The 72,089-nt window shown below is 41.6% G+C and overlaps 1 protein-coding gene across 1 annotated transcript; it reads right to left on the minus strand.

Moving 5' to 3' along the window:
- Positions 1-899: 899 nt before the first annotated feature.
- Positions 900-30,588, minus strand: FERMT1 (fermitin family member 1). The gene is made up of 15 exons (XM_036245087.1): positions 30,540-30,588; positions 27,086-27,253; positions 24,856-25,089; positions 21,448-21,594; positions 20,226-20,439; positions 18,475-18,577; positions 17,520-17,627; positions 16,959-17,090; positions 15,409-15,458; positions 7,444-7,568; positions 6,646-6,752; positions 5,098-5,319; positions 4,384-4,508; positions 3,322-3,463; positions 900-1,349 (listed from the first exon to the last, which is right to left on the minus strand). The coding sequence occupies exons 2-15, from the start codon at positions 27,234-27,236 to the stop codon at positions 1,176-1,178; spliced, it is 2,034 nt and encodes a 677-aa protein (XP_036100980.1). The 5' UTR covers positions 27,237-27,253; positions 30,540-30,588; the 3' UTR covers positions 900-1,175.
- Between the last annotated feature and the right edge of the window lie 41,501 nt (positions 30,589-72,089).

The following is a 72,089-nucleotide window of genomic DNA, read 5'->3' on the forward strand; positions in this document are numbered from 1 at the left end:
CAAAACCCACTCCTCCTAATGCTGACGAACCAAGACAGAAAATGACAACTAAGGCAGCTGTTCATTGGCCTGCGCTCATGACTTAAGGCAGAGAGAAAAGAAGTCTGTGATGGGCTTTTGAGTTATGAAAGCCAAGGCCTTTAAGGGGAAAGGCCAGAAGTGATGTAAACAGACACCGAATCCCGGAGAACAATGCTGAGTGATAAGAACAAGGCTTCCCTGCCCCCCGGACCAGACAAGGCCAGTGGGAAAGCCATCACCCTTGAACGTGGTAGTCTCTGAGAAAGGGCCTGGCCTGGTCTTGTCCTTCTCTTTGTGACCCGTTGGGATGGGAATTTCATTGGAAGCCTGGATGTGGGAAGGTGGTTTTATGAACAGAGAGCACTGGGCCTGTCTTCCTGAGCCCCAACCCAAAGTGGAAGCAGTGCAGACAGGGGGTGAGTTGAGGAACAGGTTTCCTGTGTCACCTATTTCATCAAGAGGGACATAAAAGGGGTTGAGGGAGCTCCAGAATGGAATGGGACCCGTGGGAGGTGGCAGTAACCTGATAGGACTAATGTCCAAACCAGATGGGTCAGTGTCACCTTGGCAGAAGTCACTGTGGACTGATGACATCGAGGGCCACCACATTGACCTCTTGTCACCAACTGGCATCAGGAAACCCCACCTGTCCTCACTCCACCCGCAACCTTGACCTTCATGGAAAATGTGTATGTGTGATTCCTTCTGCCATTTCCACAAGATGGGAGCTAAAAGCACTTCTGTTAAGGAATGACCTTTTTCTTTCCATACCTGAGTTTATGGAGTGAGATTTGCGCTTGCTACATTTGCTTTTAAAGTTTGTTTTCTGTGCTGACTTACCAGTGGAGCAGGTAAGCACAGGAATACGTCTAGCCATTCCCTTGCAGGTTCTGTAAGTCACAGACCTGAAGCTGTATGCTGGGCTGCAAAGTAATCTTAGAGTCCTATCCTTTTTCTTGCCTTCCCATTTTACAGAAAAGGCAACTGAGGCTCCTTCCACTGCTGGTAGCACAAGGCAAAGTAAGCAAAGGGGGGTGCTCGGCAGTGTGTTTAAAATGAGGCAAGACTCTGGGTGACTTGGTGGTGAATATATGTTGTCTGTCAGTCTGGAATCTATATACTGACAGCCACGGGTCCCACAGTCCAGCTCTGCTTCATTCCTGACCGCCTGTCAGCTTGTGGAACAGATCCTCATCAAGTGTTTCGTTCTGGTCCTTGGAGCGGGTGGACAAGAATATGTAGCCGCCAATGTATTCGTGCACGACCTTGCAATCTGCCCTCAGGCAGGTGAACGCAATGGAGACGTTCTGGTCGAACTCGATCGCCACCTGGAAGGGAAGGCACAGGTAAGCTTAACCTCGGACAAGAGGAGAAAGAAGCTGCTTTGCTGGACATGGCCCCAGGGTTGAGGGCTGCTGAGGTGGTCGACAGATGGATTTGCCCCCCAAACCCCCCCGCCCCACAAAAAACACTTTCACAAACTGCTTACAGAAAACATATCTTTGCTCTCTGCGCCCTCTTGTGGCGTCACCTGTGCTGTGAACTTGGCAAAACATTTTAACTTCCAACACACACATACTTTCTGTCTCTTGCTTAGATGTAGAATGTTCTAAGCATTCCCTGCGTCAAAGGGTAGGGTATTTTACTGACTTTTTAATGGAGAATAAAGACCCACCTGAAATTTTTTCTAACCACTAGCCCACACCCTTTCCCAGTTGAAAGTCATAAACTCTGAGCACCAGAAGAAACTGAGACATTAAGGGTTCTCAGCCTTGGTTACCCATTAAAATCACCCGAGGTCCTTTCAATATTACGGGTACCCAGCTACTGCCCCTACACATTCGGCCTTACCTGGCCTCGGGGGTGCCCTGGGCAGTAGGGTTTTAAAACTCCTCAGGTGATCCTAATATGCAACCAGATTTAGAACCACTGCCTTGGGAGTCATCTAATCTCAGCCCCATTCTACAAATGAGTGCCCAGATGGCTAACAGCCCTGCAGGTGAGCATCCATGAGTCTTAAAAAAAACGTATGAGTTACTAAGTAGTGCAGTTGGTTAGAGCATCCTCCCGACATGCCAAGTTGTAGGTCCAAACCCCAGTCAGGGCACATATAAGAAGCAACCAATGAATGCATAAATGTCAAATAAATGTATTTATTTTCTTTCTTTCTTTCTTTCTTTCTTTCTTTCTTTCTTTCTTTCTTTCTTTCTTTCTTCTTTCTCTCTCTCTCTCTCTCTCTCTCTCTCTCTCTCTCTCTCTTTCTTTCTTTCTTTCTTTCTTTCTTTCTTTCTTTCTTTCTTTCTTTCTTTCTTTCTTTCTTTCTTTCTTTCTTTCTTTCTGAAGTTATAAGCACCTTACCATCCTGCTTAGCATCCCTCTTCCCTCGTTTCCTCATCTTTCTAGCAGAAAACCATCAACCTAGAGGGATGGTAAGAGACTCACTCTCTCTCTCTCTCTCTCTCTCTCTCTCTTTCAAAATCATTAAAAATAAAAGAGCACTGGCCGGTTTGGCTCAGTGGTTGGAGCATTGGCCTGCGGACCAGAGTCCCAGGTTCGGTTTCCACTAGGGGCACGTACCAAAAAAAAAAAAAAAAAAAGAGAGAGAGAGTGTGAGTCTCTTACCATCCCTCTAGGTTGATGATTTTCTGCTAGAAAGATGAGGAAACGAGGGAAGAGGGATGCTAAGCAGGATGGTAAGGTGCTTATAACTTCACCTAGAATTGCCCAGGATGCAGCCCTGGCCTGTACTTAGTTCCCTGGGTGCAGATGATGGGGACTCCTACACTTGAGGCTAAGCTCGTCTCCGTCATCCCTGAGCACTTCGCTTGCTTGCTTGCTTCATTAGCAGTTTTTCCCTTGGGGGACTGGAATGCTCTCCAGCTGGGCAATGGAGCCTCTGTGTCCTCAACCAGTTAGACATTTTGGCAGCCAGTCAGAGGAGGCCTGTTTTGGATTTATTTTGGGTGACAGTTACAGCTCATGGAGTTTCTGCTAAGTAATTATCAGCCTAAGTCTTATATAATCCTAGGCTGAGGTGAAGGAAATAAATCAAACTGCTCAGCAATCTGAGAGTCTGTATGGAGACTAAGCCGACTAGTGGGGTTAATTCAAAAGCATTTTGGTCTGTACATGTTAGGAAACTGCCCAGATGGCATGTGATTATTTTAGCAGACAATGCCACATGTTTGCAGTTTCTGAGTTCTAAATATAAGAACAGCTTTTAAAAGCAGAATAACCTGCAATTTCGAGGGCGCACATTTACAGGCTCAACACCAAATATATCCCAAACTTCCACGTTACCTGTCCTATTTCCCAGTTGACATTCCACTGTTTCATGTTGGTGAATCTCCATGTTGTAATCGGAATCCCAGTGGCTGCGTCGATTCTAATCAGCCTATTATATGAAACGCCCAGAATGTCATCTTTCTTGCTTCCTTTAAATCTGAAAAAACAAACAGAACATGATTAAAAGAAGCAACTGCTTCCTGTCATGTAGTGTTCATTCACATACAACTTTTTCAAGATAAATAATACAAACATTTCTAAATCACTTAAGAATGGGCAGTGAGGGATTAACTTTCTACAGAAGGGCATTTATATAATATGACGAATGGAAAGAATGAAGACTGTCCCAAAGACATTCTCTTTCCTTTTAAAAAATTGTTTTTTTCCTTTATTGATTTTAGAGAGAGAGGAAGGGAAAGGGAGAGAGAGATGGAAACATTGATGAGAGAGAACACCGAATGGCTGCCTCCTGCATTCTCCTCACTGGGGATCAGGCCCACAACCTGGGCATGTGCCCTGACGGGGAATCGAACCAGCGACCTCTTGGTGCATGGGTCGACGCTCAACCACTGAGCCACACCGGTCGGACCCAAAGACATTCTTTAAGTGAAATTGCTATTAGAGGAAAGCAACAAAGAGGAGATCAAACTAACGAGTTCAAAATCAGCACCAACTGTGTATGCCAGGCACCCCCAGGCCCTGAGACGACAGCAGTGACCTCAGTGGGTAGACAATTCCTGGCTTTGGAGCTTACAGTCTAGTGGAGGAAACCGGACATGAAAGGAGGTCACAGATTTCGTAAAATCAACAGGTGACTTCTCTCTCCGGTATTGCAAATGTTGTTATCCTTAAAGAACTGAGTTTCCTTTTCCACCTCAGCAAGGATTCATGATCTGGGGCCCTTTGGACAGAGGTATGGAAGACATTTATGAGCAGCCAAAGTCTTGGGCCACTGTGAAAGAGCAGTCTTCTAAAATAAGGAGTTCTACAGTGTAGACTAAGAGAATAAACTGGGCTCCAAGGAAGCCACTTAAAATGGACTGCAAAGTGAGAGCGCCAAGTGAGCACTGTAATCACCTGACAAGGTAATAGGTAAGGCCGAATTCAGGCAGAGACTGCCACGCCTGGATGAACCGCAGCTTGGCTTCCACCAAGGACATCTGGGCCACATTCTGGTGGGCTTCCATAATCCGGGCTGCCAGCTAAACAGAAACAAGAGACATCAAAGTCTCCTTAGCATGCACTGAGTGCCCTAGAACCATCCCATTAGCTCTAGCTCCCTTAAGAGAGAAGTAAATGCAAGACCCACCAGCAGCTCTACAAAGACAACTCATTTCATGCATATCCCCACCCCTCACATGCAAATTGCAAGGGAGAAGCAGAAACAAGAACACAAAAGGTCATAAGGTTCATGCAGATGGACAGATCTGGGTCTCTCTTTCTGGGCTGGTGCTGTGTCCAAGGACACTGCGTCTACTTGAATCAGCTGATCTGTTTAACTCCTAACCCATGCTTATGGAAGCATGATGTAAAAGTTTAATTTGTAGCGACTAAATAATTTTATTTTTAATTAAAGTATGTCAGGGCATATTGCTATATTCAGTTAGCAGTTCAGTCTTCTCTAACAAAATTAACTATAATTTCTTTATAGCATCCAATATCCAGTCCATAGTCAAATTTGCCCATCAACTGATTTTTCATGATGATGGCCTCAATCATTTTAAGGCCACATTTTATTTCCGAAAATACAGAATTCACCGCAAACAACTGCCCCAACAAAATTAGCAGTACCTGTTTAGACTTGTGTTTTTTTGCACACCGAGGTGACACAAAGCATTCTGGGTTCATGTCCATGTTTTCGAGACTGGAAGCCAGTGGAGATGTCGAGTTCCGATTTTTCATCTTCAGAAATGAAAGGATGTTGAGGACCTCTGGCTGGTAGGAGCTATCTGCCATGGTTTTGCCCTTTGATGCCAAGACGCAGGCAGCCATCCACTGGGCATACTGGTTCTCCTGCAGCGAACACAGGAGGGCTGAGAAGCGAGCTCAAGTGCAACGCCGTCCTGCTGGAAGGTGATCATTTTGTATCTTTATCATACAAAATGATCACCTTCCAGGCTTGCAAAGATTAAAGTGCATATGTTCTGAGTGGCTGTTAGTCACCTAATTTAACACTCCACAAGGGGCTAGAGAATAGCAATGTCAGTCTTTGTTTTTGTTTTTTTAAAAAACGTTTTTTCTTTATTGATTTGAGAGAGAGAGGGAGGAAGGGAGAGAGACATCAATGAGAGAGAACACTGATTGGCCACTTCCTGCACACCTCCCACTGGGGACTGGGCCCACAAACTTGGCATGTGCCCTGACCAGGACTCCCGGTGACCTCTAGGTGCATGGGGTTGACGCTCAACCACTGAGCCACGCCAGCCGGGCTTTTTTTTTTCCTTGCAGTGTCAGTCTTGCTAAATTCCATTAATTTACAGATGGACCAAGGATGTATGCCATGGAGCACAGACAGCTGAAAACCTCAAATACCAGACAGTCATCCTTGATATATAGATTTCCATTTTCAGATTTCATCTGATCTCTCTGACAGAAAAAAATAAGGAAAAAACCGTTGATTTATTTCCCATATTATTTCTACTCTGACCCATCGTTAGTAAAGACTAGTCCCACAGTAGGAATCAGGTCCATTGATGAGATCTGAACCAGAGAGCGGTGCCTTCTATGTGTAACGTGTGCTGTGTGTGTGTGTGTTTTAGGGAGTGAAGGGGATGCAGCTGAAGATTGAAATTCTTCAGAGCAACAGTAGGTGTGGTATACTGAATTATTGGCCTCCATCTCCACACTCTCTGCCATGTAATTTTATAGTCCCTTCAACCAGACCAGAGTGTAATTCCCCCCACATGATTTTGGGCCCAGCCTTGAGGCTTGCTTTGGCCAACAGAACATGGGTGGAAAGGACAGTGTACCACCTGCAAGCCCGAGTATTAGGTCTCACATGTTTCCAGTTGCTTTCTTGCATTTCTGCCATCACTGTGAAAAGAGCCTGCCCAGGCAGCCTGGGGTCCAGAACACAGTGAGCTCAACCTGCAGTGAGGAACCACGCTTTGCCAGATCTGCCCAGCTGACACCAGCCTGAACCATCCACCCCCAGCCTCCCGGCAGACGTTCCAGAAACAAGTGTTTATTGGTATATGCCACTGTGACTTTTGTGGTTGTTTGTTACGAAGCAATAGCTGACAGATACAACAGTGTTCTCATTGGAGAGAACACCTCAGATGGTTTGTCCTTAGGGTTCATAAAGGTGAAGTGACTGAACATTTCTATGGTTTTACTTACATGGTCACATCTCAGATTCACTTCATTCATACCATCAGCAACAGGGATTAGTAACTTGATTCCAAATTTTCTTCCTGCTACATTCACATCTGGCACAACTTCACAGCCTGCGGAACAAAAGGCGGGGTCACAGCTGAGTCCTGAGAATGTGCTACAGAAATATCAGGTCTGCATCAAAAATAAAGACTTGGAACATAAGCCCCTGAGATTTGGTTCTCTTCTGAAAAATGGAGCAACAGGCTGATAATATTAATTTAAAGATAACTAATTAAGACTTACAATGAACATGACAGAGAAAAATATTTTCTTTGATGATTAAAAATATATATTACCAATTGAACTCATTTGAAAGATTTATTGGGCTATCCTAACCCATAGAAACAACTATGAATATGAACTTCAAAATAAATCTAAGCACAGGAAATTCTTTGATTGCCACGTAACAAGGGGATGGAGTGCACTGGTTAAGAAAATATCTCAACCAACAGTGTTACCAGTACAATCACAGTCACTTGCAGAAATCAGAATAGGCACTAAAGCAACATTGAGTTAAACATAACTGTTCTGAAATTCAGAAAGTTTTTCATGATCCTACAGTGTATTGTACTTATGATGCCAATGACCACCCCTGGGAAAGAAGAAAGAGCAGAATAGAAATAAGCATGTTCACTAAACCACACTCCAGGCCCCTGCGCCGTGGGGAGCTGGGAGTCGACTTCCCCGCTGTGGGTAGGAGTCTTGGCTTTCATCCCCTTGCTGGGTTATGATAAGCCACGGCAAGCTGTAGAGCATGCTTACCTCTAAGATTTAATTTTTCTATTGGTTCTCCTTGTTCAAGTTCCTTATTTTTAAAGTAGGCTATAGACGTGTCTTTAAAGACAAACCAGTATTGCTTGAAGGCTTTCAAAATTAGCTTCTTGGGCCTGTGAATGAAAATATGGGAAGCATTTAAACAACCATCCAGAAATGTAGGAACCATTGCAAATTTCAAGCACATCAAGACGCTTTTTCAAACAATATACGCTATATTTTGAAAAACAATTTGCAAATTTTAAAAACTCGAAATGGGGTTTTGCTCTGAGATGTAGGAGTTAATGCAAAAGCTTGGGAGTTAGATCACCTCGGGCCACCCTCTGGCTCTGCTGCCATCTGGAGGTGTGACCCGGGAAAGACACTTCACCTGCCTGGGTCACATGCACTGTCTGCGTGATGGGAAGAGTAACAGCCTGCCACTCACAGGGCTTTTGTGAGGACGGAAAGAGGTCATCTCTGTGAAGTGCTTATCACAGCACCTGGAACAACTGAAATGCTAAATAAATATAATAATAATCTGTGACATCCGAAATTCCCACACACGCCTGTGACCTGGGAAAGCTGTCCACGTGAACAGCACAACCTTCAAGTCGCCAGACACGAACATCAGATGAAAATGTGAGCAACCTGTTCTGTAGTTTCCTCTTGAGCCTTAAGAGAAACCACCAGAGACTTCCCAGTGAGCTGTGGAAAGCACCAAAATCTACTGCTAATCTATATTGTTACTAAAAATATTTTGGGGAAAGATCTCTAACAGTGTTCTCTTTTGGGGCCAGGAGACTTTGTTCTCTGGGCTACACAAAGTTGACAGTGTCTATGGGAGGACTCAGTTGAGTCACTGAAAATAGAAAATGTGAGACCTATGGAGTAAGAAAGGGGTAAGATGGGAAGAGAAAAGATACTGAGTTGTGTGCGATTCAGTGGAACTTCCTGGCCTTGGGTGGATCATTCAAGAACGGGGGAAAGAGAGGAAGCCTGGTGTTAATGCCACTGGTACATAATTTTGGGTAAGGCTTTTAACACATCAATCCTCATCTTTCCTTAGATAAAAAGGTGTATCCTTAGTCCAAGGATCAGGGAGAAGATGTTCAGTGAAAGAGAGTGCCTAACAGGAGCATATGACATAAAAAATATAAAATAAAATTGAAAACATGATATGAAGTTAACATTTCCAGGATTCAGAAAACCACTGCATTAAAATGTTGAGAGTTGTAGTTGATCTAATTCTAAGGAATATATGTAAAAGATTGTTTGTCTAAGAATCAGATTCTCCAACATTAACAGTCTTTTCAAAATAAAATCTAAAGGCTCAGCCTATAACCTAAAGTAGGACTGTCTCAGTTTAGACCCGGCATCTAAATATTTCTATTCAGAATGAAAAATGGAACCCTGCTTCTCCATTTTAACTGGGCTTTGAAAATATCAAAAGATCTCCAATTCCTCCTACTATCTTTCCAGTCTTGTCACCTTCCACACTATTTCCGCAAGTCCCCAAATCTAAGGTTATTGCTCCTATTCCATGTTCTGGAGGCTGGGTCGGGCAGGGTGGGGAAGGGGGAGTGGAGAAGATCACTGGGTGGGGAATGATGTGCATAAGAATGAGAATGTCACCCTGCCGGTGTGGCTCAGTGGATTGAGCATTGTTCTGTAGACTGAGAGGTCCCGGTTTGATTCCTGGTCAGGGCACCTGTCTGGGTTGCGGCTCGATCCCTAGTGGGGTATGTGCAGGAGGCAGCTGATCGATGTATTTCATTGATGTTTCTATCTCTCTCTCTCAGTTCCTCTCTCTCTAAAAAATCAATATAAACATAAAAAATAAAAAAGAATGAGATTGTTTCTTGAATCCTCATAAAGCTCATAGTTAAAAGAGGGCAATGCACAAAATAAATAAGTGCAATGAAATATGGTAAGTCACATAACACGGGTGTGGGGTGGAGTGAGTTACAGAGGGACACAGCATTTAAACACAGAATGAAGGATGCATAAGGATTTGATTGGTGGAACAGGGAAAAGAAATTTCAGAAGGTGGCAGCTGCATATGCAAAATGCAGAGGTGAGTCAGAGCTGGGCACCTTGTCGGTAAGAGTTGGGTTGAATATTTCTTGAACACCGACCTCACGCTGGGCACTGTGCTGAGCAGTGGAAATGGGGGAGGGGGTAGTTTCTGTGGCTACAGCCTTTCCATGTGTGGGGGATGATGCAGACAAGAACAGCAAGGTAGGCTGGGACCAGGGCAGGACTTTGAATGTCCTGCTAGAGTTGGACTATACTCTAGAAGAATGGTTCTCAAACTAGTGCTCACCAGAATTGGCAGGGAGCTCGTCAGAGATGCGCCAGCGTGGCCCAGTCCCTGAGATGAAGGGTCACAGGTCCAGATTAGGCCCAGACACCTGCATTTTAAGTAAACTTTCCTAAGGTGGTTCCCAGAGTTTGAGAAACACTAGTTTACACCCCATCTTTAAAATATTTCGAGTATGTATCCCTTAGCACAGTGATTTTCAACCTTTTCATCTCATGGTACACATAAACTAAAGACTAAAAATTCTGCGGCACATCAAAAAATACATTTTTTGCCGATCTGACAAAAAAAAAAAAAAAGAAAAATATACAATTTTTTTGACTCATTCACACCAGATGGCTATTGTTATGTTAGCTTTTGTCACTGTTTAATTTGATAATCTAAGGGAAAGAGGTCAGTGACCTTTAATCAGGTATTGCGTATTTTAAAAATTTTTGTGTTGGCCCTGGCTGGTTTGGCTCAGCGGTTGGAGCATCGGCCTGCAGACCAGAGAGTCCCGGGTTCAGTTCCCACTAGGGGCACATGCCAAAAAAAAAAAATAAAATAAATAAATAAATAAATAAATAAAATAAATAAATAAATAAATAAATAAATAAATAAATAAATAAATAAATACAAATTCTTGTGGTGCTCTGGCCAGTTTGGCTCAGTGGTTAGAGTTTTGGCCGGTGGACCAAAAGGTCATGGGTTCAATTCCTGGTCAAGGGCACATACCTGGGTTGCAGGTTCTATGCAGGAGGCAACCAATTAATGTGTCTCTCTCACACAGATGTTTCTCTCTCTCCTTCCGTCCCTTCCACTCTGTCTAAAAATCAATGGAAAAATAGCCTCAGGTGAGAATTAACAAAATAATAATAATCATAATGATAAAAAATAAAAATTCGTGTTGCATGCCAGTTGAGAATTGCTGCCTTAACAGATTTATAATTGTTTACTTGTGATATTTGTATACAGGGTGAGCAAACTGTTAATCTACTTTTGCCAATCCCTGTATTTATAACATATCATAATAAATTATATACATTATAAAACATATAAATAATAAATAAATAGAAAAAGTTTAGTTTGGTTTAAGAAGGGAAGTTATTAATCAGTTACATAAATCCCAGTTGAGGAAATATACCCTTGGCCGTGCTTACTGAATCAAAATGTTCATATAACGCTATCCACCTGTTTGTGAAGGTTTTTGTTGAAACAAAGCCACTGATTTCCATCTTCTCTGATGTTAATCACTCATGCATATTAGTCAGGATATGTTTCCTTTATATATTTTAAAATAAGTACATTTAAGCCCTGGCCGGTTTGGCTCAGCGGTTAGAGCATCGGCCTGCGGTCCTGAGAGACCCGGGTTCGGTTTCCGCTGAGGGCGCGTACCTCGGTTGCAGTTTGTCCCCGGCCCTGGTCGGTTGTGCGGGTGGCAGCCACTCGATGTGTTCCTTTCACATCGATGTCTCTCTCTCTCTCTGTTCCTCTCCCTTCCACTCTACCTGAACAAAAAATGGAAAAATGTCCTCCGGTGAGGATAAAAAAAAAAAAAAAAAAAAAAAAAAATAAGTACATTTAAAATACACTATAGCTTTTGCCCTGGCTGGTTTGGCTCAGCGGTAGAGCGTCAGCCTGTGGTCCAGAGACACCCAGGTTCGGTTCCCACTAAGGGCATGTACCTCGGTTGCAGTTTGTCCCCGGCCCTGGTTGGTAGTGCGGGTGGCAACCACTCGATGTGTCCCTTTCACATCGATGTTTCTCTCTCTGTCTCCCCCTCCCTACTCTATCTGAACAAAAAATGAAAAAATGTCCTTGGGTGAAGACAAAAAAAAAAAAAATACACTATAGCTTTTAATTTGGATATATTTAACACAGAAAAATTCTCTTTCCAAGTTTTAAAGGTGTGTAGGTATCATTGTTTTAATAGGCAGTATCATTGGCAACACTGACAATAAAAACATTTTGAAATAACTATTTTCAAAATATTCTCTTTAAGACTAAGTATGTTTTTTATCTTGCAACCATCTGGAGGCTTACTACTCATGGTCACTTGTCATCACAAAAGGTCATTGATTTGAAAACATTTTTTGAGAAAACAAAAATGTATAACTCTACTTCAGGTATTTTTCCATCTGCTAACCAGTGAGCCTCAATGTAGGACCAAAAGATTTCACGGTCACTCTCCCTGTGCCCATGAATTGTAAATATTGCAAAGATTCTACTAAATTTCAAAAATATTGTAAAGATTCTACTGTATTTTAAGAGTCCTGTATTTGTAAAATGAGTCTCATGGATAATCTGTAGTACTATGTGTAAATCAGAATGAATGGAACTTCTTTGCTACAGTAACTTGCCTACTTGTCTATAGGAGTTTAACCAATGATACAATGAATGAGTTTTATGTGTGGCCTCTCTCTGGAAACCCTGCTGTGGAGCCATTGTGTTTATTCCAAAATAGTCCCTCCAATGGTGGTTGGGCATAAATAATTTTTTTTTTTTTAATCCTCACCTGAGGATATGTTTACTGATTTTAGACAGAGAGGAAGGGGGAGAGAGAAACATTAATGTGAGAGAGAAACATCGATGGGTTGCCTCCCCTTTGTGCCCCAACCAGGGATCAAACCCGAAACCTAGGTATATGCTTTGACTGGGATCAAACCCACAATCTTTTGGTGCACGTGATGATGCTCCAACCAACTGATCCACCGGCCAGGGCATCATTGTTTTTCTTTTAATTAAATATGCAATTTACTTGTAGGATTGTATTTTGTCTGGTTTATATTTAGGGCTTTGCAAAAAGTAGAATCTTGAAAAATTGGTTGGGCAGAAAATTCTAGATTGATTACTATCTTCTCTTAGTACTTTCAAGATATTTCCCAGTCATAAGCCTGCTGCCCACCTAACCGTTTTTCTTTGTCGAAAATGTCTTTTCCCTCTGATTTTAAAGACTTTTCTTATCAATGGTTAGCTGGATCAAGATGTACATTTCACTAATTTATTTTGTTAGGATTTGTGATTTCTAAATTTAAGGATTTTTGTTTTCAACAATTACATAAAATTTTCAAGCATTCTCTTTTAGATGCTTGCTTCCCCCCCCCCCCCCCATATTTTCTTCTGGAACACTCCGCTGAACCTTCTATTTATATCATACTTCCCACTTCTACCTGCCTGAGTTCTCTCTTAACTGTGTTTTTAAACTTGATGTTTAATGTACCTATTCAGTTCTAAGTCTTTATGACTATGCTTTTCATTTCTGGAATTTCTATTTGGTTCCTTTTCAGTACTGCCTGTTCTCCATTATACTTAATTTACTTAATGATTCTAAACATACCCAATTTATGGTTTCCTCAGATTGTCCCATTACCTAAAATTATTGAAACTGCTAATCCTTTTGTTGGTTGGGTCTGTTCTTTTCCCTTTTGGTGGCTCATTAACTCAAATGGTTAGTAGTTTTTACTGGAAGCTCTTTGTCAAAAGGAAGTTATTGTTTTCTATATAAGGCCATGCATGCCAGACTGTGAATATTTCCCTCCAAGGATTTTTAAAATGACATTTGCTAGGATTTCACAGATTGTGTGGTCCTGACACAGTCTCTATTTTATTTTTTTTCAGATTCTCTTATCATATAAGACATTTAAATTTAGATCTGCATCAATGTGTGGCACAGACCTTGGCTCTGATTTCTCGAGAGAGACTTTTCATATCCCCAACCAGAACCCCATCCTAGAATGCTTCTTTCGGCCAATGGGCAGTTTTTCTGCTCCCTGTTCAATAGAGAAGGCAGCCCTTGAAAAGTCCCACCTTTAGGCAGGGCCTTCGGTTCTGGCTCCCTGTCTTACATGAGGCACACCCCACCTTAAAGCGTCATCTCTGATCCCTGCACAGGGATAAAACCCCAGTCCCAAGCCATGAGCACGGATGCCCACGGCCCAACTCCCTCTGTGCAGCTGAGGCTCCACCTGGAGAACCAGGCTCCCTCTTTATTTCCCGGGGTTGGGGTTTCTCAGTCTCACTTCACGATCCACTTTGCATTTACAATTCTTTTATTATTAGTTTATCCAGCACTCCTCTGTATGTATGGTAACACTGAGATCTGCATTAGATCAGATGCCTCTTGCTGCTGGAATCTGAAGTTCACTATTTATATTGAGGGTTCAATTGATTTTGTTTAGGGGGAAAAAAAAGAGCTTCACTGTTTACACACACACACACACACACACACACACACACACACACACACTGAAATCAAAGGGCTAGTTCAGTGCTTTGCACTGATAAGGAAAGGAGGCCCGGGGCAGGCCTGTTCCAGGTCACACATCCACTAGGAACAGAGCTCCATTCTCTGCTCGCCTTCCTCCCTTCTCTTCTCCTTTTTTCTTTGCTTCCTCCCTCTTTCCCTTCCTCCTTCACATCTTTCTTCCATGAACTATATTATATACTAAATTCAGCATCTTGAGACTTTTGATAGATCAAGGGCCCACTGGCCAAACATGAGAAAAATTCTGTGAGTATGAATGTGTCAACCCATGAATGGGATGTGGGACTTCACTCCAGGAGATCTTTCTTCTTTTTTGCTAAAACATCTACAGGAAGGAAACGGTCACCATGTGGTTTATAAAAACCTGGAGTTGCTCTATACAAAGAATAGGGAACCTACTTTCTTTGTAGAACAATTATCAATAATTTGTGAAGATGTATTTGTGGATTCAATTTATTACTGTTTTTCTGTAGCTCTGATGATCACAATCTGTAGAGTTGTAACTAGTAATGACTCTATTGTGTGAGACCACACCCTGAGAGTACATTAAAAAAGAAAACAAACTTGCAGAATATTGTGACAAATACTGTAACCTTTGGACGCCTATTTCTCATTTATACTTCTCATTTATACTTCATTCATTGTTTATTCTTTCTAAGTCTTCCCTTGTATCACTTATTATCAAAAGCAACTTCTTTCTTTTCAAGTCAACTGACCCAGTGAAGTGTCGGTTTGTTAAGAAAAGTCAACAAACCATAAAGTGACATAAGTAACCGATAGAACTTCAAAGGGACCTTGTTCCTTTCATCCTAACACACCTTGAAACATGGCAGTCCTTTCTTCTCCATGAAATAAAGAACTCTGCCTGAGGAGTTAATCAGAAATACTTGAACAGGAAAAGGTAGTTGACTAAGGTTATCTCTCTACAAGCACAAGATCCAAGTTCTGGTGACAACTGATTTTCAAACTGTGAAAGAGCCTGGAAATGCCAGTGTCCGGAGCCTCCCAGATGGACCAGAACAGAAACTCCAGTTTGGCACATGTGTCCATTTTTGCGGACACTGGCCATGTTGACACCACCATTTACTGAGCACATACTATGAGCCAGGCACCATGCTCAATGCTTCATATGGATTATTTTATTTAATTCTCAACAAACTCAAGAGGAGGCATAGTCTCATTTTCTAGATCAGGAAACTGAGGCTCAGAGACACAAGGACACTGCTCAAGGTCACCCAGGCAGCATGTGCTGTGGAGCTGGGATTTGGCCCATTTTCTGTCTGATGCCAAAGCTCCTTCTCTTATCTTTGAATCACGAATCTGCTTTATCGACGTTCAATGTAAACTCCTGGACTCTTTACCTAGAAGGTTTTGTTTTGATTAACCTTTTCCTTTAAGGGGGACTTACCTAAATAATTTGAGATTGTCTGCAAGTTTAGGGATATCGGTGATGTCCTCCTAAAGAAAAACAGATGACATTTCATAAGTAGTGATTAGACGCTTGGTGCTGACACTCTATACATCTGCTCTGTCCAACACTAGCCACTCACCACATGGAGCTATTTTCATTAGAATTACAATGAAATGAAATGAAAAACTCAGTCCTCAGTCACACAAGCCACATATCCAGTAGTTGCCTTAGGGTGGGGGTGGGGTGGGAAGGGTTGGCAGTGGGATGGGGCTCATGCAGGGGCTTCTGTGGTGGCTGCCAATGTTCTTGGCTTGGGTGGTGACTTGGCTGATAGCAATTTGATACTACTTAAAGTGGTAGGATGTACATTTTTTTCACTGTTCTGTATGTCATATGTCACACAAATGAGAAAAAGAGATAAAAATTGACCAAGCATTCCCTGTACCTACCATTCAAGTTAAACATTTGAGTTAGAAACTACTTTTACATGCAAACAAAATTATTTACAACTTGTACGTGGGCGTGAGCAACTCTAGGTACATCTAGTTTACTGATTAAACTCTCAAAAGGTACCTGGTTCAAAGTTCATTCTATAGTGAAGGTTTGTGCCTGTTTTCAAGCTGAAAAGCCTATTGTTTGACATCACAAAGCCAGGCGTGAAAATACCTTGAGGGCTGGGAGAAAAGGGTTCGAATCTCTAGACTCGTGGCTTTGTGTTTGTCTCAGGTATTTAGTTTTACAAGATACCTGTTCCCTATTTTAAGGAATTTAATCATAAGCAAGCACATAAATATATAAGAATACAGTGACTCACTTTTATCTATTACTTTTTAAAACTCTAATTACAATGGATCCACCTCTCTGAATAAATGTGATTCAACTACTCCCCTGATTTGAGAAGTCAAACAAAAGCGTGGCACCCAACAAACGAATCAAACACGAGAGGCATTCCAGTTATGAGCTGGCATTCAGCTACATTTCACGGGTAAGAAGCAAAAGATGATAAACCCGTATTATTTGTTCATGTTTTACTGAGCGGGGGTGTTTATCCAGAAGTCAGAGGGTTCAGGAAGTTTTCATAATGTTCCACAAAAAGGCCCTCAACTTCTGTCCACCTTGCCCAGTGGAAAGGTGTGACTAGGTAAATAGATGATAAGTAAGGCTTTGCTCCCTGTAGAGCGTTTTCTCTATTCCCACAGCCTCCCCATACAACAGACTGAGGGCTCTTTCTAGACTTAAGGAACCAATTCTATGTGCCACAGAGTGAAGCAGAGTCCTCAGCAGACTTTCTTCCAACTCATCCCAAAGAAGAAATATGATACAAAAGTATTGCCATTAGTCCTAATGAAACTATTTTATAGTCCCTCACAGAGCTGAGCTGAGAAAAGCTAGTCAGTTCTGGCTAGGTTTAAGCTTGTCAGATGATGAGCATGTTTTCTTCTCTCAAATTCAGACAAAATATTCTCTTATTTCTAATAAAAAAAAAGTCACCTACATGTGTCAGTCAGAACAAAGCCACAGTTCGGAGTTATCAGAAAAGTTCATACCAGAGTGTTGTCTGCTTTTCCACCTTCTAGGGTCACTTCCAAATTCGAAAGTGCTGCTTCCACTTCATCGACCTCAGGCTCACTTGTCAAGTCCTGTATTTCAGCTGACATCGACAGTTTGCTGATGTGATACTACAAAGAAACAGGTTTTAGACATGTTATGAGCATGAATGAATCCATTAGCCAGATGTTCTTATTTTAGACACAATTCCTTGGCAATACCAAACACCTCCTCCAGGGAGATCTCCCTTCCGATGCACAGAAAATGACATTTGAATCTGAATCGTTCTGAGATTTACGGTTAGTCATGTTCAAAGTCGGATCTTCTCCATCACTGTTTGAGTTTGTGGTGGGGAAGAGATAAGAATTGCAAGTAAAGCTTTACATAAGATGTACACATGTGTGTACGAAGAACATTTAACATTTTGATTTACTCCCCTCATTTACAGCACTTTCTTCAAAGAGAAAAACAAACAAACACCACAGTATGAATAAAATCAAATGCAAGCAGAACAACTTGCTTTGTCTCCTTCCAGAGAAAAGGCACTGACGTTCTCATACCTGTAGTGCTGCAAAGATCATCATTTCTTCCTCTGTGCAGTCAATTTCTTCTAAGACAATGGCCCACCTGGCTTGTTCATAGAGTTGGTTTATTCGGACAGCATCGTACTAGAGAAAGAAACAGGTATGTATATGTGTGTAGGGGGCGTGGGGTGGGGTGAGGTGTAAGGGGGCATATCTTTATTCCATAATATAAAATTCTGGAATGACTGAGGCCATTCCTTGTTAATTACGTGCAATAAACTTTAGTTCCGGAACTGAAAGGAACACCCCCCTACCTTTCCACTGCCCCAGCTCTTTTTACTCCTGAATTTAGAACTTTCCCAAAATATTTCCTAGAGTTTCTTCAACGGGCCAAGCTAACCCATCTTAGATGTCATTATTTTCTTTCTCTTTTATCACACTCTTATTGGTACAAAAAGCAGACAATAAAAATGGTTTATGTAATAAATAATATAAAGGAGAAGGGATTCCCCAGGCTGATCTGCAAACTCAGTGCAACCATAATCAAAATCTGATAGAGATTTTAATTTTATCTCTATTGATCTTTAGAGAGAGAGGAAGGGAGAAGGAGAGAGAGAGAAAAACATCAATGTGAAAGCGAAACATCAATCGACTGCTTCCTGCATGCCCTCTACTGGGAACCGAGTCTGTAACCCAGGTATGTGCCCTGATCGGGAATTGAACCAGCAACATTTTGGTGCAGAAGATGATTCCCAACTGAGCCACACTGTCCAGAGCTGATAAGAATTTTTATTTTTTATTTTATTATATATTTTTTAATCCTCACCCGAGGACATTTTTCTTGCATTTATTCTCAGATAAAGTGGGAGGAACAGAGGGAGGAAGAGAGAGAGAGAGAGAGAGAGAGAGAGAGAGAGAGAGAGAAACATCAATGTGAGAGAGACACATTGAGTGGTTGCCACCCATCATGACCCCAACCGGGGCATCTTACTTTGGGATTCAAGTCAAAGAAGGTGTAGTATTTGAACCGCAACAGCAGCTGCTCATCCTCTTGGATGCCCTGTTCCATAAGGGAACGCGAGGAGTCCAGCCAACTAGAAAACAACAGGGTGAGTTGTCGAAGTCAACTAGTTTTACACATATATATCACAGTATTATAAAACATGTTTACATATTAGTATAGTATACAATCTATGTTATATAATGTACACACATCCTGTAATATATATGTTTATATTATATGCATACATACATACACACACAACTCCTTGAACAAAGTCCGAGTAAATAATATGACCAAGACCAGTAAGGGAGAGGACCTGAGAATAGCTTATAACTGCATGTTGTCTTACAGCTTTCCCAGTACCACATATCTACATATACACACCCATTAGAGTAATCGGTGAAGGAGCCAGAGCAGTTTTTACTTTCTCAGTTTTAGAGACGATAAAACGGAGTCTCAGTGACATTAAGTGATCATGTCAGGTCACGTGCCTCACGGTGGAGCCGGAATGAGAATCTGTGCTTGCTGACTGCCCGCACAGCCTCTCCCCTACACCAAGTCCACCCGAAAGCTGGCTCCATCTTATTGTCTAGCACTTTCTGTAATTACAACAACATTCCATATGGCCCTGTCCAACAGAGTGGCCACCAGCCACGCATGGCTACTGAAGATTTGCAAGTGTCTCGTGCCATGCTTTGATTTTCATTAGTTTCAAATTTATATATAAATATCCGCATGTATCTAGTGGCTCCTATACTGGATAATACTGTCCTAGAGTTGAAAACCCCCCAAAAAAACTGGGTAATGGGGAGAGGTGGAAGGGTGGAGATTAAAAGTTGACAACTACCAGTACCACTGAATGAAAAGGCTTGAACCTCTATTGCATCAGCCCCCAAGATGCAATCTCCATCCTAAAGGACCTGATGGTCCAGGGGGGAGTCCAAGCCTTCTGGTAAAGGACCAAAGGGCACTGGAGCAAGTGAAGTATGAGAACAGGACTGCAGAGAAGTGACTGATCTTGAACGGTGACATCTGTGAAGGAGAGAGCATGTGGCTGGGCCCTAAAGGACAAGCAGGGACTGGCCAGGAGAGCAGGAGGAAAGGGGCAGAGTTCGGGGACAGTGACAGAAAGACTCAGTGTGCACCACAGGGGACAGGTACCTGAGGACACAGTAGGACAGAGACAGCTGCCGGGGCCAGATATCACAGGGAGTGGAATGCTGTCCACAAACCTGACTTTACTTGATGTACAACAGGGAGGAAAAAGAACTGGTGGTTTGCTAAATAGTATAAGTGTATTTTTCTGAGCCCTCTGGAAGCAAAGCTGAAGGACCTGCTCATCAGAACACCTAACGAGAGAAGTGGTGTTCTACAAGACAGGGCAGGCAGGTGGGCCACCTTGGGTCTCCCCTTGACCCATGGGGGCCAACCCACTTAGAAACTGCTCTACATCCCATAAAATACACTTTGCTCACTTGCAGGGACAAAGAATTAGTATTCACATATTATAAACCATTGGGTTACCAAACACATAAATGTTGTCACACTTTATATGTATTGAAATGACCAAAGGCTGCATTTTCTCCTTTTGTTGGTAAAATCTGTACTGACTTTTGCAAACAATGTACAACCCCCAGGCACCCTAACTTAAAAATTAAACAACCCCTCCCCATCTCCGCGGCATCTCACTTACTACATCGGTATCAATTCACAGAAGCAACACGGAGCCACCTCCTTACCCTGTGTTAAGCTTGGCTTTGTCGACCAGAGTCCGAGACTGGTACATATCAGACAGCGCCTCCGGTGACTGGGGGGGTTGGCTGAATGCGAGGATGCTGCAGTTTTGTTCGGTCAGAGGGCTGTCACTGAACCAAGTCATGGTGGATGACACAGGTGTCCCATTGACAGGGTCATACGTGGGAGTCATGGTTTTACTGTACAAGCCAGGACTTACTATAAGGCAAGGGGACCACACAATAGGATATGAGATTCAGGGAGCAGACATCTTTGGAAAAATTAGTACTAACATTGCTGACACCAAAATGGATGTGGAACTTAAATGTTTGTACCCTTTAAAATAATCAGACGAGTCATGGCTGATGGGGGAGAAGTTATACACAGGTAAAGCTCTTGCCTGAATATTTAGCTACTGAAAATTTGGATGCTGATAGGCTGTGCAAGCTTCAACAATCAACCCAGACAAAGTTGGGGATTAGCTCCTTCTCAACAATTCAAAATTCTTCCATTTTAGCAGTGAGTTTTTACATGATTAGAGAACTGGAGACCTCACAGAATGTAGGGACAGACTATATTTGCAGCAAATTCTTTAAAGAAATAGCAGTACTTGCCAATTTTAAGAATTCAGCTGATTGATAGTTTATATATCAACTGGCTTTAATTTGCATAAGTGCAAATAATCCATTTTATTCTTTTCATTGGCTTATGCTGTGCAAGAAAACCCTCAAATGTTGCCAGCAAGCTAACTTTTTATACTTTTATATAAAAAGAAAAAAAAAAAATGATGTCTTTCTAGAATTTTTACCTGTTCTGTTATATGCCCAGAGCAAAATTTAAGTTGAATTCATAAAAGAGTCACATGAAGATAGAACCAGGAAAACAGAACTATATTTGAGTGATCCAAATAATCTGGTTTCCCCCTCAAATTCACAGCCAGTTCTACTAAGGCTTTTAATTCACCAGGAACATAATAACATGCAATTAAAACAAAGAGCTATAAAACATACCTTGTGAAAAAATATTGTTATTTCTAAAATTAATTGTATATCTTTTCCTCATCATAGGACTTCTGCAATTTTAGTCCTTCTTTGTTTGGGGGAGAGGGGAAGGGATGGAGAAGGGGAAAGAGAGCAGAGGGGAGGAGAGTTCCTGGGAGTAAAAATGTAAGAAACTCTTGACTTTAAGAATGAATTAAGACAACCAAGTACTTGTCACCAGTCTTACCTGGTGACCCTGAAATTGCCGGAGAACTCTCCAGGTTTAAAATTTCTTCAATTACGGGCTCTTTATTATTCTTGTCTTTTTTTTTCTTCTTTTTAAAATAGTCATCAGAAGGCTTTAACAAGGAAAGTTCTTCTGATCTTCTAATATCTAACAAGTAAATATAAAAAAAGAAAGAAGAAAATCAAAAAGCAAAAAGAAAATTCCTTCTGAGACTCAAGAGTCATGCTGAGCATTTGAAACCATTTCTCAGGAAGTTCCTGAGATGTAAATGGAACTAAATTACATTCCTTTTCGAAGAAACAGAATGGGAACAGAGACCACCCCCCTACGTAATGGGGGTGTGTGTGGGTCAAATCGTGGAGGGACATTCAGTCTAGTATCATTTCTAGTGTTTTTTAATTTACTGTGAAAACATTTCAAACATATTTAAAGCAAAGGGAATAGTGTAACGGCCCCTCCAAGGGCTCATCACCAGCCTCAACCACTACCAGAATTTCGCTATTCTTGTGCCATCTACTTACTACTGATTTCCCCTCCCTACTTCCTTTTCACCCTTTCTTCTTTCCTGCCTTTCTTTCTCCCTCCTGCCCTTCCTCTCTCTCTCTTTCTCTTTTATTTTATTGATTTTTAGAGAGAAAGGAAGAGAGAGAGAGACAGAGACAGAGAAAGAGAAATATCAGTATTGTCTCCTAGCACATGCACAGGACCACGCTCCCACCAACTGAGTCACACCGCCAGGGCTCTTTTTTTTTTTTAATCCTCACCCGAGGACATTTTTCCATTTTTTGCACAGATGGAGTGGGAGGGAGAGAGAGGAAGAGAGAGAGAGGGAAACATCGACGTGAAAGAGACACATCGAGTGGCTGCCACCCACACGACCAACCAGGGCCGGGGACAAACTGCAACCGAGGTACATGCCCTTAGCGGGAACTGAACCCGGGCCTCTCCGGACCGCAGGCAGACGCTCCAACCGCTGAGCCAAACCAGCCAGGGCTCTTTTTTTAAATTTTTTATACAACAGCCAAGGACCCCACCTTTTTTATTTGTGGACCACAGAACTTGGGAGCCCTTTTCTCATATTATGTCCAGTAGCCAATTTCATCTCGTGGCAGACATCACTGGCACCCTGCCCGCTTCTTGGCCCTCACCATCTCAGTGCACTCTGACTGACGACCAGTGGCAGCTAGGACACATGTCTCTGCCTGCGGGCCTGCTCTGCACTCCAGGTCTGCAGCGCTCTGATACAGCTGCAACAGGCCATGCAGCTCAGAATGAATGCACCCCAAGAGCAGCCCTCAGTGACCGATGAGTGGTGTGTGAACACCAGCTGCCTCGCCCCGTGGGTGGGATGGCGCCGAGGCATGTCCACGCTGTTTCCCCAGAGGTCCCCAGCTGCCGCAGTGGGACCTGATGGGTAGCAGTCTCTTGTTGGTGGCCTTCTCTGCTCAGCCTCACTCCCCATTCTTAACCAGTGTTTCCTGGCATCACCTCCCAAGCAGATATTTGTACCTGAATCCTTATCTCAGGGTCTGCTTCTGGAGAACTCAGACTAAGAAGACGATCCCGTTTCCCTCTGTTAATCAAATATGTTTATCATTGTCATTAATCGCACCGAGCTGCTATGATCCCAGGTAAAAGGCAAGGAATGTGGATGTTAGTTTCGGGGCCGTGCTCCCGGAAGTAAATGCACTGATTCCACAGGTCTTCCCACTTCTCGGTCCAAACACTGCTTCGTGCTGAGACCGGGGCTGGGAGTTCAGCTCCATTCTCTCCCCAGGAACCAAGGGTGCATGACCGTCAGGTTGCAGCATGCACCTGTGACCATTTCAAATGTATAATTTATACACAAAACCTAGAGATGAATCTAAATATCCACTTGAAAGCATCAGAAACAAAACAAAACAAAACAAACAAAAAATTCCCGTATCTCCAAGCCTAAGATTTGTCTTTCCTTTTCCTTGAGGGAAAACCCATCATATTGATGAATTTGATCTAGCTTCTGTTGATTAGATATAAAGAACAATTAGCAGCAACGCCAGGTTGAACCTTTCAGAACTACCATGAAGACACAACCTGGAAACGAGCAGAACATATGACTGCTTCTGTTTATTTCAAAACCTCAAGTTTTTGGTCCCTGCTGAAGTGTGTGGAATATATAATGCTATTCAATCATTTATTAAGTCCCACAAAAAAGAAATGGTTTTCAAATCCTCATTAGAACATTACTGAAAACAAGGTGCCTGGCGCTGGCCATTTGCTCACCATGCAGCAGGGACTCTGGAACTTGTATCTGTAATGGAAGGTTCAATCCAGTTGTCACACAACAGCTATTCGACAGCTAGCATGTGCCAGGCATCCTGATGGGTATGCTTAAGAGATGTTTCTGTCTTTACCCTATGTAATACCAGACCAGCCTCCAGTGCCCAATATTGGCACCCTCAAGCCTATATATACACTATTATACTTTTTCCTTTTATTCTACTATCTAATTTTAATATCTTATTTTTTACATTTATTATTTACTTTCTGTCTCTGCATGCTAGAACGTAATGCTAAGGAGGGAAGAGATTCGGGGCTACTTTTTATGACTAACTTATCTCTAGCATTCACCACAATGCTTGCCTAATCAATACATATTTGTTGAAGGGACAAATAAGCAGTTTATAGTTTAATGGGGAAGACAGATCACTCATTTATATATTGTATATATTATATTCCAATGCTGACTCTCAGCCTTGGAACTGAAGAATATACCCACACACTTTCAAAAATGTAAAATAAGAGCACCTTCACAAGGTAGGGTTTGCTCCCAGTATGGAAGTCCCACAAAAAAGAAATGGTTTGAGTGATGCTGTCCTTAATGGCTGTTAAATTCATGGAACACCATCCCATAATAATTAGTTTCAGTCCATAATTAAGTGTGCTTTTCTGCTTACAATAAACTACACAAAGGCTTTTTGTGGATAAGACTATGTATTTATGGGAGCGAAGTGTTAGTGAAGAGACATTACTCCACCATTCTCTCAAATCCAATAACGACACATTGGTTCTAGAGTGATGATAATTTAATGGAACTCTTTTGTTTGTCTTAAATATAATGGTGATTTACTATGGCTTAGAGAAATGAATTTGGGGGGACCGTAATGGGTTTGTTTCTTCTGTGTATAAATCTCTTTTGAAATAGTTTTGAGCTTTGTGGAAATGAATTGATGTATCTCAAAAATGTTCCATTTGGTTTAACTCCCCTTTAATGGCTCCAGTCTCCAGACCTGGGTTTGAAAAGTGTGCTTCCTAATCAGGTCAGTACTCTGTAAAGCCAGCCACTCCAGGTTGGCAGAGAGCACGCAGCATTTTCCTGCCTTCCTCTGCCAAAAGTCCAAAGGGCACAGGGGCCCTCCGGGTACTCACTCAGGGTTTTGCAGATGTCACTGACAGCTTTAAACACCACCGCCGAGAAGCTGACCCGCAGTCTCACCGTCTTGACGTTCGGCAGGCGGAGGCGAAGCATTTTGTGCTGACAGGTGAAGACGAGATTTGCATCTGCCTGGACTCCACATTTGTCCAGGGTCCAGTGCGTTTTCAGAAGCCAGCAACGCTTTTGTTCCCACCAAAGGGCAAAGTCTGACCAGTCTTGGGCTATGTCTGCAAAACCAGAAAACACAGGGAAGTAAAAGGAGCGGGGCAGCAGTACAGTCGATTCCATCTTGTGGTCTTCGGCGCCCTGTCTCCTCCTACAACCCAGGGCTCACGTTTTGGCTTCTCTTCAGAGACTCTAAGGCGGGGCAGGTGGGAAACAGACTGAACCTTATCACCACTGATATTTAGAAGCTGTGGAGGAACAGAAACATACACATTTTGTTCAAGTTGAAATGCTCAAGTTTTCTTCCTTAAATCTCCTAGTGCCATGGTCCCTTCTGGGAAGGCCAGGGCGCATTTGGCTTTGCTTAATTAAGATTAAAGACAAGTATCGCATGATCTCCCTTATATGTAGCATCTAATGAGCAAAATAAACTGACAAACAAAACAGATCCAGAGACATGGAAGTAGTGTAGTGAGGGAAGGAGGAGCAGGTCAATGAGGGGAAAAAGGGAGACATCTGTAATACTTTGAACTATAAAGATAAATAAAAAGAAAAGATTATTTCTCTAATACGAATGTATCCTTGCACCACTGGGTCACAAGGAAATATCCAGAGCTCCCAGTCAGAGCCCACACAGAAGTACTGTAAAGCTGACAGGCCACTGTTCTCAGAACTGCCCAGCTCTTTTATCAGAGACACCACTTTCCTGGTTTCCAAAGATCTACACTGAAATCAGAGTCAGATATTTTCTCTGAGTATTAACATCAGCGTGGAAACTTCTCCCGCCTTCAATGTTGGCATCAAAGTTGAATCCTTCATCAGTGTTGGAGTTAATAGTCGATAGTCAATAGTCAACCTTTTATTTTGCTAAATTAAGAGCCACCAGTATTTTTATTTACATTTATTTATTTATTTATTTATTTATTTATTTTTTCTCTCTCTTTCTCTCTTTTTAACTTAGAAAACACTTTTTTGCAGTTTTATTAGTAGAAATGTAAATGTTGTAACTATTTTGGAAAGTCCTATTATTCACCAATTACTCTCTGAGCTACATACCAAACAGAAATGCCTATATATACTCACCAAAGACATGGACTATATAGCAGCCCTGTTAACCTGTCTGGAACAACCCAAAATGTCCATCAAGAGGTAAATGGATAAGCTGTGGCATAATCATACAACAGAATATTATACAACAATGAGAATACACCAAAACTCTTTAACAACATGGATAAATCTTACAGACACAATGTTCAGTGAAAGAAAGCAGAGGCATAAGAGTATATTCTGTATAATTCCACTTATACACAGTTCACAAACAACTAAAATTATTCTTATGTTGTTAGAATTCAGGACACTGGTTACCCTTGGTGGAGCAGTGAGGGGGAGGGGAGTGTGGGTAGGGGAACAGGGAATGTTCTATTTCTTGATCTTGGTGGTGGTTACATGATTTTGAAAATTCATTGACCTGTACATTTATGATAAGTACACTTTTCTGTATGTATATTATACTTTAATGAAGACTTGCTTCAAAAAAGCTTTCCTTCACTAGTGTAAATGAAAAGCCAACATGCACAGCCTTAGAAGATAACAACAAATACAAAGCAAACAGAACATTATTAAATTCTCGGTTGTGTTGACTCCGGATGTGAAACTCTGCCCCTGAAGATTTCTCTTTCTTTGTTTAAACAGAGGGAGTAGAAATGGTGTAAGTGCTAGAAGACACATTAGCACCAAGCTGACGTGATCACCGAGCAATCGGAAGTTAACAGAGGATTGGTATAACACCTTAGAAATTGTCTGGTCACCCTAGATGTCAGCAGTGAATGGGCCCATTCTTGTGGAAATACTGGGAAGCTTCAGTTTGTCACCAATGACTCAAGTTTTTACAAGGGTTAGTGGGGTGAGGTTCAGTTTGAGGCTCTTGCAGGGCCCCTTATTTCTCTTCTTCTTGGGGGGAGAAGCTTTGCATCTGCCTGGATTCAGACAACCTGGATCAGCGGTGATGCAACAGAGAGGGTTCAAATATAGAGACACCACAACGAAACAGAAACTTACTGATCTGTTCTACTAACTTGAGCATCACGCCCCCAATATGCAGGTCTCCGGACACTGTCAGCTTGACTTCTTTCTGTTCCTTTTCATTTATAAGGTCCACTCGGACCACGAGCTCCCACGAAGCAGACGCAAAGTCACTGGATGACAGCATCGTAGCAAAGTAGGTGTCTGCTGCATAAAAGGCAGACATAGATCAGAACATGAGAAGGAGACCCTGCAGGGCAAAACTTAAAAAAATTTTTTTTTTTTATTCTAGTCTCCTCTTAAAAAATCTGCAGGGTTCTCAGTGCCCCAGATAGTAAATTCAGCATCTTAATTTTAAAGACAAAAAAGTCTTAGATAAATGGTCTCAAGCCTTCGAAATTTATCTTTCCTTTCTCCCGATACCACTTGGCTATTTATTTTCTGTGCCTGCCCAATGTGTCAACCTTTATTTTCCCTCTCTATTGACTTTTCTTGACCTTCTCTGAACTATTCTAGCAACAGGTAACAAATCATGGCAATCCTTGGTAATACCTTTCTAAAAAATCAACTTTACTGAAGTATACTTCGCACACCAAAAAATGCAGTTTTAAAATGTACCACTGAATACATTTGGTTGTATGCAAATTATGCCACAATAAAGTTAATTAAAAACACTTCATTGACTTTTAGAGAGAGAGGAAAGGAGAGGGAGAGAGAGAAACATTGATGAGAGAGAACATCAATTGGCTGCCTCCTACATGCCCCCCACTGGGGATTTGCCCACAACCTGGGCATGTGCCCTGACCAGAAATTGAACTGGCGACCTCTTGGTGCATGGGTCATTGCTCAACCACTGAGCCACATGGGCCAGGCAATAAAGTTGATTTTTAAAAAGGATGTCATTAAAATCTTTCTCTATCTCTAATATAATACATATGTATTATTATATTCCTCCTATAAATATTAATGACATCTTCTGGTATGAAAATTCAAAATCTAAAAATACAGCAAAAATAGTGTCTATTTCAGCTAAGCATTATCAAAACAGAAATGTCTCAGAGGGGTAATAGGAACACTAGAATCCAAACCTGGCAGAAGTTAAAATATCAGCTCTCTGTTACTTGTAAACAGAAAGCAAATGATAATCCTCTTCTGGCTATTTAAAGATTTTAAATAAAAACCAGTCATTTAAGTGATAACAAACCCTTTTAACTTGACTAGGTAAAGACAGCTTATGAAAAAAATCTATGTTTTCATAAGGCCTACTTTTATGAAACATTAGTGCACTCAAATTCCTAAAAAGGGCTGATCGAACTGAAAGTGCACATGAATCCCCTGCGGATCTTATTAACATGCAGGAGGTGCAGACCCTGTATTCATAACAAGCTCCAGGTGATGCTAGTCTGTGGCTCACTGTTTAGTTAAAATAGCCCAGTGAAACATTAGCTCTAGGGCTCAGTTCCTCCCTCCACCTACCCAAATCAAGATTAAGCCCGGGACTATAGTGACTTCTGAGGAACACTATTTTTTTTTCTTTTTCTTTTTATTGATTTTTAGAGAGAGAGGAAGGGAGAGGGAGAGAGAGATAGAAACACCGATCAGAGAGAACATTGATTGACTGCCTCCTATATGCCCCCCACTGGGGATCAGGCCCACAACCTGGGCATGTGCCCCGACTGGGAATCAAACCAATAACCTCTTGGTGCATGGGTCGATGCTCAACTACTGAGCCACACTGGCTGGACAGAAACACTCTTTTTAATAATCAATAATTAATCCACCAGGGTCATACCAGTTTTGTGTTCATTTGAAACTATTCATAATTGTAAGCTTCAGAGTATCTCAAAATACCCCAAACAGGTAAAGAAGCAAATATGAAAAGGCACAGGGCAGATTTTATTTATTTGAGCCAGTTCAAGTTCAGAAGTAGCTCCTACTATTTTTTATGATCAGAAGGACACGTGACATAATGCTTGTTTCTCCCCATGCATGCTCGCACACATGGAGACCCCCTGCTAGGGCAGTGCCATGCCACGAGTATATTGGGTCTAACTACCAGCTTTGTCATCATCAGCCTCAAGTATTGTTTATTATGTACTTACTGGGTGGTGTACTCTGTGATAACTATTGTCCCTGTGTAGTCTCCATCCTCTCAGCAATCCCATTTAGAATAAGGAAACTCAGGCTCAGAGAGGCTAGGCAACTTGCCAGAAAGCACACAGCAAGTTAGATGGTAGAGCACACACAGAAATCCTGGTCTTTCTAACTTTAAACTCTTAACCACCACCCTGGGACACATCCTTGAAACTGTTGCAACACCAATATGAGATAAAACTCGTAAGACCACATGAACTAAAGTCTAGGTAGCCTTTACTAAGGATTTCTACTAATGTAAACCTTTCCCAGTGAGGAGACAATAAAGATAACGCCTTCACAGTCAAACTCATAACATGTCATTGAGCTGTTTGACTTTAACATCTTTACAATTTCTAAAACGCTATGACTTGAGGTTTAGTTATTTAAAACATTTTGTACATAAAGAAAACAACCTGTTTTTTAAGGTCAGTCCTTACTGCTTGTTTCACGAGGTCTTTTCTTTGACTAGCCTGGGCAATCAAAACACTTCTCATTTAGGCAACAGATGGTGATTCCCTTACAAGAAATCCAGGCTAAAATTAGACAATCTGGTTTCCCCACATTCCTACCCTATCTTTCTGCACCTCCATTTTTTTACTGAATTTCTCATCTGCAGCAAGCTGTTACTTGTTGAGTTGAGCAGCAAACTCAACCAGGAACACGCATTTTAGAGACCAGAACAAGAATCAAAGCCATCAGCAGAAATGCCTTCCTTGGTGAAGCCCCGCGGCCCACCTCCTCCTGTCCTTTATAGAAAATACAAGAATGAGACACACACACACACACACACACACACACACACACACACAGAGAGAGAGAGAGAGAGAGAGAGAGAGAGAGAGAGAGAGAGAAAGAGCAGAGAGAGAGAAAGAGAGGCAGAAAAAAAAGAAAGTAGGGAAGGCATAGAGATTAGAAAACGAGACAGAAAGGATGACAGATGATAGATAGATAACAGAGACAGACAGACAGACAGACAGACAGACAGACAGATAGATGGGAAATAGCCTCCATGCGTCCTGGGGAAGATGAGAGAGTGTGCGTTTCCGAAGGCCTGTCCTTTGTCAGCTCTGCAGGTTCCCGCGGCACCAGGAGTTTGGTGGGTGGGTGGAAACCTGCCCCTTACTCCGATGAAGGCAGCACCCCAGGCGGCTGGACAGTTTATTTTGTGTGGCGGGATGCGCAGGGCTGGAGAAGGTTGTCGCACGCCAAAGACATTTTTAATTCAACACCCATCTAAGCACAAGCGGCTGCAGAAAGGAAGGGGGCAGGGGTCTCAAGAGTCGGTGATGCCCACCAAAGCCTCCCCTCCTGGCCGATCTTCCGCCCCCTCCAGCCATAGCCCTTTGGCACCCACCTTCTTTCTCGGAGCCTATGGCGTGCAGCCTCGCAGACCCGCACGTGGAGGGCTGCGCCCCTACAGGCCAGGGCAGAGGCCACCCAGGCCGAGGCGGGGGCGTGCTCCGGGGGCGCAGGCAGGCGGCAGGCGAGGGTTGCGCGCGGACGCCGTGGCGAGGGTGCCCCGGGACCTCCGCCGAGGCGCGGCGCCCGCCCCTGCGCGACGCGGCGAGCCGGCTGCAGCGCTCCCTGCGCGGCCCCGGAGGCACTGCGGGCGGCGCGGCTCGGCAGGCGAGGGCACGCTCAGCGCCGGGCCTGCTGGGTCTCGCTCCCGGGAGGGGAGGCGCGCTCCGCGGCCTCTTTAAGGGCAAAGGGTGGTCCGAGGGCTGCTGCGCGGCGGGAAGGCAGGGGGAGCCTGGGACACACGCTTACTCCCTGCTCTCTCCTCGAGACCTCTCATCCCGCTCCCTTAGACCACCTCCAGTGTTCCGGGTTCCCCAGGCTGTCTCGGGACGAGCCCACGTGATCCAAGTCCTGTTTTTCCCCCTGCCCTCCAGGTACGTCCATCACTCACACCCCCGGGGACGCCCAGGCCCGGAGACTCCCAGCTCCAGGCTAGACCGCCTCCTCGTTACAGAGCCCGGGGCACCTGCGATCGCCAGGTGGCAGAAACGCAGGCGGTTCATCTCTGAGTAAGAGGGTGATGTAACCCCCGGAGGAGGGTGCGGCGCCCCAAAGCCGCACAGTGGAAGACCCCAGGGCAACACTAGGGCACGCCCCATGAGGAAGTCTGGGGTGGCTCACGCCAGATTCACCACCCAGCCCCGCCGGTCCCCTTCCTGTCGGATTCACTTCTAAGGGGAGCGGGAAGGGTGGGTGACCAAGGGAATTTACACCACCTCGTTCATATCACACACATTTGTTGGGTGTTTATTTCCTGCCAGGTCTTGAGCTGAGCTAAGAGGATACACTGGTCATAAAACAGACATGGAAATTACAGTTTCCGCATCTGTAAAATGGGTTGGAGGGGTGGACTACCGCCTCTACTCCATGGCGGAATTTTATGTAGTATAACAGGCTTTATCGGTTTACATCAAGTACATAATGCTTGCGATAACTTCAATACGCATTTAAAATGTTATGAAATTTAGAATTGGAATCCTTGTTTTTGTACATCATCATATTTAGTCATGGTTGTGGTTTTGAAAGTATTTTAAATTTAATTTTACAGGACCACTTGAACGATTGTCAACGAATATGGGATGTTATAATTAAAACATAATTAAAAACTTGAAACTGAATTTCATAATTTGGTAGAGTTTGTCAACTCTGGGAATGGGGTCAACTGTCATCTGATTCCACATCTGTACATGCCCAATATCGACTGAACAAATATGGTCTTACCTTGAGCATAAAGACTGTAAAGGTTTGCTTCCTGGAAACTGCTCAGGGGTATATAATAGAACATAGAAGGTCTTCAAGATCTTGTGTGTGATCTTGAAATAGTAATGGCTTTATTTACACCAAATTGGGGTCTCATTTTAGTTGACTATACCTGGATTGTGCTAAAGAATTTAACCGTTTTAAGCTTTTGCTTGCCCTAGGTTTTTAAAAAGCTTTTAATTGAAATAGTATGTATATTTATTATATTATATATATTATATAATTATATATTTATTTATGAAAGAGCACAAATCATGAATAGACAGCTGATGAATTTTCACAAACTGTGTATTGAGTGCCCAGATCAAGAAACAGGATATTACCAATCCCCAGAAGTCCCCTAGTTCCCCCTTCCAAGAGTACCACCCCCCACCAGGAGTAACCATTATCTTGACCTCTAACTCCCTAGAAGGGTTTTGCCAGTCTGTGTGCCATATATAAATGCAGTCGAGCAATATGTACTATTTTGTGTCTGGATTCTTTTGTTCAACATTATGTTTTTGGGTTTCACTCATATTGTGTGTCTTTGGCTTAAAAAAAAACAACCCAAAACTTACTACCCATAAAACAGGCCCAACCTACCCATTTCATCTATAGTATATAGAAACAAGCAATAGTCACTCTTTCTTCTGCTTAAAAAAAAAAAAAAATAAGTAGCATCAACACTTATTTATTTCATTAATCTACACATATAAATCAAGCAATGTATTAGCTTATTCATTCAGGCATTGTGTTCCTGTGGAATAGACACCGTAATATGTGCTGAAAATATTCAGATGAAGTAGCACAGACTTTATCTTTAGATCATAACTGATGCTAAGGTATTCTAAAGAGGAGCATCTACTTCTTTCTGTCAGGCGTGCGGAGTGCTGGGGATTCTGACAGAATTCCTTCAGAAAGGAGGTGATTTTGAGATGGAATGTGAAACATTGGTTAATAGCTTAATGGTTGCCTATAGCAATCCGTAGTCTCTAGAAAACTGTTTTAAGGTATTTTTTTGTTAGAAGAGAGTTACTGTGCCTCAGTTAGCAGAGGTGGAGGATAAAGAGGAGCTATATCTGTTGACCTCAAAGTTCTATGTGTTCAGTGTGCAAATATTAAAACAATAACTATTATCAGATACCCAGATACTTAAAAACTGACCTAATAGTTAGTATCCTCCAAAGATGAGTTAGTCATGTCTGCTCTATCATGTGGGGTATGAGTAGATTGGGTTGGACGAGAGATGTGGCATGTTTTGTATTCACTGAACAGAAAGGGGATAGAGACAAGTGGAAGGCCTTGGAAAGTCCCAGTTACTTTAACTTGTTAAACACAAGCGACTTCTTTCCTCTAGCACCTTCCCACCTCTGGATGAGCCCTCAGAATTCTAAAACATTGTGCATTAGAGACAATGAAAAAGCTGCTGGGAGGAGAAAAGAGGTGGAGTCTTTCTCTTGATTGATGTTTTTCTTCGACAAAACAGTGTGTTATCCAGTGTACATGCTAAAAGTCTGGCAACTAAGAAATGGCAACGTTCGTGTTTATGGAGAACATGTGTTCAGTGCAAAGAAGCAGAATGTGCCAATTATAGTTACACCCTCCTTTCCAGCCGGGTGGATAATGAGCACTTTCTATGCCCAGGCAAGTTCTACAGTTTTCTGCTGGCGAGGGTGGAGAGGGTGTGTGCTGATGTATCTATCCGTAGTAGATGAAGAAGGGTGAGGAAGAGGAAAGAAAAGTCACCGTTGAGAATGAGAGGAGCAAGAAAGATGGTCCTCCCTCCACCTCTCTCTCCTTCCTTCTTTTGCATCCATCTTAACCATAGGGTACAAAGGATTATACCTGAAATAGGATGCACATGGTCATTAAGTCTTTTATCTCTCCTGATTATAAGTTTCCTTACCTGGAGAAAACTGTTATCAGTTTCCTCTGGAACCTTCCAGAGATAGTTTATGCATATAGGCTAACAATTTTGATTTTTACACAGGTGATAGTATTCTATAGATATTGTTCTGCATGTTGCTTTTCGTACTTTAAAATATCTTGGTGATTGTAGAGACTATCAGTCATATTCATGACCACTTACCATCCTTGGAAAGTCTTCTTTGTCTTTGTAGAAATTCACATGTTATTATCTGTCTGTAAATCAGAATTCAAATTCCCAAGATTTGTTATAGCTAGGACACAGGACTACCTCCTGGACTTTGTTGCTCAGACACACTGAGGCATGACTTTAATTTGGAAGTGAGTGAGATGCGGAGACAGGATGTACTTGAAGTTTCCATCCAATAATCATAGGCAAGAATCACTGATGGGTTTTAAAATTAGTTAGTAAAAATATGATGAGAAACAGAATATTTGTAGTCTCAAAGTATCTCCCTGCAAAGTATTTGTCGATTGTACGGGGATAGATAGTAACATTACGATGGAGAAAAATGTAGATATCACCGTAACCAAGGGATCAAAATGAACATCATCTGTAATAATGCACATTGACCTCACACACCTCTGGATACAATGCACTGAGAAGGGCAACAGCATCACTTCCAAGGTGGTCCTGCCCAAACTGTACAACCTCAATTTAATCATAAGAAAATGTCAGACAAACCCAAATTGGAAGACACGCTACAAAATAAATTGCTAATACTCTTTAGACGTGTCAAGGTCACGAGAGACAGAGAAACTGAAGAACTGTTTCAGATCAGAGAAACTAAAGAAACATGTCAGCTCGATGCCATGTGAGATCCTGGGCTGGATACTGGAACCGAGAAAGGACTTCGGTGGGGAAGCCTGTGAAATTTGAATAGGATAGTCAATTAGTTAATAGTATTGTATTAACACTAACTTCCTGGTTTCTATAATTGTACTGTGGTTATGTATGACGCTAACAAGAGGAAGCTGGGTGTAGATTCTTTGTGGACTATTTTTGCAATTTTTTTGTAGGTCTGAAATTATTTAAAACAGGAGATAGAGAAAGAGGGGTGAAAGGGAGGAAGAGGATAAGAACATGTTCCAACCCTGAAACAACTCACCAAGAGGTAAGGAGGGTTGGGGGCTCTGGACGAGCCATGACCTTCCAGTGAGCAGAGGGAGGGAAGACCATGGACAGCTGCTTCTCCTAACTCAGAGTTTTCAAACTGGGTAGGGGTGGGGCACCATGTCCGCTGTTCTTACCCCTGGCGGTGACTACATAACATGTTTCAAGTTTTGGAGACGAATGGATTTGTCACCTGCTGGTACTGCTGGTACTTACTAGAACAGAGGGCTTGGGCATGTTTTAGTTTGGTTCTGTGAGCCTCGGCTTCTGCTTCTATCAAGTAGGAGTAATAATATCCACCTTGTAAGGTCCTGTGAAATGAGACAATGTTTGTAAAGCTCTGAGCACAGAGCCCCAGACATGGTAAATGTTCAGTAAACACTAGGGTAATAAATACATAAGGAAGTGTGGGGGTGTTCTCTGGGAGACGGGAGGAATTGGAGACTCCTAGAATGTTGTATCTCATGCCAGGGAGGTAGAACTGTGCTCACCTGTCCTCCTTTCTTGCCCACAGGTAAGGGAGAGGAATTGTCACTTAGGTGAACCCATAGGAATTTATTAACTTTCTCTTAATGCACGACAGGGAAAATGTGACAGTCTGTGCATAGGTTAGTAAGAAAATAGAACATGTCTCAGTGACTTCCTTCTGAACCCCAATGGGGGTTTAGGGTACCCTGAGAAACACTGGAATAATTTCTCTGCTACTTTCTAGTAATAGATGCTCAACAAACACTAGCGATTCAGTAAATACTATTATTATAGTAGCAGGTGTGATTTTGAAAAATCCAGAATTCTGAGAGTGAGAATGGTTACATTCCTTTATTTTTCTAAATCTAACTTAGTCTATTGATTTTGGTTCAAGATGGTTGACCAACTACTCTTCTCTCTAATTGAGTCCCTGATAAAAATACTAGTATAGGAATAAAGGTATAATGACAAAGGTAACAGGAGAAAGGCCATCAGCCGATAAAAGATTTCAAGAATTTTCTAGAAGATAAATTGAACAAGGAGTGGTCAGTAAGGAAGCAGGGCAGTGAAATTCATAGTCTAGGAGTATGGGAGTGTAACTGAGGCTTTCTAGAATATTCTCAGAGAAACTTAGGACTTGAAAATTCCAGGAAAGACAGTGGAAGTAAGATGTGTTATCAAAGACAAGGGGATGAATAGAGAGTTTCTATACAGAACACAGTCCCCCCGCTATCACATTTAGGGTGAGGATGTGGCTGCCAGCTCTCCACTGAGCTGGCTAAAATCCAGAGGGCTCTACTCTGTAGAAGTTAAATGTCTCCTTTGAAGAGGCAACTTTTATATAAAGGCCAACTTCCCACCTACTTACCCCAAAGCAAAACTTACCAGCGAAACCTTGGACATTGAGCCCCCAAATAGATTTTTAAAAAGAACAACTCCTCATTGTCAAACATTTGAAGAAATTCTTCACTATGTGAGAGACAAAATAAAAAAAAAATTATTTAATTTATTTTTTCCAGTTTTATTGGGATGTAACTGACAAAATTTAACAGAGAAAAATGAGTTAAAAAGATAAGAAACCCAGAGGATCAATATAAGAGAAGAAAAAATAGAGTGGAATAAATTATCACAGAAATAATATGAGAAACCACCTAAGAGATGAGGAACATGAATCTCTAGTTTAAAAAGTCATTTAATATCCACCAAATGAATAAGAAATAGCCACACCAAAATACAGCATTGTAAAATGTAAGATCATGAAGAAAAATAACAAACCCAAATGCTTTTAGTAAGGAAAAACAGGTTAGTGCAAAGGAAGCCAAATCAACATTCTATACCCAGCAAGACTATCAATGAAGATATTTTCAGACATGCTAGGAGTCAGAAATTTAATTCTCACATATCCTGTCTTAAAAACATTTTTAATGAGCAGCTGTAGAAAAGAGAGTGAATGAAGAAGGAGGAAAGCCTCGGATGCAGGAAACAATAGATCCAATTCAGAGAAGGAGAGAAAGAGAATTGAGAGCCCTGGGAGGAAGTCCCCAGGGCAAACGAGACCTCAGAATACCTAACGTTATTAGAGGTTTGGAAAAAGATTTGAGATATGGAAAAGGAAAATAGTGAAAAAGTAATAAAGTCAATTAGAAAATTCTGTAGAGCAAGTGGGCATAAAAAATGAAATACGACTTTTTCAAGTTCAAAAATTAACCGGTAACCAAAACAAATAAGACTCATTATCATTATGAAACAGAAAGCAAACATTGTGAATGTGGTGTAATGAAAAGATATTTGTCCTCTTCCGGTTCCTTACACAGAGCTCCTAAAAGTCTTTAATTTTCTGAGTGATCATGGTGACTGGAGTGTCTTTTGTTCTGATGTGGTGCTGTTGGCAGACCCTTGATAGCTTCAGGATGGGGCTGCTCTCCAGAAGGACTAGGTCTTGATGAAAACCTTGGAGATCTTAACACCACTTCCTATTCTTCAGGGTGGTAAGAAAGGCTGGAGACTGAGTTAATCACTGACTTCCACAATCATGCCCATGGAATGACATCTCCATAGAAATCCTTAAACAATTTGAACACATCCATATGCCAGGAAGATGGCGCACCCTTTCCAAGGGGACAGCAGATCCTGCACTTGGGACCATTCTGAACCTCACCTTAAGTACCTCATCATCTGCCTGTTCATTTGTATCCTTTATCATTAAATGATACAATAAGTACAGCATTTTCCTGACTTCTGTGAGTTGTATGAGCAAATGGTTGAGCTTGAGGGAGGTGCGTTGTGGGACAGAAGTTTGGGTAATCTGGGGACTTCATTCTTGCAACTGTCATCTGAAGTGAGGCCGGTCTTGTGGGACGAAGTTCTTCAACCTGTGGGGTGTGTCGCTGACTCCAGCTAGGTAGTGTCAAAATGGAATTGGATAGAATTGAAGGACACCCAGTGGGTGTCAGAGAATCAGAGAATTGCTTGGAGAAAAAAACAAACAAAACCCTGGTCAACTTCAACAATGCAAAAATAAAAGTACAGTGACAGAATTTGGGGTGTAAGGAACAGGTGATGGCAAATGTTAGGGGTGCTGAGGGCCTCATTTTATAATATGGGATGCCAAGTAACCAAGGTGTTAGTATACTATTTGAAGTAACAATGTAACAAGAGAAGAACTAAAATAAAAATGAATCTAGATATACTTATGTTAGGAGGTGGAAATTGTGTAAAACTGAATGCTCACCTACTATAGCTGGAATTCTACAGATGATGTCTAAAATGGTAAATGAAGAATTAGCAGTAGAGACATCTTTTATGTAGTCAATTCTCATAATTCATGGGAGTATGTTCCATAAATTTCCCATAAACAATGAAGTAGCCAACATCGCTCCTAGGGGAAATATGTACACACACACATACATATCTTACATAGATTACAATCTTAAACCTCAAAACAACTCATTCAGGTAGATTCTATATTTAAAACTTTTCTAAGGTTCAGAAGTGTTAAGTGACTGACCTGAGGCCACCCCATTAATAGGTGCCGGAGTTGGGATTCAAACTCCTGCCCACGTGGCACTGGCCGCTGGTCCCCATCCTCTGGTCATCCCTGTGAGAACTGAAACAAGAAGGTGGAACATTGTTTCAGCTCAGGAGCTGGGCATGAGCATGTCAGAGGTGCCCCGTTTTTTTGTTTTGCTCACCACAAAAGTGCCACGAGTATTTGTTTTGTAGTTATAAAAATTTTTTAGCTAGTACGGGAATTCACCAATAGGGAATCTATGAGTACTGAGGCTCAACTCTAGAGATACAGATTAAACAGTCAGAGAAAGAGCTGAATGAATTAGAAGTGGTTGCCTCTGGGGAGCAGGACACTGGATGGCAAGGAGCAGGGTATGGAACTGTTGCTTTTCATCAAGTACAATTTTTGTCAACAAATTTAAAATGAATATTTTTTTTCAAAAATATTCCTTCTCCCACATCTCCTTTCTTCTCCCCCTGGGCTGGTGGGAGATCTGATCTGTCATTGTTGGGGTTTTGCAATTGGAAAATGCTTCACAAATGGTCTTATAAATGTTGCTGTAAATGTATCACATGATCTCACTTATTTGTGGAATATAATGAACAAAATAAGCTGACAAACAAAATAAATCCAGAACATGGAAGTAGGGAACAGACTGACAAACCTCAGAGGGAAGGGTGGGGGCAGGGGGAGAAGAGATAAACCAAAGAACTTATATACATGACCAGTGGACACAGACAACAGTGCAGTGAAGGGGGGGGGGAGGGCGGGGAGGAGGGTATCAATGGGGGAAGAAAGGAGAGACATCTATAATACTTTCAACAATCAAGAATAAATAAAAAATAAATGAATTGTTCAAGTGAGAGGCCCCAAGCAGCAGGAGCTGTGGGTTTCAATGCAGGAGGCTTCCCGTGAGTCACATGGGCTAGGGAAGGCTCCTGGGAGAGGTGGCCCCTTGAAATAGGAGCAATAACGTCTCCATTTGGAAATCAGTTGCAGTCTGTATCTTTCATTAGCATCAAGAACGACAACAGGAAGAATGCTCACTGCAAGCGAAGAGTCTCATTTCAAACTAGCTCAGGGAGAAGGGTTTATTGGTCATAACTGGGAAGGCTGGAGCACCAGAACCCTGCCTCTTTCTCACTGTCTCATGGCTGTTTGCCTTTGCGACGGTATAGTTTTCAGGCTGACGCAACATGGTGAAAAAGATAACCTTCACCACGCTCACTGAAAATGCTGAATAGTTCGCACAATGTCCTGGGCAGCCCTCCCATCAGCCTGGCCCACTCTTGGGAGGGTAGAACCACCCTCAGGTGAATCACATGGACTGAAGAGGATTCCTATGGAATGGAAGTGGGAAGGGTTCTCCAAAAACAAAAAAGAACGCTGAGCAGACAAAAATTATGTCTGCTATAGCCTTGCTACTCAAAGTGTGGTCTGACCAGAAATGTTTAAATAGTTGCCGCAGTCATGACAATGGCCCACCTCTGGCACGTCCATCCCACTGGCTGAGGAGTGCATGGGGCTAAGAGGAGTGTCCATCTGGAGTCTAACTAGACCTTACTCAGTACCTGAGACTCAGGAATTCCCTGCACAAGTGGCCCAAGCATGTTTCCGAGGCCTGTGTAGGCCTTTTCTCTAGTCACTGGATTCTGACCACCCAGGTTTCAGTGGATTCCCAACCTGCTTGGAGGTGGAGGACCGCAGGCCAGCGAAGAACAGTGTCCGCAACTGCCCTTTCTCTGCAGGGCAGACCCACCCCAAGTGTGTGCTCCTAAGGTCTGAGGGTGCCAGGGGTCTCACTCTCCTCCAAATACTGTCCCTCTTACCTCTTCCCTTCCCTTCCTCTCTTACGGTCCCTGCACTGCCTCGCAGGCACCTTGGCCATGTTGGAGAAAGGAAAATGATCCAGGTGGGAGAGAACATGGAAGTAGTTTGTGGATAATCCAATCAGCCCACACCCCAGGTCTTCAGTATCATAATCTACAGCAGAACATGTTTTTACTTTGTCTCCATGGACAAATATTCCTTGCTTAGCTTTGGCCATCTCCTACCTGCATGGACTTTTACGTTGACACTGAATGCCCAGTCGGTCTGTTTTAGAAAGATAGGAGTAGCCAGAATCATCTTCTTTACCTACTCCGTATCTGGGATTTGGCTCATGTTCTTTTCCCTCCTCTGGCTCCATCTCACACCATAATGGCCTCATGGTGTGAGATGGAGCCAGGGGAGGAAAAAGAACATGAGGGGGCTGCCCGTCGGGGCTTAAGGAGGTGGTAATCTATAATAGGTGCTTAATAAATGTTTAATGAATGTGACTCTGTGCTTATCTGCAGCATCTCCTGGTAGAAACTTGAGCTGCTTTACCACAGATTTCCCACTAGATGTCACTATTGTCATGTTTGCCAATCCTCTCTCTCTCCTTTCCTTCTACCCTTCCCCCACCTTGGTTTGATTTCTTTAGATTTGAAACACAAATATATCCATTTTTAAGTTAGAGGGCATATTTTCCTTTATAAACTATCAGAATCCTTGCTTTATTTCCATGTTGTCATCAACGTTCCATTACTTGCTTGTATTGGGTACATAACAGGTGCTTATTCAATTTGAAATGAATTGAAAAGGGGGACTTTCTAGGGATCTGAGAAGGATAGTGTCCATTTACTTTAACTTATTGCAATACTATTATTTTTTAAAAATTAAGTAAATGCCTTGATTCTACCAGGGTTCTTAACCAAATTCAGTGTGAATTTGAAAAGGAAAAAAAGAAACCCCACTAACCTCTAACAGAAAAGTAGCATTTCCTTTGGTTCTAAATGCAGGCAACAAATCACAGTAGTAGAAGTACCTGGGACTATGCCACCCACTGAAATCATAACTTTTTATACCATATTGTTGCAGATAATTTTGAAATATCATATACATTCATCTCCACTTTGAAATTAAGGTAGTTACTAAATTCACTATTAGATCTTATAATGTGTTAAAAGAGAAGCATATATACTATTATATCACAAATTTAAAAAAAATATTTTGATAGTCATCTTCAGTGGAATTTGTGTATCCATACGTATGTTATTTAATGCATTTAAAAGTATTATCCTGAGAGGGGTCCATAGGTTCACCAGAATGACTATGGTAGGCAGGATAATGGCTCCCCAAAGATGTCCATGTCCTGATCCCCAGAACCTGTGAAATGTTTTGTTATGTGACAAGAAGGGAATTAAGGATGTAGACAGAATTAGGGTGGCCAATAAGCTTAACTTAAAATGGGGAGAGGATCTTGGAGCAGCCAGGGGGCCCAATGTAATCACAAGGGCTTGATAAGTGAAAGAGGGAGGCAGGAGAGTTGGGGTCAGAGTGGGAGATGTGGTCACCGAAAGAGGTTGTTTGCTCGCTGTTTTGCTGATGGGACGAGTCCGCAACATGAGGAGTGGGGGCAGCCTCCAGAATCTGGAACACTCGAGGAAACAGATTCTCTCCCTGAGCCTCCAGAAGGAAGTAGCCCTGCTGACACCTTGATCTCAGCCCCACGAGATCCACTCAAACTGCTGATCTCCAGAACGCAAGAGCATGAGTCTGTGTTGTGTCAAGCCACTAAATTTACACAGCAGTAGGAAAGTGATACACTGACAAAGAGGTCTATGCCACAAAAAAAGTTAGGAGCCTCTGTATCTGGACTAATTATCCATCATGGACAGTTGTATCTGTGGGACTCGTGGGGGTGGGGTGAATTAAGTTGTTTATCGCTGCATAGCAAAGTGCCCAACCATAGCAGCTTAAACAATGCACAGTCGTCACCTTACAGTTTCTGTGGGTCAGGAATTTGAGAGTGACTTAGCTGTGTGGTTTTGGCTCTGGGTCCCTCTTGAGTCTGTGGTCAGCAGAAGGCTGGAGTTGCTTCTGAGGGGTGTGCTCACATGGCCGTAAGCAGGACTCCTCTGGTTCTGGCATCCTTGAGAATGGGGGATGGGGAGAAAGAGCAAGGCAGAAGCCACATGCCTGTCATAACCAGTGTCTGAAGTCACACCATCGCCTCTGTCACATTCTGTTCCTTAGAAGTGGAGAGGGGACTTAGGCCCACTTCCAGTATCAAAGAGTCTGGGGACATATTGAGAAGAACTACATACTATTTCTTTCTCTTTGTTCCTTTCTAAAGTTTCTATGAAGAAATCCGTATCAAGAGCTGAAGCCAAGAATATTTGGATAAAGAGTGTAAATGACTGACAAGACTATATATAGAAAATTTCATTTTAATTTAATTTATATAATTTATTACAGCCTTAATTTAATCAAATTAGTAGTTGAACTCTTAAGCCAAAGAAATGAAATCCTTCCTTTTAGAAATTCTGTCATTACCAACTTGGCCTGGAATATTATGCTTTATTATTTTTTTTAATCAAGTTTTTATTTTGGAATAATTTAGGAATTACAGAAAAGTTGCCAAGGTAGTACGGAGATCTCATATGCCCTGTGACCAGTTTTCGCTATTGTTAATGTCTTACATTGCTAGGGTATATTTGTCGCAACTAATGCCAATATCAATACACTATTATTAACTAAAGTCTATACTTTTGTGGGGATTTTCTTAGATTTTGACTAATGCCTTATTTCTCCGAGCAGTACATTTATAGGGTAGGTTTCTTCTGTGTCTCTGGCAACAAAAACAAGTGGGGATGGAGGAGAGAAAAAACTCTGGAGATGGATGTAGGTATAAATCTCTCCTGAACCCTGGCCAGTTTTGCTCAATGGTTAGAGCGTCGGCCTGAGGACCAATGAGTCTTGGGTTCAATTCTGGTCAAGGGCATGTACCCCAGGTGTGCTTTGTCTCTGGTCAGGTCAACCAGTTGATGTGGTTCTATCACATCTATGTATCTCTCTGTCCCTCTGTCTCTCTCTCTGTCTGTCTCTGTCTCTGTCTCTCTCCCTCCCTCTCTCCCACTGTGTCTGATGATAAACGGGAAAAGTATCCTCAGGTGAGGAATAAAAAAAAATCTCTTCTGCATTACTTGTTAGCTGAGGGTCTCTAATCAGATTACTTCTTCACCTCGGTTTCCTCACCTGTAAAATGGGAATGACAGTACGTCACAGGAATGTTACGAAGGTTAAACAAATGTATATATGCAAAGCACTTTGGGTAATATCTGACACATTAGCCAGTGGGGTTTGCTATTACCGTTGTTATTGAATTCAGGGTTTTGGGAGGTAACCTGGCCAGAAAAAGATCTTTCCCGTACAACAGGACAGGTGCAGAGCCTCATTAGTGGTGGTTCGGAGGCCTGCTAAAGTGACATAATTGATCTTGATAAATGGAGGGGGATTTAGTGGGAGAAGGGCCCAAGAAATGGGAAGAAGGTGTCCAGGGGGAGGGGCGGTGTGATCAGTGGGGTGGGGCTGTGAATCAGCCTGGAGCTTTGAAAAAGGGAGCCGCTCAGTGTGTGAGGTGGTGAGTGTCCAGGAGCTGGGTTGAGGGAGGCGCCCAGACTGTGGTGGGGAGCTTGGAAATCCCCTCTCCTGTGGCAATGGGGAGCCATTGAAGGGCTTTTTGATTTTTTTTAAAGAGGAGAAACACTTTTTATTTTTTATTGTTGAAAGTATTACAGCCCAGCTGGTGTGGCTCAGTGGTTGAGCGTCGATCCGTGCACCAAGAGGTCGCCGGTTCAATTCCTGGTCGGGACACATGCCCAGGTGGTGGCCCCGATCCCCAGTGGGGGGCATGCAGGAGGCGGCCAATCAATGTTTTCTCCTATCAATGTCTCCATCTCTCCCTCTCCTTTCCTCTCTCTAAAATCAATAAAGAAAAAAAAATTAAAAGAGAGCATTTATGTTAAAAAAAAGAAGTATTACAGATGCCCCCTCTTTTCCCCCCACTGACTCCCTCCGCCCTGTTCCCACTCCCCTCCTGCATCCCCCACACTATTGTCTGTGCCCATTGATTACACAGATATGCATATAAGTGCTTTGGTTTATCTCTGCCCAACCCCTTACCCTCCTTCCCTCTGAGGTTTGTCAGTCTGTTCCCTACATTCACATCTCTGGATCTGTTTTGATCGACAGCTTATTTTATTCATGATATTCCACAAATAAGTGAGATCATGTTGTACTTGTCTTTCTTTGACTGGCTTCTTTCACTCAGCATAATGCTCTCCAGGTCTCTCCATGTCGTCTCGAAGGGTAAGAGGTTCTTCTTTCTTACAGCTGCATAGTATTCCATTGAGGGGTTTTTAACAGGGAAACAGCTCAGACTGGGATCTTGTGGAAGTGGGGATTTGATGGGGAGGAAATCAGAGATAGGCCGTTTGTCTCACGTAGAGGCTTCTGTAATCCAGTAGGTGAAAGGTGGTGAGGGACTGGTCACTGGCAGTGAGTAGAGACACATTAAAGACATATTCGTGGGTAAAATTCGCCACACCTGTGGATGCAGGCGGTGATGGAGAGGGAGACTATCCTAGTTTCCTAGGGTGGCCATAACAATGACCACAAACTTGGTGGCTTAAAATTACATACATTTCTTCTGTCACAGTTCTGGAGGCTAGAAGTCTGAAGTCAAGGTCTCGGCAGGGCCGCATTCCCTCCAAAGGCTCTCGGGAAGAATCCTTCCTGGCCGTTTCCAGCTTCAGGGGGCTCCTGGCGTTCCTTTGGGCAGCATAACTCCAGTCTTCACTTGGCCTTCTCTGTATCTCTTTGTCCTTTCCTTTTGCTATAAGAACGTTAGTCATTGGATTTAGGGTGAGCCTTAAATCCATATGATTTCACCTGAGACCCTCAGCTAGTTACATCTACAGAGATCCCATTGCACATAAGACCACATTCAGTTGAGGTTCTAGGTGAACACAAGTTCTTGGGGACACTATTCAACCCACTACAGTGGCACTTCGGATGATAATTTATAAGAAGCCAAAAGGAAGATTGTAACAAAATCATTCACAAATGAGTGAAGAGTGAATGACATAGCGACGGAGGATAATTTTGTTTTGTAAGAGGAGAGGTACATATAGTTTACTTGATGACTTATTTTCAAATCTTAATCTTTTTAAGAGTAAGGAGACATTTTGTTTGTATTTAGAAATGCATTCAATTCATTTAATATTTGACCTTACGCAAGCTTTTCCCTGTTGCCACGCAAACCAAACTGCCACCATTAGGGATGAGAGAAGCTGAGGACCATGCACGGTACCTTCTTCGGAAGGACAGCGATCGGGGATCACATTCCAGAGGTCATGATGTGCAAGCTGGACAAAAGAACATCAAGTTGAGTGCAGGTTTGATTTCCCCTATAACAGGCAAGCAGCAAGGTTGGCAGAAAGAAAAAATAAAATGTGAAAGCTTCAGAGTAAATTACTAACTGGCAAAATCACCTTGGCCATGTGGACTGAAGTACTGTCCTAGGCTTAATACACTTGAGTGATGAACCTGTAGGGTGTGTTGCCCCATAGGCCAGACTGGGGACTGCTGCCGAGACCCCCAACACTGTAGAAATGGAAAGTCTTGGGAGACAGCCGTGGTCCGACTCTCATTGTGGGCCAACGTGCTATGCTGCTGAAACACAAGCCCCATCACACTTGGAAAAGGCATTATGAATGGGAATTTGCAATCGGAGGTCCCACTGGGATGGGTGAGTTATTACTCACCCCTGGGGGAGGACGAACTACTTAATTTCCACTGGGATCCTGTTGTCCTGCTACCAGTGGAACCCGTCGAAATGCATGATAACCTGCAATGGAACATGTGCCGTTGAAAGAGGGGAGAGGAGGGGGATCCTGGTCTGGCATATCCTGCCCCCAGTCCACCTCCCCGCCCCTGATGGTGCTGTCTCCCTCAGGCCAACATGGATGCTACACACAACCAGGTCAAGTTCTTGAAGCTGCAGCTGCATTGACATTTAAAAATCAGTGCACACATATTAATTCTTATAGATGACGAAGACCTTCTCATATTAAATATCTGTCTTTTTTTTTTTCTTTATTGATTTTAGAGGGAGAGGGAGAGAGAGAGAGAAACATTGATGAGAGAGGACATTGATTGGCCGCCTCCTGCATGTCCCCACTGGGGATCGGGCCCACAGCCTGGGCATGTGCCTTGACCGGGGATCTAACTGGTGACCTCTTGGTGTATGGGTTGAAGCTCAACCACTGAGCCACACTGGCTAGGCAAATCTGTCTTTTTGACCACAGACGTTTGCTGTTCCTGTTGTGTCTGGGATGGGAACCTGATAGATACCTTTCTCTAGCAAAGGACTCCGTCTCACTGTTGGGGCCCTGCACATCTGCAGCTCATCAGGATGGCCACGTTGGGCATCACCACTGCAGAGAGGCGTTGGAAGGCACCAAAGCAGTTCCTGAAGGAGGAACATGTTAGGTCCAGTAATCTTATATTATCCAGACTGAGACAGAAAGCTGGCCCGTGGCACACACTCTCCATAACACGATGCATGGGTTTTCTTTTTCTGTCAGACTATGAAGGCAGCCTATCAAACTGCTGACTGGAGGGGTCCTAAAATACCACCATCGGAGCCAGGGTGGCTATGCTCAGATGCTCAGATTTGGGATGGGTTCATGTGGCTCACCCAAGTTATGGACATTTGATCACCTGGGTACCTCTATGTTGGGAACAGAGAAATCAAACAGAACCAACTCAATCACACCAGGAATATGGATGGATACCATTGGAACTGGGTACTCATTTTGTTATAGTACAGGACAGCAACTGATTTGGTACTGACTGGCCCTGCCACCAGGTGTTTATTGGGTAGCCACAAAAGGGATCCAATAATTGTATGACACAAATCTTTGGCAGTGGCTTCCACCAGTGTGACGAGGCTGCTGCACCCCAGGTTTTCCCTGAGTACAGGGGAGAATCTGTCCCATGGTAACAAGAACTGCCAACCTCCCTCTCTTCAAGGACAGATAGCCACATTCTGTTTTTCACTGGTACAATCATTTGGCCATCTCTGTCTTCTCCACGGGTCTGGAGGACATTGTAGCACACGTAGAAGTTCGTACTAAATTCACCCAGCAAGAATTGAATGATAGGCAACAGAGCTTCCCCTTCTTGAATACGTAAATGTCTCTATTAAGGAAAGCTGTCCTCCAAATAGGATGGTCTTGGGCATTATGACTGGCTTGCAAAGGGGCACCTGTGCCATTATCCAAACAGAATGTTGTGTTCAGACCTGAGGAGCCTGCTACTGTAGCATCTTTCGTAAATCACAGAAGGACATAAGTGTACTCCCTGAGTGATCTGACTCCTAGCCTAGAGGACTTAATACTTAAAGCAGTGGTGCAGATCATGGGGCTCTTGGTGGAAAAAATTGTTACTTATTTTGGGAGTTATCATCTTCAGCTGAGTATTTGGTTGCTGTGGTTTCTGCCTTGAATGCAGCCAGAGATGCACCAAACAAGCCACCTTCTTGCTAATGAAACCCCTCAAGGACCGCTCAGGGCACACGATGGAGGAGGGGGGCATGTAAGGATGTAAGAACCAGTGACCAGCCCTGGCCAGTTTGGCTCAGCGGTTAGAGCGTTGGCCTGCGGTCCTGAGAGACCCGGGTTCGGTTCCCGCTAAGGGCACGTACCTCGGTTGCAGTTTGTCCCCGGCCCTGGTCGGTTGTGCGGGTGGCAGCTACTCGATGTGTCCCTTCACATCGATGTTTCTCTCTCTCTCTCTCTGTTCCTCTCTCTCCCTCCCACTCTACCTGAACAAAAAATGGAAAAATGTCCTCGGGTGAGGATTAAAAAAAAAAAAAAAAAAAAAAAAAAGAATCAGTGACCAGGGGAGAAGTGTTGGAAGAGGTAGAGAAGATGTGTTTGCTGGTTGACCCTGAAGCTGGACCAGGGCAATTGGAAGCTCCTCACCCCTTCCCTGTCCTGGGATGTATGTTCCGCCCTCCATTCCCACAGCGGGAGCCCTCTTCAAGGACACAGTCCTGAGAAAGCAATGTGTTGTTGAGACCACTGAAACAGTGTATGCGACTGAACCCCGTTAAAGCCTCTGAATAAACTTTCAAGATTTTTGGAGGTGGGTGCAGAGATGCACTCATCTTGTGGCTGCCAAAACAAGCTTAGTAAGTTAAGTCTCCTTGCTGGTTAAACCAGCCATCTACCAGTCTGGAATGATCTACCTCTTTTGTTGGTCTCTCCTTGCCCTCTGTGTATAGGGGTCTGTTTCAGATTTCACCCAGGAAACTCCCGAGGCTGAGAACTAACACTGGGTGTGGATGGAACACAGATCTTGTCTTCATTAAAAAAAAATTTAATTACATTTGACATTCAGCATTATCTTGGTTTCAGGTCTACAATGTAGTGGTGAGACATTTATATAGTTTACAAAGTGATCACCCCGATAAGTCTAGTACTCACCTTGCACCATACATGGTTATTACAATATTATTGACTGTTTTCTCTATGATGTACTTTATATCCCCATGATTATTTTGTAACTGCCAATTTGTATGTCTTAATTCCTTCACCTTTTTGATCCAGCCCCTAACCTCCCTCCCATCTGGCAACCATCAGTGTGTTCTTTGTATATATGAGTCTTTTCTGTTTTGTTTGTTTGCTTATTTTTTTAAAATTTTTATTGTTTTAGATTTCAGTCTCAAGATACATTCACAATCATTAAAGGCAGTTTATGATATATTTATATAGCATGGCTAAGACTGTCATGCGAGAGGTATCTAATTAGTTCTCTGAAAACCTCTAAGTATGTTGTTTGTATTCCCTGACATCCCATTTCTTTACCTTAAAAGGCAGTGACCTGTTTACTATATAGTAGCACTTAGCTTAATTAGATAGTTTAGACATAGCCATGGTATTATAATTTTATTTCAGTCACTGAGGTTGCGGAAAAACAGGCCAAAGATTAAAGTAGTCACTGATGGCTTCTACGAATTTTAACCTTCCATTCTCCTCCAGGCTCTAGGGGTTTTATGACTTTAATGAACAATAAGGTTGCCTTCCAACTTTTGTGTTTGTCAGGCATTGTTGTTGGTGAGGTTCTAAAAAGCCAAAAAGAAGGCCAAGAAAAGCAAAGGAAAAAACCCTGAAAGACCTGGCACTGAATATGCAATGAATTAAAAAAATCTCCTGAACACCTGGAAGTTGATAGTATTCCCATCACTTGTGCATCGTGAAATGAAGCAATCTGTTCTCTTCGGTCTTCTAAACCATTGCTCTTCAAAGCGTGACTCCTGGGCTAGCAGTGTCAGCATCGCCTGGGAATATCTTACAGACGCAGCATTTGAAGCCCCATCCTAGATCCTCTAAATCATATTCTGTATTTTTTTTAAAGCTACTTAAAAAAAAGTTTTTATTGATTTTAGAGAGAGAAAGGGAGAGGGAGAGAAAGATCAAAATATCAATGAGAGAGAAACATCAACGTCAATCAGCTGCCTCCAGCATGCCCCCCACCGGGGATCAAGTCTGCCTGACCAGGAATTGAACGGGAGACCTCTTGGTGTATGGATCAACACTCAACCACCGAGCCACACCAGCTGGGCTTATATTTTGTATTTAAACAAGATCCTTAGAGGACCCATGGCATGTTAAGTTTTTCAGGAATTGGTCCATTTAATCTAAGTTATCAAATTTGTGAGCATAGAATTATTTGTAGTATTCCTTATTATCCTTTTAAAGTTCATGGGATCTATAAAGATGACCTCTATTTTATTTCTCAGATTGGTAACCAGTTTTGGTTTTGTTGATTTTCTCTTTTGTTTTCCTGTTACCAATTTTGTTGATTTTTGTCCTAATTTTTAAATCATTTCCATGCCTTTCCTTGCTTTAGTTTTAATTTGCTCTTCTTTTTCTAGTTTCCTAAGGTTGAAATCTTAGGTTATTAAACTTAGATCTTTTGACTTATCTAATATGTGCATTTAATGCTGTAAATATCCCTCTAAGCACAGCTTTAGCACATTCAACACATTTTGATGAGTTGTAGTTGAGTTTTCACTGAGTGTAACATTTTAAAACTTTCTCTTGAGATGACTTCTGTGACCCTTGAGTTATTTATAAGTGTGTTGTTTAATTTTAAAATATTTTTGGGATTTTTTTTGTCTATCTTTCAGTATTGATTTCTAGTTTAATTTCATTCTGGAATGAGAACATATTTTGTATGATATCTATTATTATAAATTCGTTAGGGTATGTTTTATGGCCCAGAACATTCTTTGTGAGTTTGAGAAGAATGTGTATTTTGATGTTGTTGGATGGAGTATTCTCCAAAAGTCAGTTCAAATTGATTGATAGTACTATCTAGGCTGTCTATATTCTTACTGATTTTTAGGTGTGTTGACATTTCTAAGTATAATATTGAATTTGTCTATTTCTCCTTGCAGTTCTATCAAGTATTTTGCGTTTTGGTGCTCTTTTGTTAGGTACATACACATTTAGATTGTCATGTCTTCTTGGATCTCTTTATCATTGTGTAGTAGCTCTCCTTATCCTTGATCATCTTTCTCGTTCCAAAGACTGCAGTGTCTGAAATTAATAAAGTGGCTCTAGCATTCTTTTGATTAGTGATAGTAAGGCACATCTTTCTCCATTCCTTTACTTTTAAACTATCCTACTTTATATTTAAAGTGGGTTTTTTTTTTTTTTTTTTTTGCAGAAAACATATAGTTACATTGTGTTACTGTATCTGCTCTGACAATCTGTCTTTTAATTAGTGTGTTTAGACCATCTGTATTTAAAAAGATCACCCTCATAATCAGACTAATATACAATCTTTGTAACTGTTTTTTTTTATTAATTATATTTAAAAATATTTTTATTAATTTTTTTTTAGAGATAGGAAGGGAGAGAGAGAAACATCGATGAGAGAGAAACATTGATCTCTGCCTCCTGCACTAACCTTACTGGGGGTCAAGCCTGCAATATGTCCATGTACCCTGACAGGGAATTGAACTGGGAGCTCTCAGTCTATGGGATGACGCTCACTCCACTGAGCCACAATGGCTGGGCCATTATACTTTTTTTGGTTTCTTTTCCCCCTATTCTTCTGCCTTCTCTGGTTTCAGTTGAGCATTTTATATGATTCCATTTTATCTCCTCTCTTAACATATCATTTATAGTTCTTAAATTATTTTCAGTAGTTGCCCTAGAGTTGACAAGATACAGTTTTAAATAATTAAAGTACATTTTCAAACAACACTATACTGCTTCATATGTATTGTAGGTAACTAATAACAGAGGATTCTCAATTTCATTCCCCATCATTTGTAACATTGCTGTCCCTCATTTTACTTATTCATGCTATAATCACCAAATATGTTATTATTATTGCTTAAACAAAGTTATATTTTAGCTCAATTAAGAATGAGAAATATAAAATATTATTTTACTTCAGTTATTGCTTTTTAAACAGTCTTTATGCAGATCAAGTTTATGTCATATAATTTTCTTTTGCCTGAAGAATTACTTCTAACGTTTCCTGCAGGGAAGGCTTGCTGGCAGTAAATTTCCTCAGGGTTTTTTTTTTTTTCTTTTAGTTTGAGAAAGTATTTATTACTCCTTATTCTGGAAGGATAATTTTACTGAACATAGAATTTTGATTGGTAATCCGCTTCCCCTTCTCCCCACAAATGTAAAGATTTTACCTTTTTCTTGATTATATGGTTTCTGGTGAGAAGTACACTGTAATTCTTATCCATATTTCTCTATAGATTAAGTTTTTATTTTTTCTCCTCTATTTACCTTCAGGATTTTCTTTGTCTTTGGTTTTTCTGCAGTTAGAATAAATAATTTTTATTTTTTATTTATCATATGTGGTGTTTGCTGAGCTTCCTAGATATATGGTTTGGTTTAATTTTGGAAAGTACGTGGCCATTACTTCAAATATTTCTTCTGATCCACTCTCTTTCCCCCTTGTGCATTTCAATTATGTATATGTTATACATTTTGAAATGGTCCCATAGTCATTGGATGTTTTGTGAGTTGTTTTCACTTTTTTGTCTTTTTGAATTTCAGCTTGAGTTTCTACTGAACTATCTTCAAGTTCACTGACTCCTTCCTTGTCTTTGTTGAATCTACTCATGATACCATCAAAGATACTCTTCATTTCTGTTACTGTGTTTTTGATTTTTAATATTTGCTCTTGACTTTTTCTTAAGAGTTTACATCTCTCTGCTTATATTACCCTTCTTGCATGTTGTCTGCATTTTCTATTACAGCCCTTAACATTTTAATCACAGTTACTTAAAATTCCCTGTCTGATAATCCCAACATCTGTGTTTTATCTGAGTCTGGTTCTCACGATTGTTTTGTTTCTTCAGACTGTGTGTGTGTGTGTGTGTGTGTGTGTGTGTGTGTTTTGTCTTTTGCATATATTGTAATTTTTTTGTTCAAAGCTGGACACGCTGTATTGGGCAATAGGAATTGAAATAAATAGATGTGCAACATGAGGTTTTGTGTTAATCAGGAGAGGATTTGGGCTGTGTTTAATGTTTGTTGTAGCTATAGGTACCAGAAGCTCCACTTCTTCTAGTGCAGTGGTTCTCAACTTTCCTAATGCCGCAACCCTTTAATACAGTTTCTCATGTTGTGACCCCCAACCATAAAATTATTTTCATTGCTACTTCATAACTGTAATTTTGCTACTGTTATGAATCGCCATTGGAAATATGTTTTCTGATGGTCTTAGGCGATCACTGTAAAAGGGTTTTTCGACCCCCAAAGGGGTCGCGACCCACAGGTTGAAAACCACTGTTCTAGTGTCTTTGTTTTGTCTTTTCTCTTGGCTTTGGAGCATCTCTGTGTTTATCCAGAAAGAGTCTCTGTCTTGCAACTCTTTCAGCTATAACCCACTGTTTTTGTACTGAAGCCTTATTGTGGTAGGTTATGGTAAGGGCAGTTTTGTACAGTCTTTTGATAAAATATTGGTGTTTTAGTGGGCCTGTGTCTTGGGGTTGTTCTCCATCAGTACGGCTCCCCTACCTACTCTGTCAACTGCTCCCTTCTATGGCTGCAGCATTCCCAGTCTGCTTCCTTGTTGCCCTGTCGCCTGTTGACTATGGTTTCTCCCCTGTAGATGAGACAGGAGCTGGAGGGGCTGGAATAGGAGGAAGGCTCTTCCTTCAGCTGGAATAAGGTTCCAACGATCTTCTCCCCTTATTATGGAAAAGGTCCTGAGTGAATTTTCCTATCATTATGTTCCCTCTATCCCTATAAAAGCCATGAAAAGAGCCATCTTGGTTTCTCAATATGAGACCCTGGTGGGGTTCCTGGAGAGAAACCTCATGAAATTGGGGGCCCCCCATGACTGCAGCCTCAGGAGTTTCTTACTCTGTACTAGTCCACATTCAATCTCCAGCAATTCATTAAAATCGCCCTTTAAATGTTCCTACCAGTTCCCCCCTCCAGTGACTTCTGCGTCAGGTAAGCAGGTATCAGTTGCTGTATTTCTCTGATTGGGCCTATTTCTTCATATTTTGAGGTGATAGTTTGCTCTGGGACCTCAGTTTTAGAACTTAAGAAAAGTACTGATTTTCAGTGTATCTAGTTTCAGTTTGTTATAAGAATAGGATGATGTCTTCCAAACTCTTCACATATCAGGGCTAAGATCAGGGTCACCTAAGGTTTGAGGAGGACATTGGGTTAGCTGTTCAGGTCCTAGGGGGAGGGTGGTCTAATGGCTTGTACTGGCACAATGTCAGAGGACTCAGGTCTGGCCTGAGGGCGCAAGCACTCACTGCCTCAAGGGACATCATTTTCTTATTTATTACATGGGAGCAGTTCCGCCTGCCTCAGAGTGTTGTGAGAAGACAAACGTGACAGATAAGAAGTGTCACAGAGCCTTTCTGTCAGTGTTAAGACAGCCATGCTCCACTTCCCTAGAACCTGTGGCTCTAGAGGAGCGGAAGGGAGATGCTGCTTTCTGTGGAATTTGCTTTCTCTGTTGTCCTTCTGTGCCTCTCCGGACCTGCTCCCTTGTCAAGTAATCAACCCCCGTTTATAAAGCCGTAGACTGGTTTCTTTCAGGCTCCTCTCTCTCTGTCTCTTTGTCTCTGTCTCTGTCTCTGTCTCTGTCTCTCTCTCTCTCTCTCTCTCTCTCTCTCTCTCTCTCACACACACACACACACACACACACACACACACACACACACACACTCTCCCTGCCCCAGCATTGGCTGGCCTCCAATCATCTGAAACATGCATTTTGTCGGTTTTTAAAGGGGAGTTGACAGGAGTCATCAAGGAAAACCACTCATTCTGGGACCTGGGCTCATGGAATTTGTTCCTGCTGGATATTCCCGGACCCTGAGCAATGCCAACATCATGCGATGCCACCGGCCTCCCTCTTTGCCTGACCTTTCCCGCTCCATGCCTAAGGGCCTTGCAGAGCAGCTGCAGAAGACTGGTTGATCTCCAAAGTCAGCTCCTGAGGGCTGGCTGCCAGGGAATTCTCTCAAATGGGGCCTTCTGAGGGAGAAGCCTGACGTAGAGAAATTAGAAACAGAAAGAGACATTGAAAGATATTCTGCTCAAAATAAGCCCCCATCCCCTCCCCCAGCAGTCAAATAAAAGTTCTCTTTCATTTGGGTATATTTTGTTTTTAAAAGTTCAGTTTGACAGCTTTTAAAAACAAAGTGGAATAGGTCAGAAATTTGTTAAAAAAAAGGAAAAAAAGAAAACAAAAAAACCCCCAAAAACGAAAACAAACAAACAAAATACCCTACTGGAATTTTCTCTTTCTACAAGTGCCTCCTGGCGGGACTGTCCCTTGAATCTCTCACAGAGAGTTTCTCACCACTCTGCTTGGATCACTTTTCCAAAAGCAATGCCCTTTTAGGCCTTTGGGTGACCCAATCACCCCCATCTCCTTCATTCTCTGGATTTGTGTCATTTTCCCACCTCAGCCCCCTCAAGGCAGAGGAAAGCTGAAGGATGCTCCAACTGATGACATGTAGGAGAGCAGCTGGTCCAGGTCCAGGTGAGAACATGAGACAGTGTCTCCACATGGTTTAGGGATAGGTGTAGCCTCTTGAAGATATTTCACTTTGAGAAAACTCTTGACCAACTTCCTGGCAGGCGTTGGGATAAGAACAGAGTCTGTGACTGCTGATATGATTCATCCAAAGTATTGGTCTCACCCGTGTACTGTCTGTCCCAGAGAAAGTATATGTGTAAGGAAATATGGATCTATTGCCCTTGCTTTACCTACCGCTTCTGAAAATTCTCATTGGATTGTCCTTTTCAGTCACTTTGCTTCTCATGGAAATGAGTTGTCTTTATATATTTCTTTATGTGATTATTTGTTTAGAACTTATTTCTCTTTTGTTCTAGGCTCCAATGAAGGTCTTGATCACTCATCATTAATGAATTCTTTGGGCTTAGCACAGTCCCTGACACACAGTAAACTCTTGACTATTTGGTGAAATTGCTTTAATCCTCACAGTAGCCCTTTGGGTAAGTTCTATTATTATTATTACTTCTCGCCCAAGGATATTTTTAAATTGATTTTAGAGAGATGAAGGGAGAGTGAGCAAGAGAGAGAGTGATTGATGTGAGACAGAAACATCAATTGGTTACCTCCCATAGGTGCCCCAACCAGGGATGGAACACAAAACCCAGGTATGTGGCCCAAATGGGAATCCCTTTGGTGCACAGATGACACTCCAACCAACAGAGCCACCTTGCCAGAGTGGTAACCTTTATTCTTATACCCATTTTGCAAATGAAGAAACTGAGACACTGTCTCCCAACTGAAAATCCAGACCTGAGTGGTTGATTAAGCCCATGCTTTCATTTGACACAGCCTAAATCCTGCTGCTAGGTGAGGGAGTGAGAGAAAATGAACACGCTGCACAATCTTATGAAAATTTCACAAGATGAAAAGAAGAAACATGCTTGAGGGACCTGTAAAAAGGGGGTCTAAAATATATGTTTCCGGCAAGATCTCTCTGGAAGGCAGTTTCTAATGGAAAGCGCATTTGGTTGCACTAGTCACATTAATATTTATCTTGGCAAGTCAGAGTTAGAAACTTTCTCTTTTGGCAGTCATTGAAATTAAAAAAAAAAAATCTATAAATGTATCTAAAAATTTGTTCATTTATTTCAACTAAATAACTTTCCTGGGTAAAAATGCAAGTTATTCTAATTCAAATTTAGTTGACATTGCAATTGTTAAAATATTAATTCACTAGCTGGAATTTAATATTTTACCTGGGGGAAGAATAGGAAGTATCATGTTTTGAGCATGAATTGTATGCTATGTCCTTCACATTGAACCAATGATAGCATATTTGAAGATATGTTATATCTCTTCCCTTGCTTTACTATCTCCTACAGTGTCTAAGAAATGGCTGAGGTTGGGAGGTCTAGGGTTTGTTTTGGGTTCTGCCTTTATGAATCCCTGGGATCTTTCTAGGGCATCATTTTCTCTTGAGTTAAATGAAGGGGGATGGGTTAGATATCATTAGGTTCTTCAGGGTTAAAAGTTCAATGAGTCCATGACTCCAGGTGGGTGTTCTGGACCTTGTTTTATAGTCCTCTCTCTTTAGGAATAATGGAAGGGCCAGAGAGGCAAAACCACTGTTCAGCCAACACCTGCACAGCCTGTCTGACAGGTGGGCCCTGAGAATAAACAGTCTCTATGTGTGTTGGCCAGGGGCTGAGCCTGCAGCCTGCAGCTGGCCTCCTTGGCTCCTGTCGACCCTTTGGCTGCCACATCAGTCTTTGGAATCTCCAAATCTCCGGCAACTGTTCAATCGTTTGCTTTTTCTCCTCCTAAGAGACAGTCAAGGGTGTTGGGGGGCTTGTTACTTTGGGAAGCCTGCCACATTTACAAATGCCTTGTAACCCCTATTGAGTGACAGATTTATTTGACAATTTTTGATAAGTGGGTTGTTTGTGACTCTCTGACGGAAGGAATTATTTGTAATTCCAACTTGAAAGCCTGACCATCTGAGAGCAATGACTAAGTGAGTGTGGGTATTAAAAGGTCATTTATCGTTGCTTAACATCCTGTCATATATCATCTTATGACCCCTCTGTTTTTATTGTTTTGATCTCAAAAAAATCTTTTTTAAATGTGAGAGCTGGAAATTGGGAAATGACAGAACTATTTATGGTCCCCGTAAGCAGCTGGCCCATTTCAGTGACAAATGTTATAAACATGTTGTGTTAAAATCCCAGTCCTCCGCTCTTGATTTTAATGACTTGGAATTCATTGAACTTGAGGCACCCTGGATTCTGTTTCCTGCTGAGATTCGGTAATGGTGACATTCTGACTTGGCAAAGAGAGCGTCACTCTGCTGAGTCATGGTTCTCTTAACTTCGTCCAGGTCTCCGCAAACCTAAGAACTAGAATTTGGTCACTTTGCAGGTGTCTGGAACAGCTCCCAGTGCCTATTGCTAAATAAAAAGAACAACTATAAACTTGTTGCTTTAGAGAAATGCAAACCTCTTTTTTCTTTCCCACTGGGGTCCCCTCTCTGATAACTTAGTTGTTTAATGTGCAGCACTATTAAAAATTGGTTCTGTGGCTAGTTGACAAGTTAAACAGCAGTAGATCTCTAAGCACTTACTGTGAATTTTTCTCATTTGATCCTCACAATACCCTTCAGAGGTAATTGCTGTTACTGTTCCTATTTTCAGGTGAGGACTAGTTAGCTAATTTGGCTGAAACCATTCAGCTAGTAAGTGGCAGAGCCAAGATGTGAACCCAGGGAGGTCTGACGCCAGGGCCTGGGCTGTTATTATCTATGATTCATTGTCAGTTAAAATGACTCTAGTTCTTGGCCACTTACATCAGCAAGCCACCTGGGAGATGTGTAAAGCTGGTCATGGTGGGAGGAGAAGGGAAGGTGTGGCCGGCACCAATCAGATGAAAGAAAGGAGTTACCCAGAGCAAATTCTTCCAATTTATTGGAAAACCAACAAAACAAAAAAAATCAGGGAGAAGAACTCACCAATATGTAGCATACTTTTTTTCAAATACAATACATACTTTGGGGTTCAAAGACCCTAAAATAATATGAATATATTATTCCTAGGAAAAAATGGACAAAGAGAACGGATGAGATTTCAAAAGTGGAAGCCAGGACACAAACAAAGATCAAAACCGAGATACCATTGATGTCAATGGCTGCTCTTCTCGTGGAAGATATAAATTTCTATTGAAATATAAATTTCTATTGAAATATATTTGCTAAGGCCTAAGGCAAACAGTGGCTGCAAAGGAACAGTGGAAAAGTACTGATGACAAATAAATTAGCTCATCAATTCATGGGTTTACCAAAGGCAGCTAAAGGAATAATGGCTCGTGTGTATACTTGCAATATTTAAAAATACACCCAAAGAACAGGGAAACAATAACAGAAAGTTTATCAGAATTTTTAAATATACTGTCATAAGGAATAATGCTTTTCATAATTAAAGCAGGGCCTTCTGTGGTCACAGTAGAAAGAAAAGAGTTCTGCAGCTTATTTTTTTCACTCCTGTGATATGTCTTCAACATCTGTTCATGTTAGTAAATAGAGATCTGTCTGGTTCCTTTGATATTTTACAGTGTGGATATTTAGTTATTTTATTACCTCTCTAGCAATGGGCCATTGAGGGAGGGGGCATTTTTTGCTGGTACAAACAGTGTCGCAAAGGATGTTCTTGGTGCTTGCCTCCTGTGGTGGCTGTCACCCTTCAGGAGAGCCTGCTGCAGGGAGCAGAGCTGGCTGATGCGTCCCAGCGACACTCCTCTGTATCCATCACAGCCAGACCGTGCTGCCAATGACCGAGTGCGGCAGGGATACTATACCTGTCTGGTGTGTGAACCCAGGACAACTTTGACTAAGGCTCTCCCCAAATATTTGGGTTAAATTCTCTCAAAAATGAGCTGTGGTCTATTTCCTTCCTTTCTCCTTTTTCAGATGTCAGATCTGAATCATAGTCTAAAGGGTCTGCCTGCCTTCTCCTGTCCCCTTTCCCCTTTATTCTCTGCAGTGTTTCCCCCAACAGATCTCTTGCATTCTAATCTTGTCTTGGCATCTGCTTGTCAGGGGACCTGAACTAATCCACCCACTGAACATATTGGTAAGTATTTCTCTAGGGAAAACTCAGAGAAATAAAAACTTGGGCCATGAGGTGTGTACATATTTGTATATCTGCCTATGAATTTATTTAAAATTACATTGGTATTGTATAAATTTAAAAAATTCACATATCATAACTAAGTAGCATAAGTAATTCACAAACTGAGCACACCCATGATATAAGCACCCAGATTAGAAATCAACTTTATTGGCCCTACAGAAGCCCCATCATGTCCCTACCTGTCATTTCCCACCTCCCCAAAGCTAACCACTCTCTGACTTCTAGAACCATACATTTGTCCTGCTTGTTCTTGAGCTTTATGTAAATAAAATCATATGATGCATTCGTTTGAATCTGCCTTCTTTCTCTCACTATTATGCTTGTGAGATCAATCCACGTTCATTTATCATCATGGCTATATAATATTCTAGAGTGTGACTAAAACATAATACATTCATCCAGTTTATTATTTATTATAACCATCACTTCTAGTTTTTGGCTCCTAGAAACAGTGCTGAAATGAAAATCTTGTACAAGTTTTTTGGTGAAATATGTGTGCATTTCTATTGGGTATATACCTAGAAGTGAAATTGCTGGGACATAGGGTGAGAATATATTCAGCTTTAGTAGATGCTGCCAAACAGTTTTCCAAAGAATAATCAATTTATAATAATAATCAGTGTGTGTGTGTGTGTGTGTGTGTGGTATAATAAATATAAATGATATGTTTATATTTTGAAAAAATTTTTATTGATTTTTTTTTTTAAGAAAGAGAGGAAGGGAGAGATAGAAACAGCGATGTGAGAGAGAAACATCAATCAGCTGCCTCCTGCATGCCCCCTTCTGGGGATTAAGCCCACAACCCAGGCATGTGACCTGACCGGGAATCTAACTGGGACCTCTCAGTCCATGGGACAGTGCTCAATTCACTGAGCCACACTGGGTAGGCGATATGTTTATATTTTTTAAACAAATATAAATAAATAGTAATCTAGAAGGTCACTGGAATATCAATGTAAACTCCCCCCAGCGATGGATAAGAGTTCTGGTTGCTCCTCTTATTCTTTTTTTTTTTTTTTATCCTCACCCGAGGACATTTTTTTCCATTTTTTGCACAGATAGAGTGGGAGGGAGAGGGAGGAAGAGAGAGAGAGAGAGAAACATCGACGTGAAAGGGACACATCGAGTGGCTGCCACCCGCATGACCAACCAGGGCTGGGGACAAACTGCAACCGAGGTACATGCCCTTAGCGGGAACCGAACCCGGGTCTCTCCGGACCGCAGGCCGATGCTCTAACCGCTGAGCCAAACTGGCCAGGGCTCCTCTTACTCTTTAGTACTTAGTATTATTGGTCTTGTTTATTTTAACCATTCTAGTGGGTGTGTCTTCCATTATGATTTTAGTATGCTTTTATCTGATGACTAATAATGTTGAGTAGCTTTTAATATATTTATTGGCCACTTGAATGTTCTTTTCTATATAGTGTTTAAGTCTTTTGCCCATTTTTCTGTTAGAATGTCTATCTTTTTTTGTATTGATTTTTAGGAATTCTTTCTATATTCCAGAGATGAGGGTATGTGTGTTTTAATTTTTTTGATATTCAGCTTTTTTCAATAATGTTTATTTATGTGTTGATTATACTTTATATTCTTCTTCTTCTTCTTTTTATTAATTTATTTTTGTTACAGATGTTTCTCCTTTTTCCCCCATTGACACCCTTCTCCCAATCCCCCCAGTCCTCCACCCCTATTCCCAACATTGTTGTCTATGTCCATGGTTATACATAAAGGTATATAAGGTCTGTGGTTTATCTCTTCCCTCCTCCACATCCCCATCTTCTGAGGTTTGTCAGTCTGTACCCTACTTCTATGTCTCTGGGTCTATTTGGTTCATCAGTTTTTTTGTTCATTATATTCCACAAATAAGTGAGATCATGTGGTATTTGCCTTTCTCTGATTGGCTTATTTCCCTTAGCACAATACTCTCCAGGTCCCTCCATGTCATCTCAAGGGATACAAGATCTTTCTTTCTTACAGCTGCATAATGTTCCATTGTGTACATGTACCACAGCTTTTTTTTATCCACTCATCTATTGATGGACACTGGGCTGTTTCCAAATCTTAGCCATTGTAAATAGTGCTGCTATAAACATAAGGATACATACATTCTTTCTGATTGGTGTTTCAGGCTTCTTAGGATATATTCCTAGAAGTGGGATCACTGGTCAAATGACAGTTCAATTTTTTATTTATTTTTTATTTTTTATCCTCACCCGAGGACATTTTTCCATTTTTTGTTCAGGTAGAGTGGGAGGGAGAGAGAGGAACAGAGAGAGAGAGAGAAACATCGATGTGAAAGGAACACATCGAGTGGCTGCCACCCGCACGACCGACAAGGGCCGGGGACAAACTGCAACTGAGGTACGTGCCCTTAGCGGGAACCGAACCCGGGTCTCTCTGGACCGCAGGCCGACGCTCTAACGGCTGAGCCAAACCGGCCAGGGCGGCAGTTCAATTTTTAACTTTTTGGAGGTAACACCATATTGTTTTCCATAGTGGCTGCACCAGTCTGCATTCCCACCAGCAGTGTACTACAGTACCCTTTTGGGTAGTATGAATATTTTAATGATGTTAATTCTTCCAATCCATGAATGAGGTATATGCTTTCACTTTTTTATATCTTCCTCTATTTCTGTTTTCAATGTCCAGTAGTTTTCTGAGAACAGGTCCTTCTTTGGTTAAGTTTATTCCTAGATAGCTTATTTATTTATTTTTTTTGCTGCAATTGTAAATGGGATTTTTTTTTTTTAGTTTCTCTTTCTGTGAGTTCATTATTGGTGTATAAGAATGCCATTGATTTCTTGATGTAGATTTTGTATCCTGCTACTTTGTCAAATTCATTTATTAAATCTAGTAGATTTATGATGGAGTCTTTAGGGTTTTCTATATATAATATCATGCCATCTGCAAATAATGACAGTTTCACTTCCTCCTTTCCAAGTTGGATCCCTTTTATTTTTCTTCATGTCTGATTGCTGTGGCTAAGACTTCCAGCACTATGTTAAATAAGAGTGGCAAAAGTGGGCATCCCTATCTTGTTCTGGTTCTTCAGGGAAATACTTTTAGTTTTTGCTCATTGAGTATGATGTTGGCTTTTATTATGTTGAGATATGATCCTTTGGTTTTTAATACATGGCCTTTATTATGTTGAGATATGATCCTTTGATTTCCACATTGCTGAGCATTTTTATCAGAAATGGGTGCTGGATTTTGTTGAATGTTTTTTTGACCATCTATTGATATGAGCATATGTTTGTTTTTTTCCCCAATTTTTATTACTTTATTTTTTTACAGATGTTTCTCCTTTTCCCCCCATAGACACCCTCCTCCCCATCCTCCCCTCCCACCCCCTATCATTGTTGTCTATGTCCATTGGTTATACATACATGCATATAAGTTCTTTGGTTCATCTCATTCATCCCCCCCCGCCTCCCTACTCTGAGGTTTGTCAGTCTGAACCATACTCCTTTCTATGTCTCTGCATCTATTTCATTCACCAGCCCATCTTATTCATTATATTCCACAAATAAGTGAGATCATGTGTTATTTGTCTTTCTCTGATTGGCTTATTTCTCTTAGCATAATATTCTCGGGGTCCCTCCATGTTGTCTCAAAGGATAAGAGATCTTTCTTTCTTTCTTTCTTTCTTTCTTTCTTTCTTTCTTTCTTTCTTTCTTTCTTTCTTTCTTTCTTTCTTTCTTTCTTTCTTTCTTTCTTACAGCTGCATAGTATTCCACTGTATATATGTACCACAGCATTTTTTTATCCACTCATCTATTGATGGACACTTGAGCTGTTTCCAGATCTTAGCCATTATAAATAGTACTACTATGAACATAGGGGTACATACATTCTTTCTGATTGGTTTTTCAGGCTTCTTAAGATATATTCCTAAAAGTAAGATCAGTGGGTCAAATGGCAGTTCAATTTTTAATTTTTTGAGGAAACACCATACTGTTTTCCATAGTGGCTGCACCAGTCTGCATTCCCACCAGCCATGTACTAGAGTCCGCTTTTCTCCACACCCTCGCCAGCCCTTATTGTTTGATGACTGGTTGATGTCAGCCATTCTGGCAGGTGTGAGTTGATATCTCATAGTTGTTTTAATTTGCATCTCTTGGATGATTAGTGATGTTGAGCATTTCTTCAATGTCTCTTGGTCATTTGTATGTCCTGTTTGGAAAGGTGTCTATTTAGGTCCTCTGCCCATTTTTTAATTGGGTTCTTTGTCTTCCTTTTGTTAAGTTGTATGAGCACTCTATATATATTGGAAATTAACCCCTTATCTGATGTATCATTGGCAATTATGTTCTCCCATACAGTAGGTTCCCTTTCCGTTTTGATGGTTGTTTCTAAACATATGGTTTTTATCTTTCATTTTGTTTATGTGGTGTATCACATTTATTAATTTGTAAATATTGTACCAGCCTTGCATCTCTGGGATGAAACCCACTTGGTCATGATGAATATATATTTTTTAATGTATTGCTGGATCCGATTTGCTAATATTTTGTTAAGGATTTTGGCATCTATGTTCATCAGGGATATTGGCCTGTAGTTTTCTTTATTTGTAGTGTCTTTATCTGGTTTTGGAATTAGACTTATGCTGGCCTCATAAAAACAAGTTTGGAAGTCTTCTTTCCTCTTGACTATTTTGGAATAGTTTGAGGAGAATGGGTATTAGATCTTCTTTGAATGTTTGGTTAAACTCCCTTGTGAAGCTGTCTGGGCCTGAGCTTTTGTTTGCTGGGGGATTCTTGATTATATCTTCAATTTCCTTAGTTGTTATTGGTCCAGTTCAGTTGTGGGAGACTTTGTGTTTCTAGAAATTTGCCCATTTCACCTAATTGTCCAATTTGTTGTCGTGTAATTTTTCATAGTATTTGATAACAATCTTTGGTATTTCTGTGGTGTTAGTTGTTACTTCTCTTTTATTTCTGATTTTGTTTATTTGGGTCCTCTCTGTTTCTTGGTGAGTCTAGCTAAGGGTCTGCCAATCTGGTTTATCTTTTCAAAGAACCAGGTCTTTTCTTCATTGTTCTTTTGAGTTGTTTTTTACTTTTTTTTTAGTTTCTATGTCATTTATTTCTGCTCTGATCTTTACTATTTCTTTCCTTCTACTTACTCTGGGTTTTTTTGTTTGTTTGTTTGTTTTGTTTTGTTTACTTTCTAGTTCTTTAAGTTGTAGGGTTAGAAAGTCAATTAGGAATTTTTCATGTTTCTTGAGGTAGGCCTGTAGTGCTATGAACTTCCCTCTCAGAACTGCTTTCACTGTGTCCCATAGACTTTGTGTTGTTGTGTGTTTGTTTTCATTGGTTTCCAGGAAGTTTTTAATATCTTGATCTCCTTGGTCCATTCATTGTGTAATAACATGCTATTTAGCCTCCATCTGTTTGATTGTTTTTGTTGTAATTGATTTCTTGTTTCATGCCATTGTGATCTGAGAAGATGCTTGATATGATTTTAATCTTCTTGAACTTGTGCAGACTTAGTTTGTGCCCTAATATATGGTCTCTCTTTGAGAATGTCCCATGTGCACTTGAGAAGAATGTGAATTCTGCAGTTTTGGGGTGTAATTATCTGTAGATATCTATTAAATTTATTTGATCTAGTGCATCATTTAGAGTCTTTGTTTCCTTGTTAATTTTGTGTCTAGAGAATCTATCCAGTGATGTCAGCGGGGTGTTGAAGTCCCCTGCTATTATTGTGTTGCTGTCGATTTCTCCTTTGAAATCTTCTAGAGGTTTTTAAATGTATTTTGGTGCTTCTATGTTGGTTGCATATATGTTTACCAAGGTTATATCTTCCTGTTGGATAGATCCTTTCAATGTTATGTAGTGGCCTTTTTTGTCTCTAGTTATGGCCAGCATTTTGAAGTCTATTTGATCAGATATGAGCATTGCTACCCCAGCTTTATTTTCCTTTTTTGTTTGCTTGTAAAATATTTTTTCTATTCCTTCACTTTTAGCCTATGTGAGTCTTTTGTTGTGAGATGGGTCTCTTGTAAACAACATGTATATGAATCATGCTTTAATATCCATTCAGCTACTATGTGTCTTTTGATCGGAACCCTTAATCCATTTACATTTAAAATTATTATTGATATGTACTTATTTATTGCCATTTTTGTTTATTATGGTTATGTTTCTCTTCCTATTTCTTCTACTTATTATAGCAGTGCTTTTAACATTTCTTGCAGTGCTCGTTTGGTGCTAATGTATTCCCTTAGCCTTTTTTTTTTTTTTTTTTTTTTCTGGGAAGCTCTTTATTTGACCTTCTATTTTGAGTGATAGCCTTGTTGGGTAGAGTAGTCTTGGATTCAGATCCTTGTTTTTCATTACCTTGATTACTTCATGCTATTCCCTTCTGGCCTGTAGTGTTTCTTTTGAGAAGTCAGCTAATAGCCTTAATGGGGTTTCTTTGTAGGTAATCTGTTGCTTATCTCTTGCTGCCCTTAGGATTCTCTTTGTCTTTAATTTTTGGCATTTTAATTACTGTGTGTTTTGGTGTGGGCTTACTTGAGTCTGCTTACTTGGGTCTCTTTGTGCTTCTTGAACTTGTATGCCTGTTTCCTTCTCTAAGTTAGGGAAGTTTTCTGTCAATATTTCTTCAAATATATTCTCTAACCCTTGCTCATTGTCTTCTTCTGGCACTTTTATCATGTGGATGCTGTTATGTTTCATATTGTTCCCACAGTTCTCTCATGCTGTCTTCCTGTTTTTTAATTGTTTTTCCTTTTGGTTCTCTGTTTGGGTGATTTTTTTCTACCCTGTCTTTTAATTCATTGATCCAATCCTCAGCTTTCTCTACTTTGCTGGTTATTCCTTCCAATGTGTTCTTTATTTCTGCCATGTAATTCTTCATTTCTACTTGATGGTTTTTAATTTCCAGTTGGTTGATTTTCAATGTTTCTATGTCTTTACTCATGTTGTTGAGCTCTTTACTCATGCTGTTGAGAGCTTACTCATTTTCATTACTCTGAACTCTACCTCTGATAACTTGTATAATTGCATTTCATTTATCTCTTTTTCTGTAGAATTTTCTTGTTCTTTCATTTGGGATTTCTTTTTTTATTTCACCATTTTGGCTGTCTCCGTGGGTTTTGGTGCCTACCAAATTTTCTCTGTAGGTGTTGGTGTTCTGCAGCTTGCGGCTCCCTCTACTGGGTTTGGATGAGTGTGGGAGTACCCATGTTAAAGACCACTGTCAAGTCTTACTTTCCTGTGTAGATTTGCAGGCCAAGGAAATGTTCAGTTATCCCCTAGTTTTTGCCTGCAGACGATTAGTCTCAGTTACTTGATGAGCCTTGGTTTGTAGCCCCCAGCTGAATGAAAAATCCTTAGGTGTAAGAGAATTTCCAGTGAGTGGGGTACTTGCTTGCTTTCAGACTCGAGTGCTAAATGAGCCTCAATTTGCAGTTCTCTGGCCTGGCCTGGTGGTGTTGAATTCCTGAGGGTGCTGCCATTGCTTCCCCCTGGGGCTCTGGGAAGAGACTCTTTGAGTAAGATGGCTACTGTTCTTTGAGGAAGTGATTCAGCACAAAACTCCCAATGTCCTCCCCTCCAACTCTTTCCTGAGCCAGGAGCCCCGGCCTCTCTCCACACAGTTCCAGTCCAGTCCACCCTCCATCTGCCGGAGCCCAAGGTGAATGGCTTTAGCTGTTTGGTGCTTTTTAAAACCCTCACTTTCTCAGCGGGAACTGAGGTAAAACAGCCCTCAGCTGCTGTCTGTGGGCTCCCAGCCCACCCTCTAGCACCTCTGCAGTTCCTACCAGGCTCAATTTGGTGTACTCTTTCTGTCCCTGGTTATATAAGTTCTCTCCAGATGCTTTTCAGTTGTTTTACCTCAGTGATTTGTCTTTATTTTAGTTGTAATTCCAGTTTGGTCCTGGGAGACCATCTGTGTGGCTTCCATTCACTCCACTGCCATTTCTCCCTTAATTCTAATAAATATAGCTAAAATGCCCTTCAGCATGGCTGAAACAATTTAAATGCCAAGAGAACCACTTTTTGTGTTTCTCTGAAGGCCATGTACCAAGTTACATTATTCATTTAATTAATAATAATTAATGCAGATTTTCAAGGAAATCCCTTTTAGCCCTACCACAGTTTCTTTTTTATCCCAAGGAAGCCAATTCTTACCCCCCTTCCCTCTATATTATGAGCTTAGGATAATAAGAATTTTGCTAAATTTTTGTCTCTGAGGATCAGAAACCAACAATCCATGAAGCCTACCCATACATCTGGAGATAGCTGTCCCTTGTGACATGTAAGGAGGGATATCTGGTTCTCAGCTGGAGCAAATCCAGGGCGATTTATGCTCTGAGTTATTTTGCTCAATGAGCCAACATTATAAACTTAGGAAGACCTAGAAGCCTCCCTTTTTTTAGTGTTTGCTCATTTATATTTTAATACTGCTTTTAAGGAACCAAAACATGTGTCATCAATAATAATCTAGAAGGTGACTGGAGTGAAATGAATTGAGCTTGCCATTCTGATGTTAATCTTTCTTCTGGAAGACATTTGTGAAACAGAGAGAAACTTGAGATGGAAGGCTTAGAAGTGAACCAGGGCAGGGTTGTTCCTTACAGAGACATGTTTTCAGATTTATCTTTGGTGTTAAATACTTGAAAAAAAAACAAAAACCAAAAACCAAAATGACTTCCAGTCAAGATGGTGGCGTAGGTAAACGTGGTATCGGGTCCTCCCACAACCACATTGAAGTTAAAACTAAACTACAGAACAACCATCATTCAAAACCACCTGAAATCAAGCTGAATGGAAGTCCTACAACTACGAAATTAAGGAAGCAGCCACATCAAGACTGGTAGGAGGGGTGGAGGTGCGATGAGCTGGCCCCACACCCATGTAAGGTGGATAAAAATCAGGAGGCTACCTCAGCTGGGAAGGTTTTCCCTGAGGACTGAGGGGTTCCCATCCCATACCAGGCACCTAGCTCAGGGTTCCAGTGCCAGGAAGAGAAGTCCCCATAACTTCTGGCTGGAAAAACCAGTGGGAACTGAGACTGAGGGAGGCTGAGGCAGCTGGAGCCCCAGGCAGCTCCTCTTAAAGGGCCTGTGCACCGACTTACTCGGACTCACACCCTCCAGGCTCCAGCACAGGGGAGGCAGCTTGAAAGGCACCAGAGACATACAGGGGAAGAACTGAATTGTTTGGCATTGGAGCGAGGGCTGGAGAGGCAGCTTTCTCCTGGACAGATGTGCTGTCAGAAGCCTTTGTTCCTTTGGTGAACCCTTCTCTGGAGCAGCAGATGGCAGCCATATCTGGGACTCTAGCAACCTGCCCTGGTGATTCCCTGAGGCCCTGCCCCACCCAACTTTCAGGCCCACCCAAGCTGTTGCCAGTTGCTTTACCATAGGATTGGCCTGTCCTGAATCCTGCTTCAGGTTTTCTTAAATTCTTTCAAACAAGCAGCATCTGGTCTCAGCTAGCCTCATACCTCTCATTAAACAATACATAAAAACAAACACAGGGAAGTAGCCAAAATGAGGAGACCCCAAAAAACAGGTCCCAAATGAAAGAACAGAACAAAAGTTCAGGAAAAGAACTAGGCAAAATGGAGATAAGCAACCTAACAGATGCAGAATTCAAAACACTGCTTATAAGGATGCTCAATGAACTTAGTGAGAACCTCAGTGAACTTAGTGAGGGCCTCAAGAGCATAAAAAAGGACCAGTCAGAAATGAAGGATGCTCAGTCAGAAATGAAGGAGGCACTAACTGAAATAAAGAATAATTTACACAGATTCAAGAGTAAAGTATGTGAAGCCAAGAAGCAAACCATCGATTTGGAATATAAAGAAGCAAAAAACACCCAATCAGAACAGCAAAAAAAAAAAAAAAAAAAAAAAAAAAAGAATCCAAAAAAATGAGGATAGTGTAAGGAGCCTCTGGGACAACTTCAAGCATGTCAACATTAGCATCTTGGGGGTACCAGAAGGAGAAGAGAGAGAACAAGAAATCAAAAACCTGTTTGAAACAATAATGGCAGAAAACTTTCCTAACTTGGTGAAGGAAACAGACATACAAGTCCAGGAAGCAGAGAGAGTCCCAAACAAGATGAACCCCAAGAGGCCCACACCAAGACACATCATCATCAAAATGCAAAATGTTCAAGATAAAGAATCTTAAAAGCAGCAAGAAAAAAGCAATTAGTTACCTTTAAGGGAGTTCCCATAAGACTGTCAGCTGATTTCTCAAAAGAAACTTTGCAGGCCAGAAGGGAGTGGCAAGAAATATTCAGAGTGATGAAAACCAAGAACCTACAACCAAAATTACTCTATCCTGCAAAGCTGTCATTTAGAATCGATGGACATATAAAAACTTTCCCAGACAAGAAAAAGTTAAAGGAGTTCATCACTACCAAACCGTTATTATATGAAACGATGAAGGGTCTTTTTGAAGAAAAAGATAAAATGTATGAACAAACAAAATGGCAATGAATACATATCTATCAACAATGGAATCTACAAACAAAATGAACAGGAAGAACAGGAACGTTCTCATAGATACAGAGAACATTTCGTTGGTTGCCAGTTGGGAAGGGGGTTGGTGGAATGGGTGAAAAAGGTGAAGGGATTAAGAAGCACAAATTCAGTGCTAGACTGACAAACCTCAAAGGGAAAGGGGTTGGGGGGTGGGTGGGAAGAAATAAACCAAAGAACTTATATGCATAAACAATGGACACAGACAATAGTGTGGGAAAAGGCGGGAGGGGGCGGGAGTAGGGAGGAGGGGGTCAATGGAAGAAAAATGTGGAACATCTGTAATACATTTTACATCCAACAATAAAGATTTGAAAAAAAAAAGAAGAAGTACAAATTGGTTGTTAGACTGACAAACTTCAAAGGGAAGGGAGGTTGAGGGGTGAGAAGAAATAAACCAAAGAACTTTATGCATATATACATATACCAATGGACATAGACAATAGTGTAGAGAAAGGCAGGAGGGGGGTAGGTGTGGGGAGGAGGGAGTCAATAGGGGAAAAATGAGGAACATCTGTAATACATTCAACAATAAAGATAAGTTAAAAAAAAAACAACTATTGGTATCAGTCAGGGCTCAACCTGAAGACAAAAAGCACACAGTATTTGACTATGGAAAGTTTAATATAGAAAATTATTAACTGTAACAGGGGATTGAGGTAACGAGGGATTGGTGAGTATCAAGTGAAGAGAACTCTAAAGAATGCAAGAGCATATGTAAGGAGTAGCCACCACCATGAGGGTTGAGATAGTGTATCCAAGAAGGAGCTCTTCCTCCTCTCAGGGTGGATCCAGACCTTGTTGGGAGGACAAGGGTGTGACTCTCTGGATGGTGGGTAAGTTTGCTGAGGTGCTGTGCCAGTAGAACATGCTGGAGATCTGCCCTCTGGGGTGTTGGGGGAGTTGGCCATAGTGTCAGGGAAGTGGTGGCCCCTGGGTACTGCTGGTTGCTGGATGATAGAGAAATTATTCACTCAGAGGCCAGACACTGGAGCAACTATATACTGCAGGAGCTGGGTGACAGGAACACACCAGACCAGAAAGAAAAAAAATCTCTTCCTTTTGCAGTGGCTCTCTGATGCTATGACAAAGCTTAATATGATGCCAGCTGGCAAAGGAGAAATATTTACGGGGTCCAGCTTCATTTTTGCAGCGTAAGCAATGAAACAATGAATTTGGAGCTAAGATTCCCCAAATTGATAACTGATTAATAGATATTGTAGTATGTTTTAAGAAATAGCCTTCTAATCTTCTAGAAGTATCAACATTATTGTACGTGGTCCTAGTATAGGATTTGAGATATTGCACAAATGGATATCTCTACTTATTCTCAAGGGCCCTCTTCACTCATTTACTTCTCAAACTTTGAACTTTTTGGCAAATCACCTATGTCATGGGCCTGAAACATTAGGGTGAGTTCTAATTCAATATGACCAGTGTCCTTATGAAAAAGGGAAAGTTTATTTATTATTATTATTATTTTTATCCTCACCCGAGGACATTTTTACATTCATCTTCAGATAGAGCGGGAGGGAGAGAGAGAGGAAGAGAGAGAGAAACATCAGTGTGAGAGACACATCCACTGGTTGCCACTCACATGACCCCAACAGGGGCTGGGGACGAACTGCAACCGAGGTACGTGCCCTTAGCAGGAAATGAACTCCAGACTCTCTGGTCCGTGGGCCGATGCTCTAACCGCTGAGCCAAAATGGCCAGGGTAGGAAGTTTAGAGACAGACACACAGAGAGAGGACATCATGTGCAGATCAAGGCAGAGATCAGGGTGATGCTTCTACAAGCCAAGGAATGCCAGTATCTGCCAGCAAACCACCAGAAGCGAGGGGAGAGAGTTTTTCTTGTAGTCTTCAAAAAGAACCACATTGGCTTACACCCTGATCTCAGACTTCCAGCCTCCAGAACTGTGAGACAATAAATTTCAGTTCTTTAAGTCTTGTGATACTTTGTTATAGCAGCTCTAGCATATTAATACATCAAGCCATATGATACATATATTTGTATAAGTATGTATGTGTATTTATATTAT

Source organism: Molossus molossus, unplaced genomic scaffold, assembly GCF_014108415.1.
Source record: "Molossus molossus isolate mMolMol1 unplaced genomic scaffold, mMolMol1.p scaffold_m16_p_6, whole genome shotgun sequence".
NCBI lineage: Eukaryota > Metazoa > Chordata > Mammalia > Chiroptera > Molossidae > Molossus > Molossus molossus.

What these genes read in the sequence shown, in the direction of transcription:
- FERMT1 (XM_036245087.1), bottom strand. Translation starts at nt 27,236, where the DNA reads ATGCTGTCATCCAGTGACTTTGCGTCTGCTTCGTGGGAGCTCGTGGTC. An exon ending in TGACATCTGCAAAACCCTGA is followed by an intron (nt 21,595 to 24,855) that starts GTGAGTACCCGG and finishes TTTACTTGTTAG; the next exon opens with ATATTAGAAGATCAGAAGAA. An exon ending in TGATCTTTGCAGCACTACAG is followed by an intron (nt 17,091 to 17,519) that starts GTATGAGAACGT and finishes GTTTCTTTGTAG; the next exon opens with TATCACATCAGCAAACTGTC.